The sequence below is a fragment of the Lampris incognitus genome, chromosome 2, assembly GCF_029633865.1.
Source record: "Lampris incognitus isolate fLamInc1 chromosome 2, fLamInc1.hap2, whole genome shotgun sequence".
NCBI classification, from domain to species: domain Eukaryota; kingdom Metazoa; phylum Chordata; class Actinopteri; order Lampriformes; family Lampridae; genus Lampris; species Lampris incognitus.
Window position 1 is genome coordinate 14006376 of NC_079212.1, and position 55580 is coordinate 14061955.

Sequence of the window (55580 nt, forward strand, 5' to 3'; positions counted from 1 at the left end):
GTCTATCAAACAGTTTCAGCTTCTTCGTACGTGGAACCGTACTTGAAATCAAAGAAGGTTGAATCAGTTCATCTGGATACATCGTTTATTGACAGATACATTTTATCACTCATCTAAGTGACCTCTTCAGTCTAAACTGACTGCAGGTATCCCCACCCTTATAAATAATACAGTTGCATAACAACCGAAACCAATGTACCTGTACCTATCCCGTAACCTCTCGAGAGGTCATTGGGGCACTGCTGTTGAATCTGCAACCAGTCCTCGCCATCTCTGTCTGTCCTCAACTGGCCTCTGAAGAAGAGGAAGACAGAAGAAGCGATGACTAAGTAACATCAGAGAGTGGACAGGCCTTGGCTTTGCCAGCTTACAGAGGGAAACCAATGACCAGTTTTATATGCAAATATGGGTGTGACCATTAACTAGAGTTTCACTGGCTATGTGTACTATTCACAGAGGATTTGGGCATGTTTGCAATCACAGCACTGTAAGATGGCAACAGAGACCTCTTCGGTTCAGGGATGGTCATTCCCTCTTCACATAGATGGCCTCTTTGTCTTGTTAAGAGGGACCGGCCATCCCTGAACCGAGGAGGGGGTGGGGGGGGGGCGCCAAGAGTACATCTGTCGCCATCTTACAATGCTGTGACTGCAAACATTCCCAAATCCTCTGTGAATCTATGTGTGTAAACATGGCCATTGAAACTCTAGTTAATGGTCACACCCATATTTGCATATGAAACGGGTCGTTGGTTTCGGTCGTTATGTAACTGTACCTTTTATAAAGGTGGGGGTACCTGCAGTGAGTTTAAACTGAAGAGGTCACTTAGATGAGTGATGAAACATACACTATATGTACAAAAGTATTGGGACACCTCGCCATTACACCTACAGGAGCTTTTATGACATCTCATTCTAAATCCATAGGCATTAATATGGAGTTGGTCCCCCCTTTGCAGCTATAACAGCTTCCATTCTTCTGGGAAGGCTTTCCACAAGATTTTGGAGTGTGTCTGTGGGAATTTTTTGCCCGTTCATCCGGAAGAGCATTTGTGAGGTCAGGCACTGATGTTGGATGGGAAGACTCGGCTCGCAATCTCCATTCTAGTTCATCCCAAAGGTGTTCGATGGGGTTGAGGTCAGGGCTCTGTGCAGGCCAGTCAAGTTCTTCTACACCAAACTCATCCAACCATGTCTTAATGGACCTTGCTTTGTGCACTGGGGCACACCCATGCTGAAACAGAAAAGGGCCCTCCTCCAACTGTTCCCACAAAGTTGGAAGCATAGGTATGCTGATGCATTAAGATTTCCCTTCAATTGAACTAAGGGGCCTAGCCCAACCCATGAAAAACAACCCCATACCATTATCCCTCCTCCACCAAACTGTACAGTTGGCACAATGCAGTCAGGCAGGTAACGTTCTCCTGGCATCCACCAAACCCAGACTCGTCCATCAGACTGCCAGGCAGAGAAGCGTGATTCGTCACTCCACAGAACGTGTTTCCACTGCTCCAGAGTGCAGTGGCAGTGTGCTTTACACCACTCCATCCGACGCTTGGCATTGTGCTTGGTGATGTAAGGCTTGCATGCAGCTGCTCGGCCATGGAAACCCATTCCATGAAGCTCCCGGCGCAGTTTTTGTGCTGATGTTAATGCCAGAGGAAGTTTGGAACTCTGCAGTTATTGAGTCAACAGAGCGTGGCGACTTTTACGCACTATGCGCCTCAGTACTCATTGACCCCGCTGTGTAGCTTTATGTGGTCTGCCACATCGTGGCTGAGTTGCTGTTGTTCCTAAACACTTCCACTTTTCAATAATACCACTTACAGTTGACTGTGGAATGTCTAGCAGGGAAGAAATTTCACAAACTGACTTATTGCAAAGGTGGCATCCTATGATAGTACCACGCTTGAATTCACTGAGCTCTTCAGAACCACTCATTCTTTCACAAATGTTTGTAAATGCAGACTGCATGGCTAGCTGCTTGATTTTATACACCAGTGGCAATGGGTCTCAATGAAACACCTGAATTCAATGATTAAGAGGTTTGTCCCAATACTTTTGTACATATAGTGTATCTGTCCATAAACGTATCCAGATGAACTGATTCAACCTTCTTTGAATTTCTTACCTGGATTATTGAGTATACATAAAGACATTTTGAAATTAAAGAGTTTTGCACAGTATAAAAATGATTAATTGAAGTTTTCCCACAATGTAAAACTTTATAAACAAGCTGTAATGCTATTTCTGACACTGCCTCTACCCCTATATGGTTTGGGAATGGAAATTTAAAGATGAATTTGTGTGAAGATAGTTGTTTCACATCCATCCATCCGTCCATTATCCAAACCGCTTTTGAGATACATTATGTAATGAAGCATGATGACTTCATATTACAAAAAGGGTAATGAATAACTTCTCATGAAAGACTTTGGTACTATCAAGACTTAAAGCTGCAATTTTGAATAGTGATGTTTTTATTGAATTTAATGCAATAGCTAATCCACAAATAGGCTATGCTATTCAAATTATCAAGGGTTTTATAGCTGCTTATTTCAAAAGTACACAGTATAATAAGTTTGGTTTTTTTGAGTGAAAAACTGAAAAATATGGCCTTATTTCAATGGTGCATATCAGTCCAATGTTGAAGTCATAATATTTCTGTGTAAATAAGATAATATTCACATTTCCAATATTGCATCACTGCTGGTTTAACTCTATAGGCGCGCAGTCCCGAACATGAAATTAATTTTGCAAATTATTGTAATGCAAAGAAATGATAAGAAACCGAGGACATCACAAAACTGGACATTGCAATATGTGCACAGCGGGGGAAAAAGGACAGATGACCTCTAAAACTCTGTTTACTTTCTCATTTTCATTTGTTAACAAAAATGTTCATCTTGCAATTTTCTAGATTCATCACACTTTTGTGATGTCTACAGTTCTGGGACGCAATTTCCTAGTTTTTGTCCTTCAATAAGTTGAAAAAAATATTCCATAGTTACTTCCAACATAAAAAATAAATAAGATGAGCGAGGGGCTGATTTGTGGGTGATATTACTCTTTAACGGTTATTGTCAGGTTTAGGCTTTTCCTGGGAAAATGATACAGCATCTTCACCATAGCAGCCAAATGCAGAACAAGGCTGGGTTGTCTATTATGGCAAGTTTGAGAAAGAGGTGACGTTGTTGCTAACAAACAGACCAAGAGCATAAAATACTCTTAACAACAGAAACTTTTTTTTATTATTATTGATTTTTCCCCCCCTTTTTCTCCCCAATTGTACCTGGCCAATTACCACGCTCTCCAAGCCGTCCCGGTCACTGCCCCACCCCTTCTGCCGATCCGGGGAGGGCTGCAGACTACCACTACATGTGGAGTCGCCATCCGCTTCTTTTCACCTGACAGTGAGGAGTTTCGCCAGGACATAGGACATGGGAGGATCACGCTATTTCCCCCCGGGGGATCCCTGCATCTACAAGCAAAATGGATGAAACCAGAATGGCGACAGCAGCTGACGCCAAACTGCTGTCTGTCATGAAGCTCATAAAGACTGGATGGCCTGAACACATTAAGCAGTGTTCCTATGGATGCGAGAGAGTACATCCAAGTGAAATCAGACCTGTCAGAATACAATGGTCTTGTCCTCAGAGGAAGCAGGATCGTCGTGCCAAGGTCAATAAAAAGTGAGATCCTTCAGAAAATTCACGAAGGGCATCAGGACCTAGTTAAATGTAGGGAGAGAGCGTGTTCATCTGTGTGGTGGCCTGGACTCTCGCTGGAAATAAACAAGCTTGAGGCGTCATGCCAGGTGTGCTGTGAACTGAGACGAACGCAACAAAAGGACCCTCTCATCTCCACACCACTTCCAGAGTGACCTTGGAAGAGAACTGCAATGAACCTCTGTGAGCACAAACACCACAGCTACCTGGTAATCTCAGATTATTACTCCAGATTTATAGAGATACTGCACCTGCCCTCAACAACGAGCACACAAGTTATCCAAAACCCGAAAACAGTGTTTGCCAGGTTTGTCATTCCAGATGAGGTGGTGAGCGATAATGGACCCAAGTTTTCAAGAGTGGGACTTCCAGGAGCTCGTGAGGCAGCTCGACTTCAAGCACTGCACATCCAGCCCCCACCATCCACAGGGCAATGGGCACGCAGAGAGAGCCATACAGACAGCAAAGAAAATTCTCGTGCATGAAGATCCTGTGATGCTCTAATGAGCTATAGGTCCACTCCCTGCTCCACCACAGGCTAAAGCCCAGCTGAGCTGTTGATGGGGAGAAAAATCAGAACCACACTCACCACTTTGGGGAAAAATCTCCTACCAAAATGGCCCAGCAGAACAGCTGTGAAAGAAAAGGATGGGAGGGCGAAGCTAAACAGGCTCACTACTTCAACTGCCATCATGGAGCCAGGCCCTTACCTGCCCTGCGACCAGGAGATGTTGTATTCTCCAAGTTGGACCATGAAAAGTCATGGTCTTTGCCAGCGGTGAGCTCAAGCGACAGCACCACCCCAAGATCCTTCGTCATCACGACGCAGCAAGGGGCAGAGCTGAGGCGGAACTGCCGTCACCTCCAACCAGGGCTGGTTCCCCAGCAGCGCCCGGTGAGAGCACAGGGACAGACACCCACTCTGATGGAGCCACCATGTTAGAGACCGTTCCTGCCAGTCACAGTGTGGCTACACCCACAACCCCTCTACCCGGTCAGACTGTGACCAGATCCGGACGGGTGTGCAAGCCAGTCGACAGGCTTGACCTGTAGACAAGTGCGATCATATGGCCTTTGGGGGGTGGGAAGGACAGAAGGGTACAAACAAAAGGGAGGAAACAAAAGGAAAACTGTATTGACATTGATGTCGATGATGTTTATTTGTGTTTATGAAACTGTAACCCTTGGCTGAATAATAAAGAGACCGGCATATGTTGAAATGGCTCAGTTTGAGTTCATCTTGATTCATGATATGTGCTGTTAAAATAGCCATTTCTTTTAAAGTGTTCGTTTGATATAATGAACACTTTAACATATTTATATTTAATTTAACATTTTTACATTTAACATATTTAACATTTATATATAGAAATAACACAAAAGAGGGGGAGATGTCATACTATATGGTAGTCCAACGCTCTTGCACATATACCGTGTGATATACGTTACACAGGAAAACGTGGGGGCTAGGGGACCTCGGGGGAGGTCCGGAGGAAGGTACACGAGTGTTGGTGTGTTGCCTGATGGTAATTCATAAAAACCGACGAAAGCTAAATAAAGCCCCCATCACAATTATTTACAGTCTATATACACCCCCAGGTACTTGTAGTATTCCACAGTGTCCACACTGACCCCCTGGATGGAAACAGGGGTCACTGGTGTCATGTTTTGTATTTTGTAGTCAGCACACAGATAGCTGTGTCAAAAAGAAAACAAGGGAGCTTAGTCGCAAATTTTGGATTCACTAAAAAATCTAAGCCAATCGAAGAACGACCAGAGCAAGAGGCGTCTTTTACAAACGACGCTGATGCTACACCTGCTGGGATTGCTGTCACCCCAATCCAGCCAACGCTCGGTGTGACAACGCAGGACAAGCCGACAGAAGAAGCTGGAGATGGGGGTAACAGCTCGAAAGAGGTAGAGGCCAATGATGATGATGATGCTAACCTCACCTGCCCCTCTCTCCCGCCTAACTGGACCAGCCAGCAGCAGGGCTCTCAAGTTTTGAACTGAGTTCAGAGTGAGATTTTGGCGGCGGCGGTGGTGGGGGTTTGGTTGGGGTGGGGACGGGGGTCTGATCTGATAAATGACACATAAAATAGCTGTCAAACAAAGCATAACTTTTATCTCATCTTAAGTTGGTAAAGTCCTCCTAGAAGTTGGTCTCAAATGCTTTGTGAATTACTCTTAAGAAAAAACTAAAAACTTTTAGTGCAATTTATAAGTACTCTTAGTGGTGGCCTAAGAGAAAAGCTTTATGAATAATGGGTCCTGAACTAAGACTAAAAAACAAGTGTCAGTATAGCTGCTGAAATTTGCAGGGATTCAACTAGCTAGCTTAGGGTGACCATATTTGGCGTTCCAAAAAAAGAGGACACTTTGCCTCCAGCCTCGAGATACTTCAATGATACTCGGAGTTTACTCAAAGATACCTTATAATTTGAATATATTTAAAGTAGGCCTCCTCTGTATGGATAGACAATTATTATTTATATTATTTAAGTACATGCTTAATGGTCCTGTGGGTGTAGGTTTGGTTTTAACTTCACTGCTCTCTGTCTCTTTTCTCTTCCAGGCACATAAAGAGTCTCACTTGCAACATGTTCACTAATGAATATGCATGTGCTGACCTGCATATTAAATTATTATCATGGCTTTTTCTCTGATTTTTACATTTTATTTTGATAGAATACTTAAATCTGAGACCACACTTAATATTTAAAAATAACATAACTTCTGTCACATGAAATGTTATAATAACATAAATGTATAGAAAACTGTAGGTGATGTGCTGCTCTAACAGCTGCTGTGAGCTTTTCTAACCTCACCTGAGATTCTGGCTTTCAGTTTGTGTATTTCATGACACAGACCCACAGTGATGCCCACACTATCTCAAAAACTTTGTATTATTTTTCTTTCATTCAACTCCTGAACTAAGATCTCAGATCTTTCACGATGACATCAGAGCTCACCTGAGAGGCTACAGCTCACCTGTCTGTGTGTCTCTGTGCTGCTCAGGCTGCTGCTGACAGGATTTTCAGAATAAAATTATGCCTGATAGTCAAACAAATCAGTTGGACAAGCTGTGACTAGTTTAGCTTATAAATAATACCCATGTCTTACTGCAATACATGTGGCAGCACATTAATGTCACATATACTATAATAACTCTGCTCTTGAGCCACTAATGGAAAAGGAAGGGTTGGCATTAAATAGTAAATAATTCTCACACTAATTTCAAAGATTAATATTTGGATTAATTACAGAACATTCTCAGTTAATCATGTGTAAACAGTTACTGACACTTTGGTTCTTCTTTAAAAAGGATCAGATGTCTTCATTTGCTTTTGAGAGGAATTTTCACCAACATTAAAGTTGTTTAATAATCAACATGTCTGAGCAACAATTGCAACTTAGCTAACATCACCTAACGCCAGAAATTAATATAATATCAATATCTTAGTTTAGTTTCAGGGGAAGTCGATTTAAATTCGGTGACGTTTGAAATGTTTAAACTTTAAATACTGACCGCTGCAGATTCTCCACCTCACAGACTCCTCTGCACCTGTTGCTCGGCAACACGTAGCAGTGTCTTGCCATTAACACCGCTGATAAAGCAGCTGGCTTGCTTGAGATCGGTAAAAATATAATATATAACAGTTCAGCAACACGCAAACCTACCACAGACAACCGGACATTTTCAGGAATTTATAACCCGCCCCCCCTGAGGACATGTCCGGGGAAAAGAGGCCGTTTGGTCAACCTAAGCTAGCTAGGCTAGTTCACACACTCTGGTTAAACCAACTGCCTGGACACAATATTCATAGAGAGTAGAAAGAGACAATATTCCCCAGCAACGGAAATCAAATGATGAGATAACTTACTGTACACATAGGATATGGTCTTCTCCCACGTCGTTGTCGTCCTACTTCGGATTTGTGACTAAGTTAAGATAGCTGTCCTCTTCTGTCAAGTTGTTGTAGCGGGAATATCTAAATCTTACCCATTTTTTTTAACAGTGACATTTTTTTTGTTTGATTCACAGAGGAATTAGTCATTCTAATGAAATTTGGCATCTAAAAAGATGTTTTATGTGATATGTGTGTTATGTTTATTGGTGAAGCACTGACTCACCTGTTATCTTTATAGAAACCTTGTTATGTCTTGTAGGTAGTCCGCCGCCCGTGGGGTGGGGGGGGGCAGTAGAAGAGAGAAGTAAGAAAATGAAAATGACATGTAAAAAAGGGGTGAGGAAAATAAAGCGAGCTGATTTAGACGGTTACTGAGCAGTCGTGTCGTTTCTGCTGTCTGGCGTGTGGATGAATAACACTGGCGACGAGGTAAAAGCAACACTGGCGAGCCATGTCGTGAACTACGTGAGCGGCGCGAAGGCAAAGGTACATCACGCGTCAACATGCAAAATGAAAGCGCTGCATGTCGCGGCAGCACGACACATTTCTATTATTTATATATTGTAACGTGCATGGATAAGGAGACACGCTAGCCGCTGGCTCGCGGGTCTAAACCTTTAGTCGAGCGGTTAGCGATGCCTCCTGCGGTGCGGGCGATACGGGTTCGCTTCCCGGCCGCGGCAGTTCCTGCGGTTGCGTTGTCCCCCGAATTCGCTACAATATGTAAAAATTTATTATATCGCAATATTGTCCACAATAATAGAAATGACTTTTCCCACCAGCACTAGTTTAACTGTTGAAATGTGAATGGGGTTAAATGCCGATTTCATTGCTTTGGGCGGGGGGGGGTGAACTGGGTTGGGGTAGGGTTGGGTGGGATTTCGCCGCTGGATCAGGTGACAACGTCACCGGAGTTAGACGGCTGGTCCGCCGAGCCATGAGGGGGTAACGCACCCCAAATAACAACCACTATATGACAAAACACTCAAAAAGGACCTGCACAAACAATATGAAAAAGAAACCATGTAATTCTCGAACACCCGCGAAAGACGAAAATGCACATCTAACTGCGCTGCTAAGCAAATAGTGTCTCGGTGCACCGGTGCTATTTGAAACGCATTTACAATATAGGTAACGTGCACACATTTTGCGCAAAATTGGCCCCTTCCTATGCAAATGAGCCTCATTGTAAAAACACCAGCGTTAACAGCCACAAGCCGTTTGGGTGAAAATTATTGGCGTCTTCAGAGAGTTGGTGGTAAGTGACGTCCAGACTTTCCAGTGATCATGGCAGCGGTGATTTTTGCGTATAAGCCACACCAGTCATGGTGCCACAGCACTCCCAAGTTTGAAATGACAAGGAAAGAGTAGCCCCTAACTAATTTTATAAAAAGAAAGAAGAAAGAATGCCAATCAATGCTGTACAAATGAAATGACATAATCTCTTAAAGAGCATAGCTCTGCATTTAACCTAGTGCAGGGTAGTATTGGTCAGTACACAACATAGTCCTTATGCCATTTAGGTTTGTATCTGGTGCACGGAAGATTCAGGGAAGTGTATGTAGTGGTATGTGAGTGTGGCAGTGTATGGTTTGTCTGTCCTAGCTCAGTCACAGGTGGAAAATGGGCCAGGTGTGTTGCATTCCACTTTTTTTCCGTCACCAAGTAAGAAGGTGCAGGGGCCCATGCTCTTTTCCACTGTTACAGGGGCAGAGAATCTGGGGTGAGCTTTAGGCGTTGACTGGGGAATCCTTACCCTAAAAACAAAACAAAACTGTAAAACGTGTACTAAGAATACGTGCACCACGTTTTGAGTCAGCATAGAGCTTCATGTCTTGTCTTGTTTTTTCTGCATTTTGTCACGTACATCGGCAGGAGGAGGTATTGCAACAGGAAGCAGAGGCAACATTTCCAATCTGGTAAGCATCTTCCGGCCATAGAGCATTTCATAGGGTGAGGTGGAGGTGGTGGCATGCGGTGTCGCATGGTACACTTGAGGCCAGGTCAGCACAGCCTCTTTCCATGGCTGCGACTGCAGAATTGTCGTTTGTATGCAGCTTCTCAGGGAACGATGAAATCTTTCAATAGCTCCATTGGCTGCAGGATAGTAGACTGATGTCCGGATATGATGTATGCCCCATGCCTCCAAGAACTCAGCGAAGACAACTGAAGTGAACTGAGGCTCGCTGTCAGTGACAGTGCATTCTGGGTTGCTGTGGTGACTGAAGACAGAAGTTAAAAATCTTGTAATATCCACAGCTATAGCACTGTGGGAGAAGGCAAGCTCAAGTCACTTGAAATAGTAATCTGTTAGCGTAATAGCATACCGACAAACAGGGGCGGCTGTTTCAAATAGTCCAACAATATCAAGGCCCAGTTTCTTCCAAGGACCATCAGGGAGTTTGACAGGCTGCAGGGGAGCAGGGTGGGTGAAGGCCGTTTTATCACTGGACTGGCAGGGAACACATGACGATATACAGGCCTGAACCTGTAAGTCCATCCGTGGCCACCAATAGGGGTCACGCAGACGGGTTTTTGTATGGACAACCCCTTGGTGACTCTCATGGGCTAGGACAATCAGAGTGTGGCATAAGTAGATAGACACTAAGAACCTTACGCCTCTGAAAATGTAATTGTATTTAACTGAGAGTTCTTCTCTCACCTTATAGTAGGGTGTCAAGTCCTGGTTCACTGCTTTGATGGAGGGTGGCCAACCACGGTGAATCTGTTCACGAAGAGCTGTCATTTCAGGGCACGCAGAGCAGGCAGCTGCAAAGTCAGCAACTGGAAGGGAACGCAGTGTGGAGATTAGCGCCACTAGTTCAGGTTCCACATCAGCAGAGGGGTCAGTAGGCACAAACACAGGGAGATGGGAAAGGCAGTCAGCCGTGTGGTTTTGGGAGCCTGGACGATACACAACATCATAATCAAAGCAAAGCAGACATGCTGACCAGCAGGCCATGAGCATCCCAGCTCTACCCATACCTTTTGTAGTAAGCAAGGTTGTGAGCACCTGATGGTCAGTGCGCAGGTTAAAATGACGGCCCCATAAGTATGTCCCCCACTTTTCTGTAGCCCACACACATACCAGCGCCTCCTTTTCAACTACAGAGTACTTGCGCTCTGTTGCAGTGAGCATGCGAGAAGTGAAGGCCACTGGTCTCTCTGTGCCGTCCGACTGTATGAGCAAATGCAGCACCCAGTCCAGTCACTCGCATCTGTAGAGATCACTGAATGGAGAGTAGGGTCATAAAGAGCGAGGGCCGGACTGGCCACCAGGAGCTGCTTGAGTTCATCAAAACTGCTTTGAGCAGCATCAGTCCATGTAAACGTGTCTTTGGCACACCCCCACATGGGGGCCACAACTGTAGCAAAGTTGGGGAGAAATTTGGTCTACCAGGACACAAGGCCCCAAAAAGACCTTAAGGCAGGTGCACCAGATGGGGGCGGGGCTTTCAGGATGGCATCAAAGTGTTCTTGGTCAGGCAGGATGCCTTCAGCAGTGATGACATGACCAAGGAAGCGCAGTGAAATCTTTCTGAAGTGACACTTGTCGTCACTCAACACCAAGCCAGCCTCTTTCAGTTTCAGCAGTACAGTACTGAGATTACGGTCGTGCTCATCAGCAGTGGCACCATAGACAATGAGGTCATCTAGGTAGTTCATTTTTTGCAAGGCAGAGGGTGCAGACGCCAAGCCATAGGGGACCCTACAATATCTGAAGAGCCCCTCATGTAATGAAGGCTGTGATTTCTCTACTCTCATCATGTAGGGGGCACCTGGTAATATGTATTTGCCCTATCAATGGTGGAGAACAGCTTAGCACCTCGCAAGTTGGCTAGCAGCTCATCAACATGAGGCAATGGGTAGCCATCTATGACCACAGCCTTGTTCGGCTCCCGAAGGTCAGTGCACATCCGTATTCTACCGTTTTTCTTCCCTGTGACCACTATGGGAGAAACCCAGGTGGAAGCATCAACTCTCTCTATGATGCCAGCCTTCAGCAGCTGATTCATTTCAGCAGAGATGGCAGCATCCCTGATTGCAAAAGGCAAGCGCCGCAACTTCTGGCGCACCGGTTTAACTGCAGGGTCAAGTTTCACTGCACTGGAGCACCATCTGCACTGGAGCATCAACTGCACTGGAGCACCATCACCAAACATTTTTTTAGCCTGATCAACAGCAGCTTCCATCTGTGTAGCTAGTATAGTGTTGTAGCTTTCTCTAAAGTCGGGTCTGGCTCCAGTAACAGCCTCTTCCTAATGCTACCACTTAACAAGTGTTCCAGCAGTTGATCACGGATAATCTCATCAGATTTATCACCAAAGTCACATTTTGCAGAAAGAGCACGCAAGGCAGCCACATACTGTGTTATGGCGACATGTGGTGCTTGCAATCGCTTCCTGAACGCATGCCTCTCTGCAACGACGTTAACTTTGGGGGTGAAGTGCTTTTGCAACGCGGCGACAGCAGGCTCATAAGTTGTACCTGTATCTGGTATAAAAGATCCGCTGTCCATCGGCTCCCAGGCAATGAAGTAACGTAGCTTTCTCGCGAGCTTCGGGCCAAGCAGTCCCCCTTGCATTATCACCACTAAATAGTTGTTGAACATGCGCAACCACATGTCGAAAGGCATCGCCAGCTCTCCCTGGCAGGGTAGAAACATCGCAGGCGCAGGAACATTCAAAGATATTCTGTCGGCCAGTCAGCAATAAAACGCTGGGGATCCTCGTCGCCACCAATTTGTGGTATCGAAGTAGATTTCAATAACGACAGCAGGTAATGTTATGAAAAGGTTTACGGAGCTCGTCAAGCATTAAACCTTCCATGCGTAGCCACCGTCTTATATTATCTTCTTCTTACTGTATTAACGTAGAAAACGTTTCATTACCCAGCAGCGCCTCCTAGCGGCGTTACAAGATAAACCATTACAGGACACAACAACGACCTTGTCACTTGTCTGTGAATGTTCTCATTCATCCAGGTCATGGTTATGGTCATAGGCTATGCTCGGTAGCCATTTGTTTCAGAAAGCAACCGACAGTTGCGCCCCGCACTCCCCAACATTTGAGCTTATCCAATCGATTGATTCAACTCCACTGCTGTTGTACATTTTTTTTAAAAATCAAAAAGTATCCCTAAACACAAGATAAACGAAAAACTCTAAAATGGCTATAACCTGGCCAACCAACTCGGCATTTCGTAGTCGAGTCTATGTAATTTCAAAGGCTATGTAAAGGTAGGAATAAGAGAAGTTAATGCAATTGTTAACTCTGGCTCAATGTTAAAATGCTACTCATTACTTACCGGGTATTTTCTTGTAAACTGATTTTTATTTGTCAAGTCAAACTATACAGACAAACAATATTGAGAGAACAAACCGGACGGAACCAATCTGCCCACATACTCCCCGGAGCCTAACAAGCGTTGCACAGCGTCATGAGGGACAGCGGCCCGGAAGTGAACAAGTGCCGTGCTAAAGGGGGGGAAAAAAGACCGCTCTCGGAGAAAACGCTGAAGAGTTCCCGAAAAGTATTGTAATCTGTAGTAAAACTGCGCAGAGCAGATACATCCGCGAAATCCGGAGAGGCAGCCGGTAAGATGTTGAACTTTAATGAACTGAGAGACTTTCCCTGGCGAAGATTACTGCCGCTGCCAAACCAGTTTGGATTCGCGTTAGTTTTATGCCACAGAGGTCGGCCGCTCATTTACGTGTGGTTCGATAGTTTATTTAATGTTCATCGGTGCGAGTTGGTTTGTCAGTTGTTCTGTTATCTAAGTATATTGGCTGTAAATCCGTTTGCAAATCTGATTATTTTTGACAAGTAGACGTGGAGATGATGAAACAGCAGTTGCGTATTGGCTTTACTTGCATTTGATGTAAGGAAATGCATATCCATCCATCAATTATCCGAACCGCTTATCCTGCTCTCAGGGTCGCGGGGATGCTGGAGCCTAACCCAGAAGTCATTGGGCGGCAGGCAGGGAGACATCCTGGACAGGCCCCCAGGCCATCACACAGGGCCGACACACACATTCATACCAAGGGGCAATTTAGTATGGCCGATTCACCTGACCTATATGTCTTTGAACTGTGGGAGGAAATCGGAGCATCCGGAGGAAACCCACGCAGACACAGGGAGAACATGCAAACTCCACACAGAGGACGACCCCCAAGGTTAGACTACCCCGGGCCTCAAACCCAAGACCTTCTTGTTGTAAGGCGACCACGCTAACCACTACGCCACCGTGTCGGCGTAAGAAGAATGTAAGAAATGTAAGCAAATGTATACTATAAGGCACAGGTGCTTAATGTTTTGTTGCAGTAATTACAAATGTTTATATTTTTTGTTGTCCTTTTACATTTATTTGCAATAGCATATTTATACAGTTTTTTTTCATTCCTGTTTTTTTATTCAAAGGGTTTTCACCTTATGCCTTGTGCCTTATGACTTTTGGCTAATGGCAAATGACCGAATGATCAAATCAAACTGCTGAACCTGCCAAAATAAAAGGAGGAAAAAAGTCAAGTCAAGTCAATTTTATTTGTATAGCCCAATATCACAAATCACAAATTTGCCTCAAGGGGCTTCACAGCAACACAACATCCTATCCTTAGACCCTTGCATCAGATAAGGAACAACTCCCTAAAAAAGGAAAAGCTTTTTGGTCATTGAGTGGAATCCAGTTAAAAACCTTCAAGTAGATGCATCAATCCCTTTCAAGTGGGGAAGCTGCACATATTCAAAAAAACATAACTTCACAGTGAAAAACCAGGAGACCAGGAAAGTGGAACAGCCAGAGCAATAGCCTGGAATCCCAGAAAAGGAAGACGTCCATCCATCCATCCATTATCTGAACCGCTTATCCTGCTCTCAGGGTCACGGGGATGCTGGAGCCTATCCTAGCAGTCATTGGGCGGCAGGCTGGGAGACACCCTGGATAGGCCGTCGGGCCATCACACAGGGGCGACACACACACACACACACATTCATACTTGGGGACAATTTAGTGTGGCCGACTCACCTGACCAACATGTCTTTGGACTGTGGGAGGAAACCGGAGCACCCGGAAGAAACCCACGCAGACATGGGGAGAACATGCAAACTCCACACAGAGGACAAACCGGGACGACTCCTAAGGTTGGACTAACCCGGGGCTTGAACCCACGACCTTGCTGTGCGGCGACTGCGCTAACCACTGCGCCACCATGCTGCCTAAAGGAAGATAATCAAAATAAAACAAAATCAAATCAAATCATTGTTCAAACGTTGTACTTACCTTCTTCCCCTTGAAAAACCTGCAGATTGAAATTAAACATGGCTGATCAAGCTAATGGGAAGTCAGTTGATCAACTCAGAGTGGAGAGAGTAACAGCAAAAAGATTATTCTCCCGCTAAATAACAGTATTACCAGGACCTATAACGACATGTCTGAAGAAGAGCTCAGAAACAGTTTTCAATAAACTCACACTAGAAGCCGAGAAAGTCATGGAAGTCAATGACGATGTGGAGCCCGGATTCATTGCAGAACTCGAGACGGAGCTGGACACAGATGAAGTAGCTCCGTTAACTAAGCAGGAAAGGGTTGACCTAGAAAAAGCTGCGAATGAGTGTGAGTTTAAACTAAAGGAGGTCAAATGCCTAATTCAGGAGGCTCTTGGGGTCAACTTTGGAAATGTTGAATTGACCACTGTACTACAGGCAGCAGAGACTGTGTGTGAATGTGCCGCTGCCATACAACCGGATGGCAACCAGGAGGCATGACTTGGGTTTGCTCAACCACCTGCAAGAATTGCAGGAGGTGCACAGTCGGTGGAAACGAATTGCAAAGGAGGTGCACAGTCGGTGGAAACGATGGCTCCCACCAGGAGATCAGAAGGAATTTCAGAGTCACCTCAAGGTGGTTGAACTCCACATCCCCCAAGTTGGTTTCCAGAAAAGCCGACTTCATAAAGGTGAGGAGAAGGATGCTGAAAGACTAATAACAGTGGTAACATCCAGTTATCCCATACCAACCATCAAGTTGAAATCGATAGCCCTTCCCAAGTTTACTGGCAATGAACGTGATTTTCACAGGTGGAAAAAGGACTGTGAAGCACTCCAGAAACAGGGTGAGCCGACCGGTTCAAGACAGGTGAAAAAGGTTCAATTACTAGACGGTCATGATGACAAAATGATAAGGGACATTTTGGCTCACTACTTATAACACTACAGATGACATCATCTGTCATAGAAACCCGCTATAGCAACCAAATTACTATTGCTATTGAAATAGTAGAGGAGTTACAGAGAATGCCAGAAGCCATCAGCCACTGAAAATAGTGGAATTAATTCAAGCCGTGGAGAAGGCACTTCAAGATTTGAGTGACCTTGGAGACACGGGTGCTATCAAAAATCCACTGGTAACAAAATCAATTGAAAGTAAACTTTCAGAATCTCTCAAAAAGGAATGGCTTGTCTATGTTGCTGACAGGGGAAATGCTCAAAAGGCAAGAAAGCATATACGAGCAGCTCGAGCAACTAAGGGATGAAGAGCCAAGTAGAAAAGAAACCAGGACTGAACCAAGACATGCCAGAACTAAGTCTACCAAGTCAGGCGACGACCACACTGGGTGTGTACTCTGTGGTGATGGAAAGCATAGAAAGAAACTCTACTTTTGTAAGCAGTTTTAAACACTAAAGCTAGCAGAGAAAAAGGCAGCAGTAAGAAAGCTGGGGGCATGCAAGACGTATCTTGAGGTTCATAATGACAGTTCATTCGGTTATCTGTGTAAAAACCAAGACTGCAAAGATGAGCAGACTCCTGAGCATCATTACTATCTGTGCCCCAATGCTGAGGTAAAGAAAAGCAGCACAGGTCAGAAAAAAGAGCAGACTTGGTCCAGAGGAAGGTGGGAAGAAATATACAGAGGATCAAGAGGAGTTCCTCCACAAACAAACTTTCACCAGAATTGGAAAAACAATGTCGAAATGTATTTTCAAATACTGCATCAAAAACCCTCAGCACTCTTAAAGATCAGCTAGACTTTCTAGTGGAAAATGGTTTGCAAGAGCTGCCAGTGATTATGATGCTTCTTGAGGTCAAAGCCACTGCTGGACAGAAAATCGGGATGTTAATTGATTTGGCTTCAGACACTTAATTGTATAACCCACAAGGCTGCGAGCAGACTGAACCTCAGAAGTTAAGAAATCTCTCTCGTCGTCCATGGGGTTGAGGGGGTGAAGGAAGGTTCATGTGGAAACAAAGCAGTGCCGTCTAAAGATCCAAGTAAATACTCCCAAGGGCACTCTCAAATCGCACCGATTGGTTTGTTATGGACTAGACAGCATTGCAGATGTCCACAAAAATGTGATATCCAAGCACCTGCAGAAATTCTTTCTAGACATACTGCTTAATGAATTTGTAAGGCCCAGAGAAAAAATTTGCTCATAAGCCATAGAGAAAGTCAGCTAGCACCTCAGAGAATCGGAGTTGTCGGAGACTTTGTGCTGTGGGACGGACCACTGGGAAAGACAGTCGGAGGAACTCATCCCGAGCTCTTTGAGGGGCTTACTGTATCAGCATACATGTCCAAGACACACTTTGCAAAGTCAGTGAGAGCGGCTGCTGTAAAGTATGAAGTGTGCCACAGAAACAGGCTGGCATCAATTTCCAGGTGTCAAGTATTTCAGCCACCAACCGGGACTTCCTAGAGTGGTGGAGATGGGATACTATTGGCGCAGCATGCGAGCTGAAATGCGGGGGTTGCCGCTGCGGAAACTGCCAACCGGGCGGCAAAAAAATTACTCTTACTGAGGAGAGGGAACTCGAAGTTGTAAGAGAAGGCCTCACCTATGTCACAGATGACAGTCACAGCAAGAAACCATTTTGGCATGCTAGATGTCCTTGGCTAAAAGACCCAGCCTCATTGCAAAACAATAAAAGAACCGTCGAGGCCACATTTATCAGAACAGAAAAGCAACTAGCCAAAGAACCCAAATGGAAAGTTGCCTGTGCCGCTCAAGTGCATGACATAATTGATCGAAGGGCTGCAGTTAAATTGTCCAAGGACATGATAGTCAACTGGAATGGACCAGTGTAGTATGTGAGTCACCTCATTACCCCTAACCTGGACTCTGTCACGACCCAAGTGAGACTCATATGGAACAGCAGCTTAAACAACCTGCTAATGAAAGGTCCAGATGTCCTCAACCAGATTCACGCTATAGGTTGGAAGACCGAGAAGTGCACCTACATGGATTCCTCTGGCGAGACTCCCGAGGATGAACAGCTGAGGGAATATGCAATTACAAGAGTAAATATTAGAGACAAGCCAGCAGGGTGCATCGCGCAGCTAGCAATGCATGACACTGCTAACCTCCCTCCTTTCACCCACCTCAAAGAAGAACGTTGGGTACTCCAAAACGACAGCTACATTGATGACATTCTCACATCCCACAATGACCTTGACCAGCTGAAAACCATCACAGCAAATGTGGAGCAGATCCTGAAAGCTGGAAGGTTTCAGCTCAAGTCTTGGGTCTTTTCCAGGCAAAGTGGGAGGAAGGAGTGCAATGACAAGCCCGAGAAGACCAAGACAAAGACCATGGTCTTACATAACCAAATACACGATGATGACAACAAGGCGCTTGGCCTGGGCTACATAGTAGAAGAAGATAAGCACCATGTCATGATTGCAATAAATTTCTCGAAGAGAAAGAAAAAGATGAGACTTGGCTAAGACCTTCTACAAGAGCAAATCAGAGCCCAGACGCCAGACCCCCTGACACGAACAGAACTGCTCAGCCAAGTAAGGGCTATATGAGCCAGTTGGCCTGGTAACACCTACTAGCAGAAAGGAGTTATTCTGGTACGTAGGGCTTTCCAAGAGGCAAAGGGTGAAAGTCCTCCAGTTAAAGAGACATGGGACATACCGCTCTCAGGTAGTCTCAGGGAATATGCAATTTAATTCTTCGAAGAGTATGTCCAACTTGGCAAAGTCAAGTTCACCAGGGCACTAAGTCCCCCGGACTTCACTGATGAACCCTTGGTAATCACATTCTCTGATGGAAGCGAGTATGCCTATGGAGCTTGATGTACCTAAGGTGGAACTCGGACCAGAGCTCAGTCGTCAGGCTGCTGGAATCCAAAGCCAAATTAACTCCCTTAGGCCACAAAGGTGATGCTGTCAAATCAGGAATGTGTGGAGCAGTGTTTGCCTCACAGTTGGATCCAAGTTGAGAGGTGTTACAATTTCATCGATAGCAAAACAGTCTTTGATACAGTGCAACGAGAAAGCTATGGTTATTAAACGTTCTTTGCGAATAGGATCGGGAAGATTCAAAACAGCACAAGGATCCAAGACTGGTGGTGGACTCCTGGTCCGCAAAATATTGCCGATATAGTCACCAGAAGAGCATGGCGACAGGCATGGGCGCAAGTCCATGAATACTGGAATGGCATCCAGCGCTTTACCTGTGCCCCCGTCCATAGGGTTAGTGGTTGTGTCAGGAAGGGCATCCGACGTAAAATTTTGCCAAATCAATATGCAGATTGACAAGCCCATACCGGATCGAACAACGGTCAGCATTGGTGCTGTGCCCTCACAGGGTCCTGATGGAAACTGTAAAATCTGCTGTGGCGACCCCTGAAAAACAGGGAAAAAGCTGAAAGAAGAAAAAATAGTCACCAGAAGAGCCAGCCCTCAAGACCTGAACGAGGAATCCGAGTGGCAAAATGGGCCAAAGTTCTTGAGTTTGCCAGTGAATGAGTGGCCGATCAAATCAGCCAAGGAGATAGCAGCCACTGCCAGAGAAAGCATCAGCAAGTTGCAAAAGAAAGCATTTGTTGCTGCGCAGACAAGGGCCAAGGCAAAGAATCAAGAACCAAAACAAAATCAGAACCAGGTTCAAACAGAATATAGGAGACCACCTACAGGGTCAGCTATCCAAAGCCTCGTGGATGTCAAGCAGTTCAGTGTTCTAACTCAACTGGTCAAAACAGTTCCATGGATCTGGAGAGCAGCAAAAAGGTTCATTGGACAAAGTCAAGCCATGAACAGTCCAAAGTAGGAGGCAGTCTCTTTAACAGGGGTCATCTCAATAAGAGAATGAGAAGATGCCCTGAGAGACATTTTTTTGCAGCACAAGAGGGCGCAACCTTCCCAAACACCACTACAGATAGGTTAGTAGTCTATAAGACCAAGACTCTGGGCTGCTGGTTTGTGGTGGCCAAGTGCAAATTTTCAAAGAAGATCAAGTCAGTGTCCCCATCTTGCCTTATGATGCCTGGTTGTCCACACTGTTAGCTCAGGAAGCCCACAATTGGAGTCATGATGGAGTGGCCGAACCCTTGCTCAAGGTGAGAAGGAGGACATGGGTCATATGGGGAAGGCGAATTGCCCAAAACGTTGTTGATGGTTGTATAGTCTGCAGGAAGGCAAGAGCAAGAAAATGTCAACAAATAATGGGTGACTTGCCACCAGAGAGAACTGAACCTGCTGCACCATTCGAATTCACAACAGTAGACCTTTTTGGACCCTACCAAGTAAGAGATGACGTTAAGAAGAGAGTGCCGTTGAAAGTATGGGGAATTGTCTTTTGCTGCATGGCCAGCAGAGCCATCCACACAGATTTAGTAAATACCCTAACAACCGAAGGTTTCCTAAAGGTTCACAACAATCAGGGGGCATCCAAGAAAGATGTGGTCAGATCCAGGCACCAGTTTCATTGGAGCAAAACCAGTCTTAGAGGAGCTGTACAGATTCTTGGATGGCCTTAACAAAGCAGCCATGGAGGAGGCCGTGGCCAAAAATGGAAGAGAGTGGATGTGGAAAATCCACCTGGCTGATTCTCCACACAGTAATGGTGCTGCAGAAGTTGTTGTCCACGTTATAAAGAGGGTACTCCCGAGTCTTGGAAAGGAGTCTGTGCTTAGTTACAGCGAGTTTCAGACAACTCTTCACATAGCAGCCAACCTTGCAAATGAGCTCCCAACTGATGCCAATGTACAGAGCTGGGAAGACTGTATTCAATGTGTCACACCCAATTACCTCCTACTTGGTCGGGCACCTCAAAGCAGGGATTTTAAAACCTTTGATTTTTCCAGCTACCCTTACAAAAGACTCCGAACAATGCAGTCAGAGGTGACCAAGTTCTGGAGGCACTGGAGCCATATTGCTGGTCCTAACTTGTTTGTAAGGAGCAAGTGGCATACTGCACAGAGAAACATCACTGTGGGGGGACATTGTCTGGTTAGACGACCAAAACGCACTAATGGGACAATTCAAGCTTGACAAAGTCGTCAGTACCAATCCAGACAGCAAAGGTGTTGTGAGGGACGTCAACTTTAGGATCTTTCCAAATTACTATGTTCCTATGTCAAAAGCTTTGAAAGAAAAAACAAGCCATCAAAACTCTGATAGACAGAAAGAAAAGACCCAAGCCACTATCCTTCGCAGGGACGTCAGGTGGCTGGTTATCTTACTACCTGCTGAAGAACAAATGGAAAGTTAAGGTGTTAATACATATTAATCTGTTCAAGAACATTGAACTAGGACCACCAAGGTTGCCTTTAAATGTGGCGATCTCCCCAGTGGTTCCTTTGGACATCGCACATGTATACATCCAGAGGTAGTTCCAGAGTGTGGGGGTGCAGCAGAAAAGGAATCATGACCGCCGTGCCAGGGGGCAACACTTTGCAGCCAGGGAGCTAGTTTGGGTGTACACCCCGACCCAGAAGAGGGGCAGGTGCCCTAAACTGAACAGCCACTGGGTGGGGCCTTCACTGGTCTTGGAGCAGCTAAGAGAGGTTGTGTATTGGGTACAATTGACTCTACCAGGCCACAAAGTGGCGCTACGCCGGGACTGGCTGGCGCCATACAGGGGCTCTGCAACACCTCAGACAACTGGAGGGGAGGGGGGAACACCCATGTTGCCTACCGTGACATCTGGGGAAGGGGGGGTTGTAGGAGCCAGTCCTGATGACATAATAAGTGGGACCCAATCTGCTGCCCCAGTGCCGAGCTCACTACCTTGGGGGGCGGAGCAACCCAACCAGAGCCAGGGGAGGATCAACCAGGGTACAGAACACCTGTGGGGTGACCAAGGGGGCGGTGAAGAACTCCTCTGATGTTTAGAGACTTTGTCTTTGGGGTCGAGGACTTTAATAAGGGGAGGGGTAGTGTGGTGTGTTCAGGTTCACCAGGGGGGTATAAGTGTTCATTGTGTATAGTTGGGGGAGATGTTTAGCAGTTCCAGGAGGGTGGTACACTGTTGCCGAGTCAAGGGTTAGTGGGTCGGCTCTATGGAGAGAGATGACCTGTGAGTTGGGTTTAATGGCAATGTGTACAGCGCGGCTGTGGTGGACAACAGCCGTGAATAAAGCCAACACTCAGTTGTAAAATTTAAAGTGTGTGTGTGTGTGTGTTTTTTTTAATAGCGGTGAACACTACAATATGCAAATTGCCGTGACTCATAGAAAGTTGAATCAGTTCGTCTGGACACAATGTCTTGATGCATGCTCAATAATCCAGGAAAGAAAATCAAAGAAGGTTGAATCAGTTCATTTGGATACAACGTTTATTGACAGATATGTTTCATCACTCAACTAAGTGACATCTTCAGTCTAAACTGACTGCAGGTATCCCCACCCCTTATAAACAATACAGTTGCTTAACGACTGAAACCAACGACCAGTTTTATATGCAAATATGGGTGTGACTATTAACTAGAGTTTGAATAGCCATCTGTACCATTCACAGAGGATTTGGGAATGTTGGCAATCACAGTATTGTAAGATGGCAACAGATATACTCTTAGCCCCCCGCCTCGGTTCAGGATGCTCGGTCCCTCATATCATAGATGGCCTCTCTGACTCCTCGTTCAAGCCAGTATTCCTATCAAGGATGTGCATATCCTCATCCTTGAAAGAGTGGCCACTGTAGGTGGGTGTAGACTGCAGAGTCCTGGCCTGACTGTTAGCTCTTCATGTTGTGCCATTCTTTTGGCCAGTGTTTCCCCAATGTACAAGTCACGGCAATCCTCCTGGCACTCAATGGCATACACTATATTGCTCTGTTTGTGCCAGGGGACCCAATCCTTGGGATGGACCAACTTCTGGTGCAGTGTGTTTTGGGGATTGAAAGCAACTGAGACGCAGTGTTTCCGACACTCCCACCACATACAGAATCACCACTGGTTTACGCTTAGGCAGCTGTTGTCCTTCTCCTCTCTTCGATTGGCTGGTGCACTGTTTGGGCATCTTCCTGGCTTCGACAAATGCCCAGTTAGGATAAACACACTTAATCAGGGTCTGTTTAATATGGGATTTCTCCCCTTCCCCGGCCACTGTGTCATCGGGGACGTTGTCAGCTCGGTGGTACAGCGTCCTGATGACTTCTAGTTTGTGCTCCAGTGGATGGGGAGAGTCAAGCCTTAAGTAATGTGTTGGTTTACGGTAAACATCAACAGTCAATTGCAACTGGACTTGGTATATATCCGTGAAGACGTTTCGCCTCTCATCCAAGAGGCTTCCGCAGTTCGTGCCTTTTTGACTAGACGAAACTAGTCTGACTGGTTGGTGATGAGACTCAGAATTTATCCTCTTGGAGTCATTGTCAGAGCTATAGATTCAACTCCTTTGGATAACCATGAATTGAGAACATTCACAGACATCAACAGTCAAATGTCCCTCATCAACAATTGCAATTTCAGTCTAAGAAGGCTAACCTGTCATTTTTCACATCTTCCCTGGTGAACTTGATGTGGTTGTCCACAGAGTTAATGTGGTCGGTGAATTGTGGTACATCCTGAGATTTAATTTGAACTCAGGTGTCGTCCACAAATCTGAACCAATGGCTAGATGGTGCCCCTGGATAAACATATGAAACGTATCTGTCAAACATATCCAGATGAACTGATTCAACCTTCTTTGATCTGGACACAATGTTTATTGAGAGAAACATTTCATCACTCATCTAAGTGACCTCTTAAGTCTATTGACTGCAGGTATCCCCACCCTTATAAACAACACAGTGGCATAACGACCGAAAACAACGAGTGGTTTCATATGCAAATTGCCATGACCATTAAGTAGAGTTATAATGGCAATGTGTACTATTCACAGAGGATTGGGGAATGGTTGCAATCACAGCATTGTAAGATAGCGACAGATGGCCCAAGTGGTTAACACTGTTGTCTTACTGTAAGACGGTCCTGGGTTTGAACCCAGGTCGTCCCAGGTCCTTTGTGTGTGGAGTTTGCATGTTCTCCCCGTGTCTGCGTGGGTTTCCTCCAGGTGCTCCGGGTTTCTCCCACCATCAAAAAGACACTGGGTGTCTGAGTAGCGTAGCAGTCTACCAACACGGGGTTCGCCAGTTTGAATCCCTGTGTTATCTCCAGCTTGGTCGGGCGTCCGTACAGACACAATTGGCCATGTCTTCGGGCGGGAGGCTGGATGTGGGTATGTGTCCTGATTGCTGCACTAGCATCTGCTCTGTTTGGTCAGGGCGCCTGTTCAGGGGGTAGGGAGAACTGGGGGGAATAGCGTGATCATCCCATGCGCTACGTTCCCCTGGCGAAACTCCTCACTGTCAGGTGAAAAGAAGTGGCTGGCGACTCCACGTGTATTGGAGGAAACGTGGTAGATGCAGACCTCCCCAGATTGGCAGAGGAAGTGGAGCAGCGACCGTGACGGCTCAGAAGAGTGGGGTAATTGGATGGATGTAATTGAGGAGAAAATAAAAAGGGGGGGGGGTCCAAAAAAAAGAAAGAAAAAAAGACGCATGTTAGGGTTAATACTCCCGTCCATACGCCTGACCAAGGCAATTGAAAAAAGAAGTGGAGTTGGTCCCTGGGCGCTGCAACTACCCACTGCTCCTATACAATAGGATGGGTTAAATGCAGAAGAAAATTGTCTTTATGTACTCTTGCTCCCCCCCCACACACTTTCCCCCCGGTTCAGTGATGGTTGTTCCCTCTTCACATTGATGGTCTCTTTGACTCCCTGTTCAAACCTGTGTTCCTCCCTACCGAGGATGTGCACGTCCTCATCCTTGAAGGATTGGCGACTGGCCTGTACATGGGTATATACTGTGGAGTCCTGGCCTGAAACATTAGCTCTTCTGTGTTGCGCCATCCTCGTGGCTAGGGCTGTCACAGTTATTACATAATTGCCTGATCGCGATTATTTGACCTGACTGCGATCATTTTGGATAATCGTTAGAATTGTTTCCATTCATTTGTATAAAAACAGCTGGTGAAACTAACAGAAATGTCATATTTCCACATCGTTATCCACCGTTTGTTGTTTGACTGGTACTCCTTTAATGACGTCATCTTGTTGCGCCCCTGGCACATGAGTGGTGAATTAGGGCCAACAAACTGTTTATCTTGAGACGCTTATTTTATAATATTCGACGAGCATCTGTTGACATTAACATCATGGACACAATTGCAAAGCAAAACACCACAGCACCGCTGTGGGCACATTTTAAAGAGTACCTATTGCACAAGTCTGCAAACACACAGAACCTTAAATTAAAAGGTTTTTCACCCTATTGACCCTATTATGTCACAATTTCTAATCATTATTTACATTTTGCAGCTTGGTCAAAATGTCTGAAGCAGTGAATCGTTTTTATTGCCTTAAACACATTTTCTCACCATTTTCTCACCACTGACTGGACTCTACAGTCAAAGTGTTTAGAAACAAGATATACACCAGAGAACCACACAGCTGATACACTTGCAGAATGCCTTCAGTCTGCTTTGGCAGACTGGGCATTAGATGAGCAGAAAATGTACTGCATAACCACAGGTAATGGTTCTAACATTGTGGCTGCACTAGGCAAACTTGGTTGGTCATGGTTAAATTGCTTTGGCCACAATCTCCAGCTGTTACAAATGCCATGGCAAGTGAGAAGGAATGCACAGCTCATGCCTTGGGATTGTGTAGAAGTCTGGTCAACACTTTCAACCTCAGCTAGTTAAAGAAGAGAGACCTGAGAAAGGCACAGACTGAGACCAATCTCCCCCAACATAGTCTAATTCTGCATACCAGCTCCCTCACGCCTCTGGGCGTACACACTCCTGATGGCTTCAAGGTCTCACCATCCCCCTTCTGACACCAATGTAGTGAATTCAGGGGGTAGCCGGGAACCGCCGCAGCCGGGATGCGAACCCGGGTCTCCCGCATCACGGGCGAATACATTAACCAGTCGACTAAAGGGTACTACCCGTTAGCCAAGGACTAGCGAGTCTATTCATCCGTGATTGTTACACTACCCTCCTCCTTCAGGAAGCACGTCCCTGCGCTTCTGCATCTCAACTCCCTCAAGCCTCTGGGCGCACGCGCTTCGGGTGGCCTCACAATCTCACCATCCCACTTCTAACACCAGTGTAGTGAATTTGGGGGCAGCCAGGAACTGCTGCAGCCGGGATGCGAACCCGGGTCTCCTGCACCACGGGTGACTCGACTGGTTAACGTAGTCGCCCGTGATGCAGGCTATGCGGGTTGGCCTCCCGGCTGCGTCGGCAGTTCCCACCTACCCCCCCCCCGAATTCGCTACATTGATGTCAGAAGTGGGATGGTGAGACCGTGAGGCCATCGGAAGCGCGTGCTTCCCGAAGGGGGGGGGGTAGTGTAACAATCACGGATGACTAGACTCGCAAGGCCTTGTTTAACGGGTCGGACCCTTTAGTTGACTGGTTAACGTAGTTGCCCATGGTCAGGGAAACCCGGGTTCACGTCTCCGCTGCGGCGGTTCCTGTCTGCCCCCGAATTTTCTACAATATTGTTCTGTTGTTACAGGGGAACTGATCCTTGGGGTTGGCCAATTTCTGGCACAGCGTGTTTTGGGGTTTGAAAGCAGCTGAAGTGTGGTCGGTGTTTGGAAAATATGCATCTAAACTGTTCCAAAACTCCTGCCACATACTTCTGAACCGGGGTGGGTGGGGGGGTGGGGTACATCTGTCACCATTTTACCATGCTGTAATCCGCTGCCTAGTGTGTGTCACGGATTGCAACTATTCCCCAATCCTCTGTGAACAGTACACATTACCATTGTAACTCTTGGGTTAATGGTAATTCGCACAGCAATTTGCATATGAAACCGATCGTTGTTTTTGGTCGTTATGCCACTGGAGGGTTTATAAGGGTTGGGATACCTGCAGTCAGTTGAGACTGAAGAGGTCCCTTAGATGAGTGATGAAACGTTTCTCTCAATAATGTGTCCAGATGAACTGATTCAACTTTCTGTGATAAATTTAGTTCTCTTTCAAATCAACCATCCCAAGATATGAGTGGACAGTATTGTTCTTTTAACTGCATTCATGACCTTTTTTTTCTTTTTTACTCAAACGTAGCTTAACCATGCCGTGCTACTTCAGTACATACTAACGACAAATATTGCTGGCACCACTACAGAAAATTGCAGATGAACATTTAATGTTCAGGAATTCACATTAAAGATACCACCACCTGTAACAAATTGGCCACAATTTCGAACATTGACCCTACACGGCCCAGCCATATACAAGGTTTTGATGGACCTAGTATTTCGAATGGCTCTTCTGGCTCTGGATAACTACTGCAATATCTAGTCTCAGTATAGGTGTCATTATTAGGCTTAGTTTAAATGTTATCTACATTAGCGTGACTTTAAATCCACCCCTGATGGTTCGCAAAGTTTGTTCCTCAAAGGTCCGCGTCTGGTTTTTGTTCAAGGTCAGAGGTCCGGAACGATTGGCGATAACCATAACGTTTAATCAACTCACTTAACTTCTAAACAACGTCCGTTTAAGTTCAAGACAGTCAAGTTAGTCAAAAAACATTAAAGCCTAGTGGGAGAAATTGTTTGCCTGCAATCAGTTGGTTGAACCTAGGCACAAAATGTGTGATTGCCAACTAGAAACAACGATCCAAATGTTAATTTCGAAGAACCGCCCTGTCCTGCCTCTGATTGGCTCGAACCATAACCAAAACTCGCGTACTGGTGAGTTACTCGATAGTGTCATTTATGGTCGCGCATGTATCTCCCCTCTGCTCTCAACGTGGGCGGAGCTCAGCCCCCCCCCCTCCACACACACACACACACACACACACGAAGGGGAGCAGAGGAGAGACCGGACCAGGTGAAGGGAAGATAGCGTTACTCGAGTTGTATGTGCAATAAACGCTTCGCACCACCCCAAAGTAAATTCTCCGGTGTAACGTTAATGCGTGAACTCGCCAGCAGATACACGCAAACTAGAAAACCTTACACTTAGCATAACGACATGACGTATTGTATTCATAACACGAGGTATAGGCTGGGCCCAGATTGACCTGCCGTCTGGTGTGGATGTGGACCGATGTCCGGACTTTGAGAAGTCCTGCTTTAGATAATCCTTTCTCATCACATGCTGTTTGGGTTGTCGGGGAAAGTACCGCTTCTCTTCTTCCCCCTGTGGTAAAATACCGCATTACATCGATATTATTTCACTTATTGGAGTACTCGGGGTCATTTGTCAGTTGCATGTGTGGACCGTAAATGAGTTGATAACACGTAGATCAGGCCACGTGAAAGTACTGGTTCTAACACAGGTCCCCTTGTTTGGACGGAATATGTAATGCGACATATCTCATGTCTAGAGGTGTGAGTTGTATGTCAAGATCGCATAGACCCCTCTTCTCTATGAACGGGGTCTCAGTAGAGAAGGTGAGCAGCTTCAGATGCGTCTTTATCACCCCATGCAACTGAAGAAGTTCCGTGTCTTCCCACAGATCCAGAAAACATTTTACTCTGGTGTCTTTATGCATGCTCAATAATCCAGGTAAGAAAATCAAAGAAAGAAAGTTGAATCTTCATCTACACACAACGTTTATTGAGAGGAGAAACTGGCTAAGAGTACATCTGTCGCCATCTTAACAATGCTGTGATTGCACTCATTCCCAAATCCTCTGTGTGTAGTCCACATTGCCATTGAAACTCTAGTTAATAGTCGCAGCAATTTGCATATGAAACCGGTCGTTTTCGGTCGTTACGCCACTGCATTGTTTATAATGGTGGGGATACCTGCAGTCGGTTGAGACTGAAGAGGGCACTAGATGAGTGAGGAAACCTTTCTGTCAATACACTTTGTGTCCAGATGAAGTGATTCAACTTTCTGTACCTCAGTAGGCTACCTGGTAACTTACGTGCAAATGCCGGTAATCGTTCTTATTGTCAAATTCTCAAATTAAGATTCCACACACGCCCTCCCTCCCAATTGCCCACCACTGCTAATAGGCCTGGATCATGTAAAAGGACCATACCGGCGTCCCCCCCCCCTCCCGTGTTGTCACTTTTGTGTTTTAACCACAAATCACTTATCCATTACTCCCGACCGTTTTCTAAAGCTGCCCAAAGTATTTTACATGGTTTTTTGTAATGTTCTAGAGTTTTAGATTGTTTAGTGCTTTTGTGATTTCAGTGTTTTAGATTTGTTTTTCTACCTTCCAGGCTGTCGTTGGATTCCAATTATTTCAGTAAGGTATGAAAATCACCTTTTCGAGCAGAGAAACTTATTGAATTACGAAATCCATTACAGCGAACACTGAACTGCCTGTAGCTCCGTCGTTCTTCAGTTACGTAATGGTCTCGGGTTCGCATTGTTAAACGCGTCGATTAATGCAAAGGCACCTAAGGATCCTCTCCAACAAGTCTGAAAGTGTGATTTTCATAGCGCACTAAAATGAATTGAAACTAGTAGCTGACTGGAAGGTGAATAAAACAGGCGTTCCAACATGAAATCCAGAACACCACGCTATGCGTTGGGAAACGTGTGCGGGGTAAAATGCAAATTAATTGTAGTAATTTGGATGATTACACACGCAGAAAAACACCGGCAAGGTCTTTCTGGTCCGGACACTACAGCGTGTTGGCCGCTAGATGGCGCGGATTCCCTTGTATGTAAACAGTGACGGCAGCGCTTTGCAGTGGTGGTAGAGAACGCGTACGTCATATTCACAATGGCGGAGGTTGGGTGAGGAGGAGAGTGTGTCAGCGAAGCGGCGTCGTACCCGAAGAGCTACATTTCCCGCGATACGCGCACGATCCCCTCCAAAAATGGCCCTGAACCCCGACACGGAGGGGAAAACGGACACGGAATGTACCGAGACAGGAGCTCTCCGCTCGGAGGCGGACGATTGCACGAAGAATTCACCGTCAACCGCCACCTCGGCCACAAGCAACCAAAATGGCGATCAGACTGGATGTGAAGACAGTGTAATGCCCGAACAAGAAGCCCCTGATCGGCGGAGATGCGTTCCGACGGGCGCTCGGAGCTCCAGCAGTTCGCCCCTGCCGGGGCAGAGACCAGCCGAAGAATTGCCACGAAAAAATTTTCAAATCCCTAGGAAAATTAAAGAACGGAAAGGTGGTACGCTTTTCGGTCCTATTTTGAACAGAGCCTGCCCTGTCTTTTATAATTCCGCCGCTGCATGTGGCTAGCCAGCTCAGTTAGCTAACTAGCTGGCCTGTGGCTAGCTTAGCGATGTTAGCGCAATTTGCAGGTCGAGGAGAGTTTTTAAGTGCGTTGTTGCGGGGATGGCTGACCTATGAACAGCCGAGTAACGTTAGTTTTTCGTGTTCACAGTCTTGGGTAGTAGTACGTCTCAGGTATCCAAGGTGTCAGTGAGTAAGAGGTGGTTGCATCGCTGCAGAAGGCGCCAGAAAGGGACACCTGAAGTCTGCCAACCATAAACCCCCCTGGCTCTGACTCTTATTTATAGGATTATGGTCGAATTGAGTATTTATTTGGAAATGATGAGCAAGTTTGACTGCTCACTTGACGGAATCTGGTTATTCCCCAATGACGACAGTGAAACGTATGAAGTTGTTCACCACACCCATCTCAAAGGCTTTTTTAGTACAATGCCCCCTTATTGATTGCTAAATCTGGTAAATATACATCAATTTATAGGGACAGACATGACTTGAAACGTATAGTTTTTGTCAATAGTAATTCACTTGAGTTCAATAGGCCTGAGTTGTAACCAGACTAAATGTCCCAATGTGATCCTCAACAGTGCCACTGTGCTGGCTGCATAATATTTTGAAGGCCCGGAGCACCCAAAACAGGGTGACATATGGGCAGTGGGTTAGTTCGGCTTTGATTTGGAATGTTGGGTGAAGGTATGCAGAGTTGAGCAGTGCTAGCCTGGGACTCGGCTCGTGCCTGCTGGACATGTTTGGTAAACTTTCCCCTAAGCAAGTTTCGCGTATTGGTGTGTTAAAGGTCTAATAGCCCAGGCTGGCCAGCTTTATATAAATAGCTCATCCTACACAGCAGAGTTAAAAGCAGTGGAATAAATTTGACTATGAATGCACAGCTTGCTCCAGACCTGAGCTTATCAGCTCATATCAAATAAGTTTTCTACTTTGTCTCCTACAGCTTGGTAGTTATGATATCCTATTCAGGTAGTCTGCAGGTAGTTGATGGTGGCCTCATCCCTCCACATCAGTTTGGGCTACATTGATCCACCCTATGTAAATAATGACTGGCATGAGAGTAACCCCATAGACCACAGTGATGATACACATGCTTTGATGTGCACGAGTTTCCAGTTGTAAATAAAACCAACACTGCTTTCTTTCCAGAAAGTGTATAGTTTGGCATATGTAAGTTTAACTTCTCCATAGCACATGACTCCCTCACTACATGCACATCAGGTTTTACCAACCTATATAATATGCCATAAAGAGCTCTTAGAACCACATCAAGAACCCTTGTCCCCAATGCACCATCTAGCAAAGAGCATACAGTTTCTGAAAAGTAAACAGAACTGTTTTTGATGTACAAAAAAGCCATTTTAAACTTGATAATTTTCTGTCATATCTCTGAATAAAATTATGTTCTGTGACCAATTAAAGCTTGGTAGTGAAGCGGTTGATCTGATGCAGGTGTAATGTTCATCGTGGGTCTATAGGTCTGAGTTTGCTTGTCTGTCACTGTGGAGAGCCTTAACATACACCATTGTTCAACAGTTTCTGTGATTTTTTTTTCTTTTTTTCAATGAATGTAACTGAAATATTGAGGCTATGTTATGCCATGTGAATCAGTTTGGGTGAGATAATGCTACTTTTTGCACACTGAGTGCTATGGTCTAATCTATTGCTCACCCTATGTACAGGTTTGTACCAGTTCCTGCCACCTGACAGTCGGGAGTTTGAGGATCTTGTGAAGGTCCTCTCCTCGTTTTACCTGGACCCGTCTTCACGAGGAACATTCTCCTATTGCAAGGCCAGGCTCATCCACAATGAACTACTGGAGAAGGAGGTAGGCCATTAAATGGCGAGAACTTTGCATTTTAGATACCAATCAGTCATTGCAGCTAAAGTATTAAAACAACAAGACTGAACTATAATCCCAATATGACAGTTGTAGATCATACAGCCAGGGGATTGCACATGCTAAAATAAGCTCTAATAATTGTATTTCTAAATTTATGAATTAGCAGGTATCAGCAATGCTAAGTTTTATTTAGCAGAGCCTTTTTATTTAATAGTGAGCTTTTGGTTACAGACTGCAGGTATATAACTAGATTTTCTTTACCATCTTCTACCTTTTTTTGGTTCCAGTTTATAGAGAAGCGGAGAGAGATGAAACAGGAGGGACGGACGGAACAAGAGCTGGCTGAGTCTTACTGTTTCCTTTATCCAGACAAATCCAAGGTTAGCCAGTTTGCAAAGCCTCACATACAGGCGAAAAGACATGGTTGATAAATCATAAACTAAGATGGGATTTTTTTTTCTTGATGCATTCTGATCTTGGGCCGTATGTCCCCCTGTGGTTCCAGCTTCAGTGGATCTGTGAAAAGGGTCTCTCGGTTGGACACTCAAGGATTACTACACTGGGAAATCCAGCAGTTGGTGAGTTGTTAATGCTCTGCGCTCCAAAATGTTGCTTGTACAACCAATATTGCATTTGGTGTTTTTTGTATTACTGTGCTTATAATTGATTTCTTAAGCCATTTACATTCTTTGAAGGAGACCTTTGGGGGGGACATTTATCGATCTACCTGTTATTATTATTATTTTTTTTTAATAATTTCATTAAACCGTTCTTTCTCATACCACAGCTGTTATCCTCTGGCAAACAGCTTAGTGTTTTAACCAGATGAAGTTACAATGAATGAAATCTAATACGTGGCTTAGCAACAGCTGAGAATGGCCCCAGCATTTGTGATAATACTGGGGTGATAACTTTTTACTTTCAAGTGATTGGTGCAGTATCACACACAAGCAAAAAATTAAGATTTACCTCGAATTATGATTTCAGAATATTAAGCATCAAAAATAGTGCTTATATATACTGTGATCGCCAATCTTTCCTTAAAACATTTTTTTTAGTAATATTGTGATGATTTTGATTTTTAATGCAATTTTTTTTTCCATCCCTTCAGGTGTTTATCTCTCAAAATTCTCTGATTTGCTGCAAATGAACCCATTTGAAGCAGGTTCATTTGGAGACATGATTGTTTTCAAAGTTATGAAGGTATTAAACACCACTCTGGTAGTATTTTAGGGCATATGTTGGAATCAATCAGAAGTTTTATACTGATGCTGTTGATCTCTTTTGAGACATTACACAACCAATGTTTTTGTTTTTGTCTTTCCCTTCTTAGGGCCGATTAAAGCACATCCATGAGAACATGCCTAAAAATGCCATGGAACCTGCACCTAAGTTTGACTGTCACGTGTACAAAAGTGCCAACAGGGTCACGTCTTTGCTTTCATACAGGGCTTTTGAGCTCACACAGGTGAAAACCACTTCCTAATAAGTCGATAGGAGTGTAACTGTACAAGTATTCGTACTGAAAATATTCAGTATGGGTCTTTTAGTTCGGTATGCGTGGGTCTTTTATTTCAGTACACATGTACTGAATGAATTCAACGTTGTTTTAACCACTGCATGTGCGGAACTTGCATGTGTGCGGAATTTGATTTAAAACTCCCGAGTTTTCTCCCTAGCAACTTTTGCAAAGGGCTGGAAGTTGTACTCTCAGCTACCGGCTAAGCATGCGCACACATGCACATGCCACAGAGAGATTGCAGGTAATTTTAGCACTGTGCAGCCTCGTAGTTAATGACAAACACAGGTAAACCAGAGGTTGGTTAGTGCCCGCAGATCTGCCGTTTCTGCAAATAATGTGGACAAGTTAATCTTTGGGGGGGGGGGGGGGGGGGCATGAAAATAAAATGAATCTCAGTAAAGCTGAGAAGTTTAACAGTCCTAATGTGAAGCTGAAAGCTGCTAATGTGAATACAAATACAGTACAGCTCAAGTACAATTAATCTTCTAAATATTGCACTTCATGGATATTAATTTTATTGTATTTTTTATTTATTTGCACAGTTCTAATAAGAAGCTGAAAGTTGCTAATGTGAATACAAGTACAATACAATTCAAGTACAGTTAATTTTCTAAATGTTGTACATTAATGTATGTTCATTTTATATTGAGAGGATATTTATTTTGATTTACTTGAGTAAATTGTACTTTTTTTTTATTGATAGGTTGGGGGGATTTTGACGACTTTTTTATTTAACACTAGAATAACCATGGGCGGTCATTATGAACGTTTTGGATTTTCAAAGTTTAATAACTTTGGGGGGGGGGGAGAGATAAAGACCTGCTGCTACCTGAATGCTCCTAAAATTGCATATATTTGCATTAAAATTCGTTTTTTTCCCCCTTTTCCTCCCAATTTAGTGGCCAATCGATCCCTATTTTAGTTCAAACTCCCACCCTCATACTGCATGCATTCGCCAACTGCATCTCTCCGGCCAGCAGTCTCGAAGGAGATGCCTCGCCACTTTCGTGACAAGGTGAATCCAGGCCGAACCACTGCTGTTGCCGACACACAGAGACGCATTCATGTGACGAACACAAGCTGACTCCGCCCCCCCTCCTGAAGACAGTATTGCCAATTATTGCTGCTTCATCGAGTCCAGCCATAGTCGGATCTGACGAGACCGGGGCGCCAACCCCGGTCCCCAGTGGGCACTGCATCGACACAAAGTTGATGCTTAGACCACTACACCACTGCGGACTAAAATGAGGTTTAGATCAATTGCACACAAAAAAAAAGGTTATAAGATTTACCTAAAACGACCATGACCGGTCAAAATGACGGCACGTAATTTGCGCATGAACGTGTGCGTCATGTCACTATTTACGTGTGTTGGTCACATCATTTCCTTTGCGAAGTTCATTGCCCTGTCCTAGAAAAAAAAACTAGTATTCTCCGGTGCAGAGTAATAGTCTAAACTTGATTTTTGATTATTGCTAACATGTCTGGTTACAGACGCCGTTTCCGACGCACCATGACTACCACCGAGGCGTTGCAGTATTTACAGGCGTTGGACAGTGGCCATTTTAAATTGTTAGAAAAACATGTTAAAGTTGTTAAAATTTTAATTTTGGTGTCAGTCGTTTCTTAACAGACATACTAACATATGTAATGCATTAATATCTCAACTGGGTATTTATCTTGAAAGAATATAGCGTTTAAAAACCGTGTGTAGTCATTTTGACTGCCCGTGGTTGTTCTAGTAGTTTTTAAGTTCCGGTCGTTGTTTGGGACTGTTTCAATATTTATTTTCAGTTCTTTTTTTACATTTCACGTTATATAGGCCTTGTTACGTTTGTTGGATTAGCAATATGTGTTTTTCCGTTTTGTTTTACAGGTAATATTTTAAAAATAGTACTACAGTTGTTAAAATGTTAATTTTGGTGTCAGTCGTTTCCTAACAGACATACTAACATATGCAATGCATGAATATCTCAATTGGATATTTATCATGACAGAATATAGAGTTGAAAAACCGGCCGTCAATTTGACCGCCCATGGTCATTTTAGGTAGGAGTGAAATCCCGGTCGTTCTAGTGTTAAGACAGAGCTATAGGTTGTTCAGTAAACCACTGTTGAATAAAAAAAGAACCAATTTTATGCCCCCCCCCCCCACCGCGCTGTCCCAAAAACGTACCAAACCGTGACTTCAAAACCGAGGTACCTACCGAACCGTGATTTATGTGTACCGTTACACCCCTATGAGTTAGAGGTTTCTTCAACTCTTCATGTAAAATTGTTTCTATCAAAAGTGACTTTCAGGTTTTGTCATCTGTTGAGCTTTGTTTCTGTTTTTTATCGTCTTTGTCTCTGTCTTTCAGCAATACTTTTTTGAGTTTGCGTTTGATGAGATCAAAGCACGGCCAAGGCATGTGTGTCCGTATGCTGTGGTTTCCTTTCACTACAAAGGCAAGGAAGCTGCATCGGCTCCTATGTCTGCACACAGGTATGTTCTGTCACAGAGCGGGCTGAAGGCCAGTATATTTTGAGTTTGAGGTGTGCAAAGTACCTCTGGTTTATATTTACTGTTTCACTTGTTTTATCTTTTTCTTCCTCACATGAACAGGTTCAACACAGTTTCCCTTGAAGGAAGCAGAGGTAGATCATTTTCTTCTTCACTAAATGACCCAGCCATGTTTCTGTATAAATTTTTTTCCTCAAAATACAAGCAAGTTTTAACTCGATAGCTACAGCTAAGACTACTATGGTCATGTTTGTCTTTTTGGCATAACTTTTGTTGGTTACAATTTACAATAAGGGTATAGTAATTAACCATTAATCAATTCTAAATAAGTTATTTAACAGTTAACTTGTGTCTAGTAATCATTTACTAATGGTGTTAAGATAAATTTGTTAAGTTACTTAATGTTAATTGTATAGGGTTAGTTAATGCTTATCACTGTATTAACTAATGTTAATAGGGTTAGTTAACTGTTAATTAACTGTAAGTTAATGTTTATTACTGCATTAACTCATGTTAATTAATGTACCATTGTTGTAAAGTGTAACCCTTTTGTTTTCCGCACGAGAGTCAGTTTCAGAAAAATATATTCAGTGTTTCCCACAGGTTTGAAATATACTTGTGGTGGTGGCTCATGGAAAAGGCTGGCATTGCCTACAGGCACAAAAACGGTCTACTACATGTGACAAACAACAAATACGTGTGACCTTTAACACAATATTTTAATTTATTGAAAATTTCTATTAATTTGATATAATGTATTATACAGATCCAACTCCCCAAAATTTCCCTCCCATCTGCCCACATGGGAAGAGTAAGACAAATTTTTAAAAAAAAAGAAGAAGAATAAAACACTTTAGCATGTACAAAGATGGCACTGTTGGTCAGAGCACGTAAACTTTTTAGGTTTTTCAAAGAAGAGCTCCAACACTTGTGCATATGGGACCGCTTCTGGTGCTGGTCCATTTAGCGATATTCGCAGACATGGAGTCAGGTCCCCTCCCTTCACCCCTTCGCAGGTTAGTTTTGATATGAAAAACAGATGAAAAACAATCTGACTTTAAACTAACTATACAGAAATTGGATGCAAAATATATTTAGTGCTGAAAGAAAGAAAATTCACTTGCCCTGCTGAGTAAATACATGAAAAATTAGTTGTCTAACCTTAGCTAAAGTTAGTCTGTGTCTTTCTAACTGCCATAGCCCAAAAAGAATACAAATTATAATCTTTCTTACATTTAGCTAGGACAACTGTGCTGCATGTTGTGCAGTCAGAATACATTATTCATCCCCAAGGGGAACTTAGGTTGAGCAATGGTCAAGTTATGGCCTCTGTCCACCAAATCTTTTTTGATGGGCAGTCCCTTACATGTGCTGAATACACTTGAGTCTTGTATCATAGAAAGTTGAATGAGTTCATCTGGACATAATGTTTTGAGAGAAATGTTTCATCACTTATCGAAGTGACCGCTTCAGTCTCAACTGACATGATGAGCATCAAACCTGTATTGGTTTATGATAAACATCAGTCAAATGTCCCCCATCACGAATTGAAATTTCACAGTCTAAGAAAGCTAATCTGTCATTTTTCACATCCTCCCTGGCGTCAAAGAAAGTTGGATCAGTTCATCTGGACACAACGTTTACTGAGAGAAACGTTTCATCACTCGTCTAAGTGACCTCTTCAGTCTAAACTGACTGCAGGTATCCCCACCCTTATAAACAATACAGTTGCATAACAACCGAAATCTACAATCATTTCCATATGCAAATAGGCGTAACTGACACTGTGGCCCAGTGGTTAGCACTGTTGCCTCACAGCAAGAAGGTCCAGGGTTCAAACCTCGAGGTTGCCCAACCTTGGGGATCATCCCAGGTCATCCTCTGTGTGGAGTTTGCATGTTCTCCCCATGTCTGCAGTGGGTTTTCTCCAGGTGCTCTGGTTTCCCCCACTATCAGAAAGACATGCATGTCAGGGTTAATACTCCAGTCTGTGCCCTTGACCAAGGCGTGGCAAGATGAGCTGGAGTTGGTTCCCGGGCGCTGCACGGCGGCTGCCCACTGCAGCGGCCTACTGTGGCTGCCTACTGCGGCTGCCCACTGCCCACCCCCAAGGTTGAACTAACCCAGGGCTCGAACCCAGGACCTTCTTGCTGTGAGGTGACCGCGCTAACCACTGTGCCACCGTGCTGCAGAGTTAATATGTTCTGTGATGTGGTACATCCAACACATACTGATCAGTACTTAAGGTTTGACTCTCATCATTCACTGGAGCACAAACTAGGAGTCATCAAGACGCTGTACCACCGAGCTGACAACGTCCCCACTGACACAGCGGCCGGGGAAGGGGAGAAATCCCACATTAAACAGGCCCTGATTAAGTGTGGCTATCCTAACTGGGCATTTGTCAAAACTAAGAAGACGGCCAGATAGTGCACCAGCTGATCGAAGAGAGGAGGACAACAGCTGCCTAAGCGTAAACCAGTGGTGATTCTGATTCTGTATGTGGTGGGAGTTTCGGAACAGTTCAGACACGTATTTTCCAAACACCGCTTCTCAGTTGCTTTCAAACCCCCAAACAAGCTGCTCCAGAAATTGGTCCACACCAAGGATTGGGTCCCCTGGCACAACCAGAGCAATATAGTGTACGCTGTTAAGTCCCAGGAGGATTGCTGTGACTTGCACATCGGGGAAACCAAACAGACACGCACTGGCCAAGAGAATGGCACAACACAGGAGAGCTAACACGTCAGGCCAGGAATCCGCAGTCTACACCCATCTACAGGCCACTCTGAAGGATGAGGATGTGCATATCCTTGATGGGGAGGAATGCTGGTTCAAACGGGGAGTCAAAGGCCATCTATGTGAAGAGGGAACGATGATCCCTGAACTGAGCGCGGCGCCTAAGAGTAGACATCTTACAATGCTGTGATTGCAACTATTCCCCGTCCGCTGGTAACTCTAGTTAATGGCCACGGCATTTGCATATGAAACCGCTTGTTTTCGGTTGTTATGCCACTGTATTGTTTATAAGGGTGGGGATACCTGCAGTCAGTTGAGACTGAAGAGGTCACTTAGATGAGTGATGAAACCTTTCTCTCAATAATGTGTTCAGATGAACTGATTCAACTTTGTGTTTTCCTTACCTGGATTATTGAGCATGCCTAAAGAAACTTGAGTCTTGAAGCTACCAACACAGCATAGTTGCCGCTTTCCTTCATAGGATTTGAATCTACTACCAAAGTCAGAGAGCAGTTACACAACAAGGAGAAAAGGAGTTGCTTTACCAGGTCTGTGCTTGTAAACTATCCACCATGTCTTCTAACTTAATATCAAAAAATGTCTCTTTTGAGATTGTCAGTAGACCATTTTGTGATAACAGAACAATCGCGGATGGCGTCATTCTCTCGGACGGATAAAAAAAAAAAATTTTTTAATGCTAAAATAGGTCACCAAATATACTTTGAACGCTGTTAATGTAACTGGGCGGCCTGCCCAAGTAAAGTCTATTTGTGGGAAACACTGATATTTGGGTGTTGTAATTGAGAAACAGTTAGATATCTAAACAAAAACATTCAGCACTGCATTTTTGATGGTTAGCTTGTGTAAAAATGCCACTGTTCCTTCCACCATGAACCGCGTATTAGAATGTTACAACTGTTACGGACTATATCCGGTTATATGATGTCTGGTCGTTGAACTGTGCTGTTGTCATCTGCCAAGCTGGGAAGAGCTGCTACACTGTGTGGAGTGGTCCACTAGTGAACAAAGGCGAGGAGCTGTTCCAGGTCTGTTTACGGTCCACCACGCGTCCCTACCTGCCTTTCAAACTGTGAGTAACCATTCAATCCCACCTACATTATCTCTGGAAACGCCTCTCCAAAGTTGATGAGATTTCTTCGTTATTAGATTAAAGATCATTTGACCAATGATTTCTAGCTTGCTGAATTTGCTGCTGCAGGCATCTTGTCTCTAAAAATAGAAAAGGGATTCCAATTGTGTTTTGTTTTAGAATCGATCACTGCAGAGGATGTTTTCATGTTAGACCACTGAAACGCATTTTATTTTGAATGAAATTTAACATGTGTAACTAAGCTTAGGAGAGGTAAATATCCATTCATTGCCATGATTTACAAATGAGCATTTTTCAATATACCTGGTATTTCAGTTTATTTGAAAATATTCTTCCATGTAGTTGTTTTCCTCCCAGTCTGTAGAGTTTTGACAGATTGTGGGAGATTTGGAGATTAATTGCCAAGATCAGCTGTCTATTTTCCCCCGCTGTTTCTTGATGTCACTTTTCCTCGTTTCTATTGAATGTAAGGTGGTGACGTCACAAAGCTCAGCGCAAAAGCTGAGCAAGGTTGAGCTTGGGGAGCAAGTCTGCCAAACTTGGCATTGTACTTGCACCTCCATTTTGCTAAGTGCAATGCACTCATTCATCTATGGTGCGAGCCATGGCAAATATTGGGTTTGAGGGATACAGAGGTTGAGTTTGGATGTTCTGTGCAAAAGCCCTTTAATTCAAACTCTACTCATGTTTTAATGAAGATGGTGTTTCTGTGTAATTGTGTTATCTGATTGTTCTGTCCACATGTGTTCCCCTAGGCCTGAGAAGCTAGAGGTGAATCAGGGCATGCAACTAGAGCAAGTGAAGAGGAAGATTCCTTCCGTGCTCTTCTCTTGGGACACTTACAGCATCTCACGGGAAGGTCAGTAAAGATCTCAACATTTGCACCTCACACTGGCTTGAGTCTAAGCCAAATGCCTACAGATGGTTTGTTCAGCATCCTGTTCAACAGCAACACATATACCCTCTATTGAGAACAAATCGGATCTAAATAGAAGAGAGGCAAAAACTTAAAAAGCAGGGGGAGAAATAGAGGCTCTTGATTTCTGTGTGCTCTACTAGTGTCATCCAATCAGCCCACCATCATCCTTTGGTTTTGGGTAATGGCAAGTCCTAAACAGCATTAGTGGGCAACCCCGGTACAGTCTTAAAGTAAAAGTCGCCTTAGTTATAGACAAGGAAATTGATACTGCACATGAAATTCGAAGTCAGCAATTGGTATAAAAGCTTCATAGTCAGATAAATTTGCCATCAGCTAATCAGTTGTGTTGAAATGGTGAAAGTCAGTTCTATGAGATGTCAAGATGATCCTCTAGCATGATTTGGCAAACCTAAGGTCAGAGTCTTGTTTTGTTTTTGTTTTTTTTACTATGATGATATTTAGGATCTCTATGTAAATGACGTATGAGATGACATTGCTGGATATCCCCATTTTGTCTGAAATGGCTGTATCTTTTGCTTCTAGATTATTTTTCCACTCCTTCATTCTTTAAATTTTCTTTACATTGCTTGTGTGTACATCGTTATGTGATACAACAGCATCCAAAGTTGTATGTTAAAGGGTGTTGATAAGTTCTTATCTCCATATCTAGTTTTTTGCAGGTATAATGGCAGTATGAGTAAAATGAGTTTTTTTGGGAGCTGTGTCCAGAATTCTCTTATCTACATCTGTTTCAAATAGGGCTGAAACAGTAACTGCAACGCCTTAGTGGTAGCATGCTAAACGCAGGTTTGGGCATTCTACTGCCATAATCGTGTTTTTTTTTTTTTTTTTTGGTCATATTACTTGTGACACAGGCTACAAAAGTAGCTGAACTCAATACAGCCTATCAGAATAGAGTGAAAATCTCTGCATCTTCTACAGCAAGTTCAAGTTTGGCCATCATTGTGAGACCCATGCTATATGCCACAAAATAACTCCTCCTAAGCCTATTAAACAATGTTAATCTCCATCTCATACAAGTCTACATACTTTACAATGTATTTTTGAAATTTTTTTTTCTAAATATGTGAAAGAAACCCACGTATTCAGGAAAGACATGTTTAATAGCGACTAGCCCCATGAATCATAGACTATAATCTTACTGAGGGCTTCTTTAATAAATAACAAAAAGGAAGAAAAGGCCTAATGGTGTTAGTTCTTCTCATCGCAGTTGGTAAGTCACCGCAGTAAAATTTTTCCACCTCGACACCCCTAGTCTTAAATGCATCCTGGCATGATCATATAATAAAATCTTGCCCTGAAATGACAAATGTGTACAGTGTTTCCCCTACTACAGCCACTACAGTTAGTGGGCAGGCTCCCCACTAATTATGAACACCTGGCCACTAATCTACCATCATTGAAATGTTTAGTTTTCAGTGTAAAGGAAAATGCATACATGCAAAAAAAAAAGTTAATTTTACTGTGCCAAAGAATTTTAGGTTTTCTTAAGTATAATCTGTAGCTCTTTATTTATCATTCTGCCCACGAAATGTGACTTTGTCTAATAAATCTATGCAGGAGAGTTGCAAGGTTGTCAGTTGGAAGGTGACTCATTGCAGAATGATACTACTGTCGGACAAAAACCCCCGTCTACAAATTTTTCATTGTTATTATTATTATTATATAAACGAAATCTGTGTGTACTCCTTCAAGGCATGTGAACACCACAATGTTCCGAGACAAGTGAAGTGTTTTACAAAGCCTGTGAAAATGTAATGTTCAGTTATAAAATTGTGAAATAATGATTCCCCCCCCCACTCCCTATAAATACAGCTCCTCTGCAGATGCATGGTTTTTTGCCTGACAGTAACAATAATCGCCACTGGAAAGTTGTGATGACACTAACCCAAATGCCTAGCAACAAAAGTTGTCAACATTGTGCTTTTTATTTGATATTATCTTTGTTGGTGTAGGACCGGCTTGTTCTAACTCGCTTTTTCCTGTCACCAGTGATGAAGTGTGGGATGTCCTGCAGCCTCTATGATGTTGTAGATGGGAAAAGCAAGCCAACCAGTGGTAGTCTTGCAGCGCTGGTACACAAACTGGAGAGAGACAGGATGGTGAGTAATTATCCTCTTGTACTGTGAAACTGTTTTGCCTGAATATTTACACCAGTGAAACTAGGTGGAGGGAGAATACTAATGTAAATATAACTTGTTTGCCTGATCGGTTGAGACCTAATGGTTGAGAGTCAAATCTAGGATTAAAAGCTTCACTTTTTTACACTTGCCATCGTACCAACTTGTGTTTCATTAAAGTAATGGTGCGAATTCATATTAAAAGGCAACTGTGTATGACCCTTGGGCTTATCCAGCGCCCTTGGGGTGATTGTCATTCACCACCCTCCTCCTTTTAAAATTATATTAGGGGCAGGGACGTATCTTGGATAATTACCGAAGAAGGTATTCTTGTAATGTAAATTGTTTGCTTAATAACATTGAGGCTAACTAACCTTTTCTAATGCTGTTGGCAAAGTGTTTGAAACAATGACTGTGAAGTGGGACAGATTTTAGTTCTCTGCATGTTGGTGGAGTGGGTGTTCTTAAAATGCTGTATGTCCTATCTTTGTTCACAGGTGCTGGTGAAGCCCTTGTTTGACAAGGGCTTTCTCTTCCTGCTGTCTTCAACTCAAATGGCCAATCCCAAAGGTGCAATAAACTCTATTGCCCACTCTTTCCTTTTGCCTGAGTTGAATACCTGCTTGTTGTTGTTACTGAGGGTTCGGCACTGAGAAGGTTTGTGATGTTTGTTTTTTCCAGAGCGGCGGGGGCGGTTTGAAAAGAACCTGCAGGCATTGTTCATCTTTCAGGAGTCAAGGGTGGTTGTCAAGTATTGTAAGTATTTATCTTTTTTGCGTGTTCTCTCACTTTGCCTGTGACCTATTTTGAAATTAAAGAGCGACATCTACATATTCTCCTTCTCCTTCTAGCGTCCAGGCTATATGAGCCGGAACCGCTATTGCTGGATCCCCAACCCGCCATCCTGTCCTCCCTGGAGCCCTTTGTCCCAGCTCTCCATTATGCTCTGCTCAAGCTTAGGCCCAACCCAGGCAAGGACCTAAGCTCAGGGGTGGAGAGACAGGCTCAGGAATACCTTATGCGTATGGACCATGGTACAGTTCGGCCCTTCATCCTGCCAGAGTACAAACAGAACCTGGATGACAGGGGAAAATTGCACCCACCACCCAGGCCCAAATCCAATATGGAAAGCCTGCTGCGTTCTTATATTCATAACCCTGCCACCTACATCCTGTCTATGAACAAGATAAAGGACATGGTTGAAAGAAACCAGAACCCCTTCCCCACCTCAGCCCCGGCCCCAGTTGAATACAGCCCGGTTTCTGACTGGGGTGGGTCAGACAGGGGCTCAGATAGGACAGAGAGGGCTCCAGAAAGGCAAACCCAAGAGAGACCGCCTCAGGAGAGGCCAGCACAAGAGAAGCCTCCCTCTGAAAACTCTCGACGGAGATCAGGCGTGTCCCATTCAAACGGCGCCCAGCCCCAGATAGAACCTCAGCCGCAGAAGTTACGGTTGTCTCAGAATGAGTATGATAAAGACAAGATGAAACAGCTGCTGAAGCTGATCCAATTGCATAAGAAAGCCCTAGTGAAGGATCCAGGAAAAGAAAGGGGGGAGGCTGGTGAGGATGGGGCCTGGGACCCTCACAGTCTGAAAAGGAAACTAGAAGATGACCGAGGAGGCATGAACAAACACCAGCGCACAGATCCCCTGAGTAATGGAGAGCCCAGTAGAGGTGAGGATGCTATCATTTCTGACCTTCTGGTGTTAAATTGTATATATGTGCAGCAACCGTGTTCTTTTGACCCTGAAAGACTATTGTGTATTTTTTTTGTCCTCTCAACAAAGACTAACTAATTGTCATTAATTGTTGCTCATGAGACACATCGCCACTTTCGGTCATAGCAAAACATGCAGCTTGAACAAAAGTCATCTACATGTTGACAAAATAAATGATTAATATGGAACATTTATAGCAAAAGATTACATAGCAATTCAAAATAAATGCCCCAACAACACATGAAAACAAGGGTGCCCAAGATGAAGATGGTGACAGAAACACAGACGTAGTAAGGATGGGAGAGGAAAAACGAGCCCTGTTTAGGGAAAGGGTGGATTGGGCTGACCACGGCTAGAATTAAAAATTGTAATTTTTTAATTCTAGCTGTTAATTAGTATTAAAAATTAGAATTAAAAATTTTAAAAGTAAGTGGCCAGAAGTGAGGTTCGGTGACAGAACCTGTATCTTCAAAGTAAGTCTACGATGGGTACATTCTAACTAAAGATGCAGTATTATCCCCTGCTCTGGTTGGATGCTATACTAACAGTTAGTTTATTGATTTGGACGAGGAAAGCATCTGCACTTTATAGAAATTGTCTTTATGGATATCATTTATCTTACCATAAAAATTGTTTTTGAGTGTCTTTTTTGACAAGATGCCAGTTTAAACAGGCAAATATTGCTCATAAGACTCCTCAAACTATTAAAATATTGAGAATGTGCCCTTGAACAGACACTTTCCTTGTATGTAGCACATTGTGTTTGCACAGAAGAGTAGAAAAAAATGTAAGGGTATATCAGATTGTTTTGATTATTGCAAGGGCCCAAATTCACATATCTTGGTAACTGAATGTTTGTCATGCTAGGATCCCAGGCAGATGAAGGCTCAGATGAGGGGGGCCAGAACTACAATCTGACAGCAGTGATGGAGAGCATGGGTATCTATGATACTGACCTGAGAGCCCGGGGCAGCGCCCATAGCTCTTCTGTCAGCGAGACTCAGCGCCTTCTTAAAATCCTGCTAGCCACCCTCAATAAGGCCATGACCCAAAGTTCCGGTAATGACCAGCCCAACCGCGGGGAGTCCTCTGCAGGTTCAGGAAGGAGGGAGCCAAGCATCCCTGACCCGGACCTCAGGAAACAGGAAGAGCCAGCCTCACAGACAAACTATACAGAGGTAAGGTGTTCCTCAAGTACAAAATAATTGATGCCCGTGTAAAAAAAATTCCAAATACTCAACACTATGTGATGGGTGTGTTGTTGGTGCTGATTATGACTTAATAATGCATTCTTTTTTTAGGAGGACATGGACTGTAGCCCAGGTAGTCCGTTCAGCCCAGGTTCTCCAGCAGAGCAACCTCACACCTCAGACAATCCAACCTGTGGTATCCCAACCCATGAAGGTACCACAACATAACAAGCGTAGAGACCTCTTTACTTGCTAGATATTTCATTTAGATCTGTGCATCACGCATCACTGTAATGAATTAAACATAAAATTGGTTTTGATGCTTTGTTAAAAGTCTACAGGAATCTGATAGAACAAGCACTAGAGCTTCTTTAACAGCCAGTCTCTGCTCTCCGTCAGATAATATCCAGTCGGTCCCAGAACCTGTGGCTGTCCCCGTGGCAGACAGCCACTCAGAAGTGAAGACTCCTCCAGTGGTGGAGGTGAAGAAGACAGCACCGCCACCCAGTTTAGTCACGGTAGAGGACCCACCCAACAGGCCCTCCATCAGTCTGGACACTATCCTCAACCAGGAGATTCACAGCCTCACCTCCGACATCAAGAACATTATGCGGAGTCAGCACATCTACTACAACTCCCTGCTGCCTCCACGGCTCCCGTGGCACCAATCCTGGCTCCCCAACAGTTCCTTCTCAGATTTTGTTATTCCCTTTGTCACCTCTGTCCCCATCCAGGGGCATGTCAAAGCACTGTGTGAGAAGATGGACAAGCTGATCCCAGTCCCCCCTCCTCTTCCTCCTGCCCCCAATATCACTTCCCCACCTCCCCAAGCTGCGGTGTCAAATCTTACACCTTCACCTGTGGTCAAATCAACCCCCCAAACCAAAGCAGAACCATCTCAGTCCAAGAATGCCGCTGCTTCTCATGGTGCAAAATTGGGCACAGTGAAAGAGAAAGAGAAGGCCTCCGCTACCACAAAAGCTGAGGCTGCTTCATCAGAACTGGGTGGTGAGATGTATTCTCCATCTCAAGTTACCTCAGACTCCCCAGAGTTGAATGCCACCCAGAACGCCAGCTCAAATCCAGGACCTGCTCCTGGTTCCAGCTTGCTAGCTAACAGTCTGATTGGACAGCTGAAGCCTGAGGTGTTCAGCAGCCTAGTGGAGATCTTTAAGGACGTCACTAAGAACACTGTAAAGTTCTACATATATTCTGGAGACGAGGGGGACGAAAGCACCGTCTGTAAGCAGATTAAGGTAAGATGCTAAAGCAGGTCCGAAGAGTCGGATAACAGCAAAGTTGATTATCTTGCAGTTCTTCAAAAATGTTGGAAGTTTCAAAAGTTAAATAGTATTGACAATATTTGTCTCAAATGTCAGTCAATTTAATTATTTTACTGTAGCTTTTTATTGAATTGTACAGCCATTATGCTCATTTTATGATATTGGTTGTGTAGAAATAATCTTCAGCTGTTGAGTGATATGAATTAGCTGAAAGATGAATGGCCCTCCCTCTATTAGCAAACATGTGGAAAGTCAACAATATTTTTTGTGTCAAGTTAAACAACAGAACTTTGAGCAAAGTGCTGTGAGACAGCTCCTGCGCTTCCTGTTTTATTGCAGCTAGGGAACACTCCAAAGCTGCCAGGGATTGTAAGTTGCATAGAGATATTACAACAAAAAATACAAGCCTACAGTAGGAATGTGAAAAACTACCCTCTCATCGTCAATGTGTAGCTCATGTCAGAGCTCCACTTGTGTTTGCGTATGTGTGTGTGCTTGCTCGTGTGAGAGAGAACTCCATCTGTCTTTAACAACTTTGCCTCTTATCTTTCACCAAGGAGTACCTGATAAGTTTAGGCAACAGCGAATGCAATCCGCAGACCTTCTTGGAAAACAGCAGCAGTTTAGATAAACTGCTCATCATCATCCAGAATGAGGACATTGCTGCACATGTCCACAAGGTACTATACTTCTCATCATTCTCTTGAGCAGGGTCCATGTCACACCTCTTGTCTGCAGTTTAAATCACTCATCACCAGCTATACAAGACAGAATACATCGCAGGTGCCAAAAATACTACAGAAATGATAGAAAGTTAACTTTTCCACCTGCTGCAACATATTGTGGTTTATCCAGCCACTGAGTTAAATTCTTGACTTTTTTTAAACCTTGAGACAGTGAAATGATTTGTCAATGTAGTTATTCCATGGAAATATATGAAATTTCTTTCATGATAATGAATCAATTATACCATTACCAAGGTTGTAAAAATTGCTTGTTTTGCCCCCTGCAGATTCCAGCGCTGGTGTCACTGAAGAAGCTGGCTTCAGTGAGCTTTGCTGGGGTAGACTCGCTGGATGATGTTAAGAATCACACCTACAATGAGCTGTTTGTATCAGGAGGCTTCATTGTTTCTGACGAGTTTGTCCTCAACCCTGACCTTATCACTCAAGGTAAGCTTACTCGTCTTTCTAGGATCAGGAGGCCATAGAAGTGTAAATGGGGCATGAATTCCAACTAACTTTTTGCTGTGTACCTTGCCCAGATCGGTTGCAGGGACTACTGAAGTTCTTGGAGGAGCAGAGCACCCCAGAGCACCCCTGGCAGTGGAAAGTGCACTGCAAATCCCAGAAGAAGCTCAAAGAGCTGGGAAGGTGAGTATGGTCGACTCAAAAAGTATAGTCACAGGCCCAAAGCAATGAGAATGTCATCCCAGTGGGGATTTATGAATCATTGCACCACACTAACTAGAGCCAGTAATGAGTGGTGGTCCTGTGCCTGTAATTAATTTCTACCCTACCCCTTTAGGTTGAACGCCAATGCCATGGGGCTTCTGAACCTACTGACAACTTATCAGAAGAAGCACCTGGTGGAGTTCTTGCCTTATCATGAGTGTGACACCCAGTCACGTCAGGCTCCAGACCTAGACTGCCTGATAAAGCTCCAGTCTCAGCACACCCAGCAGAGGCATCTCATCTTCCTCACAGGTAGTCTCATCACTGCCATCAGCTCTTTACTAGCTGTTTTATTCTTTAATTATTTTTTTTAGGTTTGTACCTGGCAAAAACTTCTTGAAAATGCCAGTTTTTGCACAGACTAGCTATGGACACCATAAAGATCATAAAACAAATTTATGGGTTGCTTAGTCTTAAATCTTTATTAAGGATGCCTTTTTTTCCTTATTGCATTGGGAGTGAATGTCATGAAATCATTTAAGTTTTACATTGTAAGGGATAGTGCTGCACTTTTCTTGTCATGTTACAAATATGTGGATTCAGCCGTTTGGTGTTTGTTCTTGCAGAGAGGCCATTTGAGATGTTTCTGCAGTACTCCAGAAATGGTATAGTGATAGCAAGCATTGATGACATCCTGAGCGGATTCCACAGCCTGATTGGCTCCATTAATCAGAACGAACTGCCAACTCCACCGTCTACTGGTGGGTAATGTCAACAATCACTTCAGCTCAACAAATTGAATACACTTGTAACCATGTTGTAGCAAAATGGCATTATTATTGACAATTGGGCTTCGGTCACACACAATTAACTTGATATTTTACCAAGCAAAATTGACTCCAATATCCGGCAGAATTTTTTTTTTCGGCCTTGGGTTCCTTGAATGCATGTATGACAATTGATTTGTTCTTGCTACCTCCACTCCTGTATACTATTTTCTCACTGCCTTCTCTCCTGCTTTCCCAGTAGTGAATGATGAGTGTGTGGAGGAGGAGGATATGTCATTAGACTCTGATGATGGGGAGCCCCCAGCCATATCGGAGTCCTCTGAGCAGGAACAGGGGGCTGCAGAGGAAAACCCTCCCCAGCCTCCCCCACCTGAAAATGAGGCGTTCCGTCCCCCACTCCCAGACCAGCAGGCAACCCCCGAGAGCACACCAAAATTGCCAGATTATGCTGCTCTCAAGTCTGCCATCTCTCACTTTAAAACCACCAACCAGCCAGGCTCCTCCGAAGTGGGCAGCATGTCACCTGGAGGTTTCACTGTCAATCCCCACCAGAGCTTCCTGTGTCCTGCCTCGTGGCCATCCTTCACCTGCTCCTCTGGCTACACGGCCTCCCCAGCCTATCCGGCGTCACCCTGCAGCAGCACCACACAAGAGCAGCCTCCATCCACAGCCTCTACCACAGTCCCAGGCCCACCTCTCCTAACCACAGCAGGACCTCTAGCCAACCTAGCCTCCCTCCCCCTAGAGGTCAAACCTCCTCCTCCGCCTCACCTCATGATGCTGGGTCACACGTATGGCTCTGACACTGGAGGAGCTGGGGCTGTAGGAGCTTTCCTGGCAGGCAGTAACTGCACACTGCCCAATGCCGCCGTGGAGGGCTCTCCCCTCTCCAACACTCTCCCTTTCACAGACAATAAAGGGGTCTCTATGGCTTCCGCAGGTCAGGGCTTCACCCAGAGCGATGCTGCCAAACCCAGTTACATAAGCGGCGTACCGAAAAGCGCCAGTGGGACCTCCACTCAACAAGGAGACAGGACACTTGGTGGACCTATGGAGATTGCATGGGGGACAGCAGGGAACAGTAGTTGTGAGACTGGCAGCAGCCAGATTGTGGTCACGCCTGGCTCAGTGGCCCACAGTGGGCTCATACAGGGTGGAGAGTGGAATGAAACCCCTGGCAACATTACCCCTGTTAGTCAGGGGGGCAGGACTCCAGTGAACTGTGTAGACAGCCTTGGAGCTTGTGTTGGTATTCCCACAGCAGCCACAAGGGGGGGCTCAATAGTCAGACCTAAGATGCCTGGGCATCCTTTGAGTGGTGGGGGTTATGGCAATATGGGTGCCATTTCTGGACATATGGATCATGGGGCTATGCGGGGTTCTATGGGCCCTGGTTCACTAGGGGGCTACCGGGGGAGAGGAGTCCCACCAGGAGGCCCCTGGCCAAGGCCAGGGCGTGGACACGAACGAAGGGAGGGACCTGGAGGTGGTCCCTGTTCTTGGGGCTATCCTTTGGGCAGGGGTAGGGGACAGGAATACTACACATACTCACAGAGTTACTCCCCCTGAACAGACAATCATTGTGATCAATGGGGGATCGTAAGCAGCATACTCCAGAGACTTAGAGCTGGCTGAATGTATATATTAACTTGTCATAGACACAATGGTTTAAAACACAGAATTAGAATCCTGGTTTTTCTACATTAATAACTGATACAGGCAGTGCCGAGTGTCATACTGTCGTGTATACTGTATGTACACTCTTTCGATGTAAGCTGTTTCAGACCCTGTCCAAACCACTATATTTATATTTGCCAAGAAATGTAATGGCCTTCAGCTTCTCCGATTTGTCATGTAATTTCTGTTTGTCTCAATTTTGAAACGGTTTGTGAACAGGGGGAGGGGGGGAGTCTGATATTTTTTTAAAGAAAAAAAAAGTGAATGACACTTACTGTTGGTTTTCTTTTTTTACATCCTTGGTTGTTAAAAATCTATGGAAATAAAATGTTTCAAATCTTGTTTGTGTCAAGGGTTTGACAGTGTCAAGCAGTTCATTAAAAATATAAACCACAGCAGCGTTATTGTCCTCAGTCATTAAGGGAAGCCTCTAAATTCGAAAGAGAAAGGGGTTGTTTAGCTATTAAATTGGTAAGTAGGCTAGTTTTTAGAAATGTGTACTTGCAGGCGTTTATTTATACTGTGGGAAAACACATCAATCATCCTGTGTGGGTTGAGCTTGTGCATAAGGGGATCCATTAAAAAGAAGTATGTCGGCAAGCTGAGGATTGTTGATCTTTTTTGCTCTACAACAATTAAAGATAGAAGGTTGGTCAGAGGTTTTGATTTGGTCCGGTACTATTTCTGTCTACTCGGGAGTGCTTGTCAAGGAATGCAGTGCTAGTGACTGAAATCACACACTAGAGGGCGTCATTTTCCTATTGGAATATCGAGCCTTATTTGAGGGATCGGATGACATGTTTATTTTAGTTGCAAAGTACTTCATGAACCTGGCTTCTATCACAATGTTTAGCTGTACCATCTGCGTGGATTTGGGGGGGAGGCGCAATGTTTGAGCGAATCTATATATTGTTGATTGCATCTACTTTTAGACAAAGTTTTGACATTTTATTTTTGATTATAACGTAAAACAAATACACAAAATTATTTTCTGCACCCTACCGTCTCCCTTATTCTGTCAATTGGTGTGGGCCATGCAAGTCAGAGCCATGTCGAGAATTGGGGTCAACGGAAGTTCAAAAATGCTTGGTAGTCATGTGATCACGTAGCCTTCCGGTAGTTCCAGGACATTATGGGCGGGCAATTTGAATGCGTAAATACAGAAACAAAACTGCGATTTTTAGTAATTAGTAGTCAATAAATGCATCGATTTACAATATGTAGCACACCGAAATCTGTATGTAGTTATATCAATGTTTTTTTAAAGTAAAAATTGCTAATATTTGAGGACTAGTGTGGCTAGCGTTACCTGCCTTGTTAGCATCCTAGGCTGACATTACCTCGGTTAAAGAGCGTGTTGCTGTTGTTTATTGCTTTGAATTTCTTTTTTTTAAATTTTCTTAAACTTGTGTAGTAGTCAAGAGCGATCACATCCCAGAGTTTATTGATATATTGAGAGGGGGGGGAAGGGAGAGAACGTTTCAAAATTCAGATTAAACAAGTACCAAACACCGAAACAGGTTTTTTTAGCTGTAAACTAAATGATATGCCTGTACGGTGGCGACGTGCTGGTGACAATCTCGACATTTACCAAATATAACAATCGGCATTCAGTGGGTTGAACAATGGCTCAACACGCCATCTACCGTTTTAAATCAGCCCTGAACCTCGCAAGACCAACGCTGACGTAGAGTCCACCGCTTGGGACTTATCTACGTTATGGAATTAAAAAGAGGAAGAAGAAAAAAAGGAAGATTTTAACGCCCTCTAGTTAGAGGTGGGCAACCCCCCTTCCGTCTGCGGCGCATCCGGGTTGGGTGGTCTTCGCAGGGCGGTGTCTGACGCCGTGCCGGAAGGCGGGTCGGTAGAGGGGACCACGGCCACGTGCGGTGGCGACTCCCGACGCGCGCCGCCAGGCCCTTCATACACGGATCTTCTCCTGCTTCACACAGCCACGCCCCCTCCCCCCCCATCCCCTTGCCCACCTTTTAGCGTTTTTCAAAATGATGCGGTTGGTGAAGTTAGGCTCAGACTTGTGGGAGAAGTTACGCTTTAATATCCTAGCATTTCTTAAATTCATGGTGATTCAGTAATCCCATGGTAACTGAGGGCCCAAGTAATCTTAATGACTAATGTAAATCTTTATGACTTTCAGAGAGGATGGAAGGAGACCGACAGGTGACTTCCAATGATTGCCAATTGACAGCTCAACGGGTCAATGGACTAGCAGCAGCAGCAGCAGCAGCGTGGTGTTAAGTGTGTTGTCTTAGGAAATCCATTGCAAATAAGTGGAATTAAATTAATCATTTTTTTGTTTACAATTCGTATGCACCCCTGCACTTATTAATATATATACTGAGACATAATACAATATTCAAATTCAAAACTTAATTATCCACTTTTTGCAGGCAAAAAAATCAGAAATTTCTCTTTGGCTTTTGCGTGTGCAGAAATCTGCCTCTAAAAAAGGCACATTAAAATGCATCACATCCAGACAGACAGGCAGGATATACACATATAAACATATGTTTTATGTAATTTTTTTTGTGTGTGTGGTCTTTTTACTGTGCACTTATTTGGTTGCAGTGAATTCGTTAAATAAACCTCTAGTAAACTCAGAAAAAAATTAATAGCATGTCAAACGGTTTGTCTGTGCCCTTTCCTCCATGTTGTCCTTGCATATCGTCTCCACCATGGTTTGCTGTGCTGCATGGATGCTCCAATTGCTCGGAGAAAGGAGTACGAATGTACGGTTTCCCCACTGACACAGAGAGGAGAAAAAAAATGGTTGACTTAAGTCAGCAGGAGCAATCTTAACATCACTAAGGATTACTACAGCAACAAAAAAATACGAGGTAATCATATTCAAATGCCACATTTGCACTTTTTCACAAAACCCACACCACTGAGAAGTTTAATGTTTGGTTTCAGAATGGGGAAAGACTTGCAATATGCAGTCTGACGGTGCTGTCTCATTGCAGGGAGTCTTCAGGCTCCATTGAATGCCCCTGTGGGTCTTGTGCTGAAAGAGTGAGAAAGGGAGAAAAAGACAGAGGATAAAGTGTTAGACACACCCATATAGCCTTGGACGGGAAATTGCCTTGGGAGATAGGTGTGGTCTTTGTTCCCCAACTTAAGTCATGGAACTCCATTAGCTGTGATCACCACCATTTTTTGCTGCTTATGTTTAACGAAGTATGACAAGTCGCATCAGTTACTGACATGATACGTATTCATACGAAGTTGTGTCATGTTCTTGGTTGTCTTTTAGATATGTAACAAGTGTATACATGTCCAGTAAATATAAAGTGTTTCTTGTCCAGTAAATATAAAGTGTTCCCTAATACTCTGCATTCAACCACTATGGGATATGTATGTGGGCAGACAAAAGTGAGTTGTGTGTGGGAAGTAAACTCAAGTCACTCTGCAGGCACATTTTGAGGCAGACCAGTTTGTCGAGATCAAAAAGGGCAAGACTAGGCTGAGAGCAGATGCTATTCCCACCATCTTTGTGTGCATCACCCTGTGGTCAAAAAGAGGAGCGCCCCTGCACCATGATGCACCCCTGGACCTGTAAATGTAGAGCCCATAGCTGCTGATCACAGATATGGTGTTAAAGGTGACACAGGTATAATAAGTATGAACTGCGTGAAAGCACGATATTACTGACTATTGCAAACTGTTCTCTTCTCTCACATGTCTTTTCTCTCTCTCTGAATGATGTCTGCTCCTTTCTCTTCTTCAGTGTGTGTATAAATGGTGTGATGTGAGTCTCCCCTATGTGCACGTGTAGTCTGTCCTCCTCCTAGGTCTCCATGGTGATGGTGGTCACCACCTTGACCCTGCTTGGCATCCTCCTCCTCACATTTTCTTTTTATATATCTTATATAGCCATATAATTTTGTTACCCTGTTTCAATGTTATATCCTTCTCTCTCTCCGATGTGTGACTAATGTATTTTCTTGTCTCTTCAGCTGTGTATGTGAATGGTGTGATGTGAGTCTCCCTTGTGTGCATGTGTAGTCTGTCCTCCTGCCAGGTGTACATGGTGATGATGGTTGTGTGGCTCAGGTCCTAGGCTGTTCGGATGGCATCTGGACACTGCTTGGCATCCCCCTCATCGTATTCTTCATATCGCTTCTGATTCCATTATAATCCTGTTATCCTCTTTCAATGTTGTATTTTGTAAATTGTGTAAACACAACATCCATTGCACATCTGTCCGTCTTGGGAGAGAGATCCCTCCTCTGTTGCTCTCCCTGAGGTTTCTTCCTATTTTTTTCTCCCTGTTAAGGGTTTTTTTTTAGGGAGTTGTTCCTTATTCGAGGATGTTGTGTTGCTGTAAAGCCCCCTGAGGCAAATTTGTAATTTGTGATATTGGGCTATACAAATGAAATTGACTTAACGCTTAATGATTTTAGTAATATTTCTTATTTTGAAGTGATATATTATTTTGAATATTTAAAAATTAACAGTGCCATGTCTTCTACTTACACCGGTTTCAAAGATTGAGGAAAGAAGGGATGAGGAGACAGAGAAGGAAGGGAAAGTGAGAGTGGAGAAAGAGAGGACATGACAAATGAGGAGAGACAGGGAGAGCTGACATGAGCTATAACATAGGCCGTGTTCAATCGGATCTACTGAGAAAGTTACATAGAC

General features: G+C 44.2%; 1 protein-coding gene across 3 annotated transcripts; it reads left to right on the forward strand.

Annotated features, from left to right (window-relative positions):
• Positions 1 to 29620: 29620 nt before the first annotated feature.
• Positions 29621 to 51316, forward strand: tasorb (transcription activation suppressor b). Of its 3 annotated transcripts, none has more exons than XM_056274257.1 (23): positions 29621 to 30020; positions 31774 to 31919; positions 32222 to 32314; positions 32440 to 32512; positions 33046 to 33137; positions 33268 to 33402; positions 35817 to 35941; positions 36062 to 36093; positions 39680 to 39788; positions 40565 to 40668; positions 42742 to 42851; positions 43367 to 43439; positions 43551 to 43625; positions 43721 to 44545; positions 45457 to 45767; positions 45891 to 45993; positions 46179 to 47035; positions 47620 to 47742; positions 48075 to 48234; positions 48327 to 48435; positions 48590 to 48768; positions 49083 to 49217; positions 49483 to 51316. In XM_056274257.1, the coding sequence occupies exons 1-23, from the start codon at positions 29708 to 29710 to the stop codon at positions 50811 to 50813; spliced, it is 5613 nt and encodes a 1870-aa protein (XP_056130232.1). In that variant the 5' UTR covers positions 29621 to 29707; the 3' UTR covers positions 50814 to 51316. The 3 variants fall into 3 exon arrangements, with proteins under 3 accessions (XP_056130232.1, XP_056130234.1, XP_056130233.1); XM_056274259.1 differs by having other exon boundaries at positions 49486 to 51316; XM_056274258.1 differs by having other exon boundaries at positions 29621 to 30017.
• The last annotated feature ends 4264 nt before the right edge of the window (positions 51317 to 55580 follow it).

Bases quoted from the DNA above. Each gene is read 5' to 3' on its own strand.
- tasorb (XM_056274257.1), top strand. From the start codon at position 29,708: ATGGCCCTGAACCCCGACACGGAGGGGAAAACGGACACGGAATGTACC. The intron at 35,942-36,061 runs GTATGTTCTGTC...TCACATGAACAG, and splicing joins GCTCCTATGTCTGCACACAG to GTTCAACACAGTTTCCCTTG. The intron at 45,994-46,178 runs GTACCACAACAT...GCTCTCCGTCAG, and splicing joins TGGTATCCCAACCCATGAAG to ATAATATCCAGTCGGTCCCA.